The 70,676-nt window shown below is 32.0% G+C and overlaps 9 protein-coding genes across 12 annotated transcripts in view; 4 read left to right on the top strand and 5 right to left on the bottom strand.

Moving 5' to 3' along the window:
* Positions 1-2,796: 2,796 nt before the first annotated feature.
* On the top strand, positions 2,797-5,492 carry LOC133308834 (probable U6 snRNA-associated Sm-like protein LSm4). Of its 2 annotated transcripts, none has more exons than XM_061509556.1 (7): positions 2,797-2,924; positions 3,224-3,265; positions 3,402-3,500; positions 3,631-3,708; positions 3,924-3,963; positions 4,437-4,604; positions 4,895-5,492. In XM_061509556.1, the coding sequence occupies exons 1-7, from the start codon at positions 2,922-2,924 to the stop codon at positions 4,909-4,911; spliced, it is 447 nt and encodes a 148-aa protein (XP_061365540.1). In that variant the 5' UTR covers positions 2,797-2,921; the 3' UTR covers positions 4,912-5,492. The 2 variants fall into 2 exon arrangements, with proteins under 2 accessions (XP_061365540.1, XP_061365539.1); XM_061509555.1 differs by having other exon boundaries at positions 4,889-5,492.
* A 1,251-nt stretch (positions 5,493-6,743) lies between these two features.
* LOC133308840 (WD repeat-containing protein GTS1) lies at positions 6,744-10,074 on the bottom strand. The gene is made up of 8 exons (XM_061509561.1): positions 9,861-10,074; positions 9,516-9,723; positions 9,326-9,421; positions 9,153-9,227; positions 8,712-8,822; positions 8,069-8,160; positions 7,660-7,744; positions 6,744-7,286 (listed from the first exon to the last, which is right to left on the bottom strand). Exons 1-8 carry the CDS (start codon positions 9,989-9,991, stop codon positions 6,915-6,917), a joined length of 1,170 nt encoding a protein of 389 aa, XP_061365545.1. The 5' UTR covers positions 9,992-10,074; the 3' UTR covers positions 6,744-6,914.
* Positions 10,075-14,945: 4,871 nt separating this feature from the next.
* On the bottom strand, positions 14,946-18,228 carry LOC133308814 (uncharacterized protein OsI_027940). Of its 2 annotated transcripts, XM_061509525.1 has the most exons (7): positions 18,098-18,228; positions 17,327-17,513; positions 16,852-17,011; positions 16,710-16,741; positions 16,530-16,613; positions 16,392-16,455; positions 14,946-15,254 (listed from the first exon to the last, which is right to left on the bottom strand). In XM_061509525.1, the coding sequence occupies exons 1-7, from the start codon at positions 18,100-18,102 to the stop codon at positions 15,166-15,168; spliced, it is 621 nt and encodes a 206-aa protein (XP_061365509.1). In that variant the 5' UTR covers positions 18,103-18,228; the 3' UTR covers positions 14,946-15,165. The 2 variants fall into 2 exon arrangements, with proteins under 2 accessions (XP_061365509.1, XP_061365510.1); XM_061509526.1 differs by lacking the exon at positions 16,530-16,613.
* Positions 18,229-35,573: 17,345 nt separating this feature from the next.
* On the top strand, positions 35,574-42,036 carry LOC133308816 (ABC transporter C family member 4-like). Its single transcript, XM_061509529.1, has 11 exons — positions 35,574-37,688; positions 37,769-38,089; positions 38,200-38,286; positions 38,382-39,002; positions 39,142-39,306; positions 39,985-40,279; positions 40,582-40,796; positions 41,029-41,334; positions 41,434-41,497; positions 41,590-41,829; positions 41,936-42,036. The coding sequence occupies exons 1-11, from the start codon at positions 35,574-35,576 to the stop codon at positions 42,034-42,036; spliced, it is 4,530 nt and encodes a 1,509-aa protein (XP_061365513.1).
* Positions 42,037-43,425: 1,389 nt separating this feature from the next.
* Positions 43,426-45,535, top strand: LOC133308846 (nucleolar protein 16). Its single transcript, XM_061509569.1, has 3 exons — positions 43,426-43,800; positions 44,990-45,111; positions 45,195-45,535. Exons 1-3 carry the CDS (start codon positions 43,521-43,523, stop codon positions 45,309-45,311), a joined length of 519 nt encoding a protein of 172 aa, XP_061365553.1. The 5' UTR covers positions 43,426-43,520; the 3' UTR covers positions 45,312-45,535.
* Positions 45,536-46,567: 1,032 nt separating this feature from the next.
* LOC133308844 (probable E3 ubiquitin-protein ligase BAH1-like 1) lies at positions 46,568-49,189 on the bottom strand. Its single transcript, XM_061509567.1, has 6 exons — positions 48,953-49,189; positions 48,466-48,710; positions 48,074-48,328; positions 47,630-47,767; positions 47,016-47,074; positions 46,568-46,849 (listed from the first exon to the last, which is right to left on the bottom strand). Exons 1-6 carry the CDS (start codon positions 49,122-49,124, stop codon positions 46,744-46,746), a joined length of 975 nt encoding a protein of 324 aa, XP_061365551.1. The 5' UTR covers positions 49,125-49,189; the 3' UTR covers positions 46,568-46,743.
* A 10,998-nt stretch (positions 49,190-60,187) lies between these two features.
* LOC133308832 (universal stress protein PHOS34-like) lies at positions 60,188-61,727 on the top strand. Its single transcript, XM_061509553.1, has 4 exons — positions 60,188-60,491; positions 60,586-60,680; positions 60,841-60,962; positions 61,316-61,727. The coding sequence occupies exons 1-4, from the start codon at positions 60,320-60,322 to the stop codon at positions 61,401-61,403; spliced, it is 477 nt and encodes a 158-aa protein (XP_061365537.1). The 5' UTR covers positions 60,188-60,319; the 3' UTR covers positions 61,404-61,727.
* A 2,577-nt stretch (positions 61,728-64,304) lies between these two features.
* LOC133308831 (phytochrome A-associated F-box protein-like) lies at positions 64,305-65,913 on the bottom strand. The gene has a single exon (XM_061509552.1). It carries the CDS (start codon positions 65,782-65,784, stop codon positions 64,855-64,857), a length of 930 nt encoding a protein of 309 aa, XP_061365536.1. The 5' UTR covers positions 65,785-65,913; the 3' UTR covers positions 64,305-64,854.
* A 4,394-nt stretch (positions 65,914-70,307) lies between these two features.
* LOC133308827 (serine/arginine-rich-splicing factor SR34-like) overlaps positions 70,308-70,676 on the bottom strand; it is a 4,754-nt gene continuing 4,385 nt past the window's right edge. For both annotated transcript variants that reach the window (XR_009751227.1, XM_061509546.1), the window contains one exon: positions 70,308-70,630. Coding sequence is in view for 1 of the 2 variants with exons in the window: in XM_061509546.1 (XP_061365530.1) it covers positions 70,627-70,630 (4 nt within the window). In the remaining variant the exon portion in view is untranslated. The remainder of the gene's footprint in view (positions 70,631-70,676) is intronic.

Raw genomic sequence — 70,676 nt, 5'->3', positions numbered from 1 at the left:
AGAACTTTGTCGGGCATGTGAGGATCAACCATTGCCTCCATTCAGCTGCCACCACCGTCGTCGCTGGCCATTGGCCACCTCTTCCACCCACTACCGCCACCGCCGCCACTAGAGCTGTCGAAATGGACTCAGTTCAGCCCATATAGCCCTAGCTCAAGTGGGTTAGGGCCTGTCCACGAACCTTCTAAAAAAATAATATGTATTTTAAAAAAAAAAAAATTAATAAAATGGTGCATAAAAATTATTACAAAGGAAAAATAAATATAATATTCAACACTTGAAAAATGTTACTTATATTATTTTATTTTAAAAAAAATTATTGTTGATATAAATCGGTTTTCAAAATTATACATTTACCAATAATTTACTACACTAAAATTTTCAACTTACTAATATTTTAATTTATCAACAAATTCATTCTTTTTGAAACTTGTTCTAATAAAAAAAAAACAAAAATAGCATATTGGTAAGTTAAAACAAAAATATTATACACTTCATACTCTCATCCCTTAAGCGACAGTGGGTGGAACGACAAAAAGAACAAAGAGAAAAAGAACAAACGTATACTCTCATGCCTTAAGCAACAGTGGGTGGTCCGAAGTTTCTATGCTGATACCCTCAATTCTCCGGAAAGATTGACTATTTGGTCATTGGCTAAAAAAATTATCAGACTGTCATGCTAATAGTAAATTTTATCAAAATATCACATGACATATTTCCCTACACTGTGTAGCGAAATATGTGTGCAAATAATTCGCTACACGGTGTAGCGAAATATGTCACGTTAGAACCAAAAATGCCACGTGTCAAAATTGTAGAAATTCACTACCCTATGTAGCGAATTTCTTCAATTTTGACACATGGCATTTTTTGTTCTGAGCAGTCTGACATGACATATTTTGCTACACTGTATAGCGAATTATTTGCACACATATTTCGCTACACAATGTAGCAAAATATGTCACGTGACATTTTGACAAAATTTATTGTTGGCGTGGCAGTCTAGTAATTTTTTTGGCCAACAGTGACACTTTGGTCACTATTCCCAATTCTCCAGCGTCTGTGTTGCATTCCAGTCACATAGTTTGAAGTGTCAAAGAGAAAAGCTGTAAATTGGGTTGATTATTGTAGTCCGCGGCCAGCTCCAACATATCCCTGTAATGAGAGGGCTTTAAGAGGATGGGGTTAAAATGATCCCATTACATAGATGGCTAAAATTTTATAGGGTTTAACATGGGGCTATATGGGTTGGCCCCAGAGCCAAAGCCCATTTTGACAGCTCTAACTGCCACCATCAGTACGAGCTATCAGCCACCACCATTGTCACCCCAACCACCAGACACAAACCTTCATCGCCACCATAACATCCACCACATCATCTCCCACAATGTTCACTTGTCGCCCCACCACCACTTTCACATGTCACCACTACCATCGTTGTCATTACCATTGGCCACCACCCCTAACCAGCAGACACCCAATCATCATCCACCAATCATAATCGCCACCACCACTAATTGTAACTAACCCCCACAATTGCTACCATCACTTCAATCGATCACCCACCATACTATCAATATTGACAATCAATTTTAAACTTTAATTTTTAAAAATTTATTTGGTGAGGATATAGATTTTAAATTTCTGTATAAGTTATTTATGTATTTTAATATATTTTATCTAAAATTGTGGATTTTAAAAAAATTTAATAATGTAAAATAAGAACTAATTTGTAAATAAATAAAAAAAGTATTTTAAAAAATCATATGAAATTTTGTTAAAATGTGTATTTTTGTTTGTTTATATTATATGATAACACCATATGATTTACCTCAAATTCTTGATAGATAATATTATCTTATCATATTACTTATCTAGTATACATTAAACATCGGCTAAGATATGAACTTGCCATATCTTTTTCAATTCTTAGTAAGTCCTATTTATTTTATTCATGTCCACCAAACGGATCCTTAAATTATAAGATAAATATTCTTATTATACGGAATAAAAGATTTCCATAAAAACATATTATTATTTAAATTATAGGAATAAATATTTATATCTCATTGCGATGAAAACATTACATAAATGCGTATGAATATATAAATGTGGTTCGACCTAAATTATAAGATAAATATTCGCATCATGTAGAATAAAAACCTTATACATAAACATATTATAAATTATGGAGATAAATATTTACATAACGTGTAAACAAGAATCTTAGATAAAATTGTGTTAAGAAATAAATTATATGAATAAAGTTTACATTGTATAAAAATAAAATAATAAATAACAACAAATAAAAAAGATTTAACATTCCTCGTATTACTTCAAAATGATGTTATTTTAGGTAGAGAAAAAATTATAAAAATAAAAAATAATATAATTTTAAAATAAGATACAAATTAAAAATTAATCATTTAAAAATAAATAATTTATCCGTGCATTTGATAGGTTAAATATGGAATGGATTGTGAAGATTAGAGATAAAATACAAATTAACACTTATTCTTTACTTACTATTTATCTTATTTCATTTCTAACCAGAGATGATTTATATCGAAATGCTTAAGATTTTATCACATGTCATTCATCCTTTTTATCTTTGAGGATATTTTTGTGAAAATAAACTCTCTTATGAGATATGAGATCACATGAAAGGATATAATCCATTTAAATACAAATTAAGGATAAAAGAAACAGTAAAAAAAAAAAAAAAAAAAACCCTTATCATCGTTAAGATAAGTTCTCAATTAAAACACAAAATATTATAAATAAGAGATCAACAGGTCATAGAGGGGTGTAGAGCTCTTCTCTGTGACTTGGAACTTGGCTTTCTTTTGAAACGCAAAACATCATCGACGACGACACACGCCAACACACAGAAACCAACATTTGAACCACCGATCCGCCAGATGGTAAACACCACCTCTCTTTCTTCAACCTCATTATTTTCAAACGCTAACAACGAATACCTAGATCTCTGGTGTTGGGAGTATCTCTACCCTCCTATTCTCTGTTCCTTTTTTTTCTTTTCTTTTTAATATATAATTTTTAAGAGTTAAATGATCATAGGATGTCGGTGTCCGTATCCTAAACTCTTTGGGGTGAAAGTTTTCTTATCAAAACGGAAGCAATAGGGTTACCGTTGCTGTTACGCTCACAGTCTCTGTTAATTCGCCGCATTCTTAGCTTATTCATTTAATTGTTGTTGCAGCTTCCTCTTTCCCTTCTCAAGACTGCCCAAGGCCACCCTATGGTAATTGACCCTTTTTCTTTCTTCTATCTTGTCACTATTGTAACTTGTGTTGTTCTTTTGATTTCTATTGAATTGTTTTATTTTATTTTTTCATATATATATAAAAAAAGAATTATACTTTTACATGCTGTAACAGCTGGTGGAACTGAAAAATGGGGAGACTTATAACGGGCATTTGGTTAATTGCGATACGTGGATGAACATTCATCTTCGAGAAGTCATTTGTACCTCGAAAGTAATGTTCTTTTTATATGCCCTTGTTCCTTTCATTCTTATTTATTATTGTCTTGTGTTTTGTTGGCTGCTTGATTATTATGATTATTGAAATGTTTGTTGACAAAGTTTGATTGAAATTCGCAATGTAGGACGGAGATAGATTTTGGCGGATGCCTGAATGCTACATACGAGGCAATACAATTAAGTACCTTCGAGTTCCTGATGAGGTGTGTTGTGGTGTTGAGAATTTAAAAAAATAAAAATAAAAATTCTTTTGGTAAAGGGTAGATCTGTTGTGCACATCTACCCTTTCTCTAACCCCGCAATGGTGGGAGCCTTATGCATTGGGGCCTTATAGTGAATGGTTTGAGAATTTGTTGAGTGATGTCTGAGTCATACATGCATTTATCAGCTAATCTTACTTTTTTGCTTATTATTTTAGGTTATTGACAAAGTTCAGGAAGAAACCAAGAGCCGTGCAGGTATGCATTGTTTTGATATCTAGTTGTTGACAATTCAAGTCTGAGTGCAATGGGGATGTGAGTGATAAAGTCCATTGTTAGATAAGAATGGACAAGTTGGGAAACCATAAATCTAATGCCTTAAGATTTTGGGTTTAAGACATTGTGTCAAAAGCTATTGTTGGTACATATCTCCTCGGTGTTTTGGACTCCCCCTAATGAACCCAACAAACTTCCCCTGATGGACCCAACAGTTGGTCGTTCATCTCTATGTTTAAATTGACTCGGTGATCTATAAGAGGGAAAAAGTAAAAGGAATATTGGCATGCTTGTCATAATAAAGATGCATATTACTTTTTTTATAAATCTGCAAACAATATCATATTATCACTTTGAGCGAGTTAATTTACCCACATATTATAAACTGTTATTCGTGCAGCATTCCAGTTACGCAAAAAAATAGAAAGATCTTTGATTAATGTCTCCCTTTTCAGATCGCAAACCACCTGGTGTGGGACGTGGAAGGGGAAGAGGTAGGGAGGATGGTGCTGGTGGACGCCAAACAAAAGGAATTGGGCGTGGTCTCGATGATGGTGGTGCTAAGGGAGCTGGAGGAGGGCGAGGAAGAGGTGGCCTAGGTGGAAAACCTGGTGGAAACAGAGGTAAATCATAAATGCACTCATTGCATGTATTACTACCTCTTCGTACGTTGCTTTCTATTCCTTAAATTCACCATGTCTCTCAGTTCAGTTTCCTTATGAGCTCCTGATGACCAAGAAATTTCTTCAGTGTAAAAGTAATTATTATTTAAAGAACACATTACTGATTCTTAAATTTGGTAGTTTTAATGTTAAAATTTATGGTTGGAAATGTCTTGCATAAAATTTATATATGCCTTTTTCTTTAAATCTTGGGATTCATCCGATGCCTTTGCTTCTTTTGGTAGGTGCAGGGCGAGGTAGAGGTTGATTCAAACAAGTGATATGAACTACAAGTTCAGATGGGCCAGTTTCCAAGTTTAAGAGGCATTTGCGCTTGTCTCTTATGCGTATCAGCTGCAGATTTGGTGTTTCCTGTGCATCCTTGGATTTTAGCTTTCCAGTGTTTTTCTTGTGTTTATGGTATAAAAAAAAAAAGTGTTGGTGCTATTATATTACTCGAGGAAAGCTTCTATGCCTGCATAATCTTTCATACCTTCCCAATGGCAAACTTGCTATTATATTTAGAGATGTTCCACCTGTACATAAATGTTTGGGGGTCTTAGCTTGAACTCATGTTTTAGTATTTTCTAAGGCAGTTAGAGATGAACTGTGTCCTTCCCCTCTCATGCTGAATAGTGATTCTTGCCAGTGTTGAAGGCTGAAGTAACAATGAAACTGATAAAAGTTGCCAGCAGAGTTTGGCTTTGTGTGCAATTTGGTTCTCTTGTATGTTTTGGGGAGGGGGCCAGCTGGTTGCTTTAGCTTTTCTCAGTAAGTCACCCAATGAATTACAAACTGAATGGCTATGTATGCCCTTAGTTTTGATTAATTTATTCGTGGTCAGACCCTGACCGGGACTGTTCTATGCTTTTCAGACTTCCAATATTTCCCTTCCTGTATTTGGCAAAGTTGACCATGTTGTTTGTTTTTTCTGATTGGGGTCCTTGCTGCCCAAAAGCTGGGGCGTAGCTCTGGCTTTGAAAAGAAACCATGTAGTTATAATTCCACTACGAAAAGCATCACGTGCCAATATCCAAGTTGTCATCAATTTTCTAAATAAAACCAGCATAGATTTTTTTGTGAATTTTTGTTTATTTGATTTTACAAAATCATCACTTAAAAGAAAATTACATAATCATCAATGTAATCCCGTAAATGGATAGAATTACAGATAACATATAGGTGTGGCTGGCCACTCATGAACTGCGTCAGGGCGGGTTACCTCACCTTTTAAAAGTAGGTTGAAAATTTTGATGTCTCGTTTTAGAGAGAAGTTATAGTTACAATTTTATTTTATTTTACAACCTCTTACAATTATATATCATAACCATTGATTTTCGTCAATTAACGGTTATGATTTTTGCAAATTAAACTCATTAATTAATTATTAATTCATAATAAAAAAAGTTGTAAGTATAATCTTCCTCTTCGTTTTATAGCAGTTTAATCTGTTTAAAAAATAAAAAACTTAATAAATATTTTTTATATATAAGTTTTATGGTACTACTTAATTTCATTTCACATTAAGTTTTATTTTTTCACTTATATAACATTCAATGTGATAGTCTCTAAGAATTCATTTGTCTTTATATATAGAATCTTTTGTCATACATCAAGTGAGGAGTAATGAAATAAATTTTTTGGATATTACAAAAGTTTGAGATAACAAATAAAATATTACTTAGACACGAAAAAATAACCTAACTTGCATGATGACCCGCTTTAAACTGCCTTAATTAGAACGGGTTAAAAGGTTGAAATTTTCATCCCAATCTGCCAAGACGGGTGAAACAGGTTGATGCAACAGGCCAAATCCGTTTTAACACCTTTAGTTTCATAAAAGATATAAGAAAAAACATTGACACATACACTATTACAGAATAATCAGCAAGAATGATCCATTCTATTTTATTCGCACTATTCGGAGAGAGAAATAATTTTTTTCCATTCGTGTTTGGGAAAAGTCTACAGAAAAATATATTTATAACATAATTTATTTCAATTTCTACGAACATAGTTGTATTTGATAACACAATATCTAACTATTTTTATTTCCTAGATTATAAATAAAAAATAAAAAATATATTTTTAAAAACATTGTCATTTGCACCCTAAAATACCCAGAGTACAAATATTACATGCAGTAGATACATACACATATATGAAAACAAAATGTTTTATCAAAACTCAACCCAAGTTGTAGGGAGAAATAAAACTAACTAAATGAAAAATAATAAAGAGAAATGCTCTGTTGACATTGGCATGCTATTGCTAGTAGGGATGATGACGATTATTCTTGCGAGTTCTTTCTGGCCTCACAATCAATGTGCTTGAAATCCAAGATTGATTGATTTGAGGGGAATCATCAGATAGCCAACAACATAACCGACCATCTTCCCCACCTGTCCATCCAAAAATGCCAGGGCTAGGACTATTACTAGTTCCATTATGAATTCTTGACATGGGTAAAATACTCCTAATAACACTTGTATGGCCACCCTCTAGAATTGCTTCTGCAGCTCCAATTGTTGCCGCTTCGTTATAATTTACGGGAAAGTAGCCCAAAGCACCAGCATTAGTGCCACCAATAACCCATAATTTTTCAGCTTCTCTACCGTAGTGACAATCAATAAAATAATCAACCTGGCAAAAGAAAGAAATATCAATTTGTGGGCATACACTGCAGCAGTATACAAATTTTGCTTTGGGCTAATTTCATGTATTTTTATCCTCAGCATAAAATCTAAAGAGAACATATAACATATAAATACAAGCATTTTCTTCTCCTGGAGGATTAACCTTTAAGAGAGCTATAATTCTTTCAACACATACCACAGTCCCTTTTTCTCTTTCTTTTGACAAGCAATGATATGTCATCTCTTCATAAGATTGCTACACATCACATTTTTTGTTTTTTGAGATAAAAACTACAGTTTTCATGCATGTTCATATAGAGCTCAATACTTTTCCAGTTCAATTATATAAGTGTATTCAATCAAAATAGGGAGGAACTCACATGATCCAAAGTCCAGCCTTCAGAAGCTAAAGTACGAGCATCTGACAAGTTCGCTTCATTTCTAGCATCTTTCCAGTCCCAGATACTAGGCAACACAGAGTACAATGAAATATTAGAATCAGACATTGCAAAAGGGGGAAGAATTAGTATGCATATGCATCTTTCCAGTCATTAAGTAATTATTGGCATAAACAGTAGAGCTGGAATACTATCTGCACAGACATTATTAATCTGTATGATAGTTGTTTCTTCTCTGTATGAATTTACCTTTCTTAAGCAAATATAACAACATTGAATGAAGGATAAAGCACACCACCATAATATGCCTCATTGCAGATGAGATAGGAAACGACTAACTATATCTATCTGTTAAAATAAATAAATAGAAAACTAACGAGATAAACCATACCCCAGGGTTTCAATATGTGTTAAGCACCAAAGCTTCTGATAACTTTCTCCAAAAGTCCCCACCTTTGCAATTGAAGTCCCTACATTAATCACCTACAATTTTGTAAACAAAAATTTTATTCATTTTGCAAGAGAAACTTACCATAGTCCAAATTTACAAAGGACTCAAAGAAACCTTTTATTTTTAAAATGTGAAACTTGAGCTCTACATATGTAAGCATCGCGGTAGCAGATAGAGTAATGAGTATCAATTTCATCATTAAATTACATAGCTATGGGATCAAAGTAAAATGGTAACAAAAGAAACCAAAAAGAAAAAAAATTTAAAGAGCACACTGCAAAACTTTTTCATGCAAACTATACATAGATAAAACATTTTTATCAGGATAAAAGGGAGGATAAGAAATCCTTCAAAAAAAACACAACAAATTACATCATGTGAAAAAAATAAAATAAATCAAGGCTGCTCAATGCCTCAATCCCTACACAAATTGGAAAAGGTATGTCCCTTGAAATACTCAATAGCAGAATACAATCCTATCCCAATGATTGCCTAGCTGTCTCTGATATCTTTGGTCATTCAAGATGGTTGCAACTTGCAAGAATTATCAACTAATGGAAATTGAATTAGAGTCTAGACTTACTGATTCTAGATGATCATCATCATTGATATCGCCAGTAGTATCAAATGTGCAGATCAACCCATCTTCTGAAGCAGATATCAGCTTGCCTTCTTTGCCAGGGACAAAATGAACCTAGCATCAATACACACTTTCAACAACAAATCAGTCATGAATCCATGCCTCACATGGAATAATAAAAATCATTTTATTTATCAAAAGAATAGAAGCTACTATAAGAACTTGCTAAAGCTTTATTTTAGCTAAGAAAAGTTAAAAGGGATTGCCACTGTCATCTTCATCTTATTTACACAATATACCAGTAACAATTATTTTCATCACCTCGTTCTATAACAGGCTACAAGTAGATGAGATAAGCCCCACCAGGAATATACGTGCATTAATTATGACGAACAATTGAGGGGAGGGGGTAAGTGGTCAAAAAACAAGTTGAAAAGCACAAACCTGAGTAACATCATCAACATGAGAGTCTTGTAGGCATGCAATTTGCTTCTTATTTCTCCAATCCCAGAAGAGTATCTGTGCAAAATTATACAGGAGGGAATAGCTTACACACTAGTTTAAACTTTAAATCACTTCATAAAGTATCACTGAAGTAGCCGCAGCCGAAAGCAAACCTGTGATTTACAGCCAGCAGCAATTAAATTTCCATTAGGCCCTCCAAGAGAAAAGCTGAAGATCTCTTGAGAAGAACCAGCATTGATGAAAGAAACCTGCAATTTTGCCATTCAGTTCAACACTCAAGCAGCAAATTGGTATCAATTATAAACAAAACACAGAATCAGAGAAGAAACAAATCAAATCTACCTGCTGAAACGTTCGTGTGTCCCAAGCTCTAATTGTGCCATCTGAAGAACAGGAGCATAGAACATGGGGATTGGAAGGACCCGAAAACAAAATCTGGTTAATGGTTGCAGAGTGACCCATGCACTCTCCATAATATTGACCCCCCACAGGTGAATACAGTTTCACCGCGTTCGTTGACAATGACACCGCCATTGAACTCCAATCATCCCTTCCATTCAGAAACAGCAAGAAAACCCCACAAAATAATTAGAGCACAATTTCGATTAAAAGAACCAAAAAGGAAACTTCGATATTTTTCATTGAGTTTTGAGTATAATTTCACGGCTTAGAAAAATAAGAGCGTACTTTGGGACGATTTGGAAAACATAGTGGTCACCGAAGTTAGTTTGAATAGAGTTTTTAAGACCGAAGCGTTTAACGTTGTTGGGGTTGGGTGAAGGTTGTTCCTCGATATCCATGACCGTACTGATTTCCATTTTTGTTTTTGTGTTCTACTGATTGCTGTCGCCGACGAAGAAGAAAAGCATCACGTCTTTGATGTCAGCCAGGGTTTTAGGGCTTCTATCAGCTGGGATGAGGTCTAAAAGTAAACGACTTCTTACGTACATAAATATTAAATTTCGACACATACATACATAATATTCTATACGATAATTTAAAAAATATTTTTAATTTATATACTATATATTATATTTAATATTTAATAATTTAAAAAAAATAAACTAAATTTATAATATATATCAATTTTATAAAAAAAAAAAGATATTTTAAATATTTACGAGGAAGGTTATACTTATAACCTATTTTCATTTACAACTTCTTATAATCATATTTTAACTGTTGATTTTTGTCAATTTAACAATTATAATTTATTGGATCACATTTATTAATTAATTATTAATTTTCAATAAATTATAATCGTCAGGTTGACAGAAATCAACGGTTAAAATGTGATTATAAGATATTGTAAACGAAAATAGATTTTGTAGGTATATCCTTTCTCCATATTAATATTAAACTCAATAAAATGATAACGTTAATCCAACAAATCGAATAGTTGAAACTAAAAATACAACGTGATGTAATCTTTGAACTTTTTTTGAGCTTATGCAATGCATGTTGGAGTGTCAAATACGACACGTCAGAATTTTTAAAATATAAATGAATCATAGTTCCATATCGAATCACCTCACATGTTTATGTTTTAACAATCATGCTTGCAAAGCCATTAGAATTCGTCGTGAAGAGGAATTTAGGTAATTTGTATTGATTACGTGTTCAATTTCCGTATAAAAAAATATCATGCTTGCACATTATTTTTTTAATCTATTGTATTGACTTTCTTCGTAAATATGAAATAAAAAAATAAAAATTCTATACATTTATTATCTTTATTCTTTTTAATAAAAATTAAAGTAGAAATATTAACGTGTAGATCACAACATCTTTTATTTTATTTACATATATATTTTGGGGAAAATATATGTCATTTTAAAAGATAAAGTTATGTCATTTTAAATGAGAGAAAGAGATAGATCATGAGGAAGAGAGAGTGGAAACAAAATAAAGATGAAGTCTTACCTCTTTCTGAGGGTGAAATGACACAAGTTGTGTCATTTAAAAGGACAAATATTTTTTTCATATATTTTTAGGGATTAGTATTTTTCGTGTTTATAGTAGATAATTTTATCTCCTGTGTAATATAAAATTATATGAGATTCATATTTTCTTCTTGTTATTCTCCTTATATGGCCCTGTATGAGTCTCATTATTTTTATATACGTGTAGAAAATGTTTTTTTTTTCATATCACATAAGAAATACTAAATCCATTTTTTTACATTTATTTATAATTTAGAATAACCAAACCGTAACCTGGTCTAATATTGTGACTGGGTTACTTTTCTTTGAGTTTTGGTTAATTTTAGACTCGTAATCAAGTAAGACTAAGGCATGTTTGTTGGGTATGATATGATAGAAATTGATAAGTTAAGAATATTAAATTAAAATACGAAATAATATAGGTTTGATAAGCAATTTTCTTATCCCGTATTTGATATGTATTAGATAAATAGTTTGATAGAATAATATTATTCCATTATAATATAGTGATATTGTACGATATAAATAGACAAAAATATCCTTTTAATATAATTTTATATTATTTTTAAAAATTAACTTTTAAATCTTATTTTTTATTTATGCATTTATTCTTATTTTAAATTATTCAAAAAAATTAAAAGTCACAATTTTAAATTAAATATATCAAAAAATAAAGTTACTTACAAAAAATTGTAAAATAAAAAATTACACCCATAGAAAATAATTAAATTTTTAAAAATTGATGTTGATCGCCAGTTACAAACTTCAATTTTAAAAATTTATGCGAGATCAAGTGGGGAGAGATAATTCAAAATGTAAAACTCAACATAAAACCACTTTTAAAATCCAGACCTAACGTAATTAACTTCAACTTTACACTACGGCGTTTGGTAAAGGAGAAATTTTTTAATGCCTAGTGATCAAATCAAATACAATATGGGATGATCAATATGTATCAAGCCTAATCACACACGGTTGGAATGTGGGTGGTGTTCTTGGTCTTGGGCATGGAGTTGTAGTTGGATATCACTATGTCTCTGTCCTTTATTTACGCGACGAATCTGAATGGGGAGTACCTGCAAAGACACTCTGATGCTTAAGTCAGTATCAGAGACATGAGTTTGTATGTTCTTAATGTAAAGGATGAATGTATCTAGGTGTTGTACCCTTGGCTTATATAGCGGTTGTGATGCCACCCTAGTAAGACGGTATGGCCTCCGATTGGTCAGATTTGGGTTGCAGGTCAGGCTAGAACCTGAGTAGCCTTATCTTCTTAATGTCAAGTTATAGAGTCGCGAAAAGCTGGAGCTGTCCTCTGTTTATTAGTTCAAAGGCGCGGTGGGCTTTGCCATAGTTCTCAAGTTAATTTCCTCTTTCCTGGAGTTTATGCCTAAGGGCGGTTCCATGCGCGATGAGGGCATCGCGTCTTGCTGTGTGCGCGATGATGACTATCGCGCTTAGTTCTGGACCCTTCACGAGATTGGGCTGTGTGTATTATTGGGCCTCCACTGGGCCTTCTATATTTTGTCCGGATCACCTAGGAATCATGATCACCAGAAATATAATAAGAAAGTGAATTATCTGGGAATGTTATAAAAAAGTTGTTTGGTATGCTAAAATATTACTGAGATTTTGTGATTAAGTTTACTGAGTCCTTATTTGGTTTAGTGTAAAATATTAGTAGGAATACGAGGTTATTTTACAAAAATAACCCCATCTTTATTTTATTCTTGAAAAAATTATAATGAACATTTTCTTGTCTTCACATAGAAACGATCTCCCAAAGAGAGAGAACCATACATGGCAAAGTCATTAACAACAGTTTAATATTCCCAGAAGAGAAAGAGGGTTACAAACAATTTAACAGAACTGAACAAAGTTTAGTGGTGACAGTTAGAGAGAAATGAAGGCGCTGTGCATTGTTGGTGGTGGTGCCCCAATGCTTTCGGTTTTGCGCTTCCTTCTCTTCTTCTTCGGCATCGAGATCCAGATCGGTGCGTATCATCTACTTTTGTTTTACATATTCTTTCTATGTATCTCTTATGCAGTCCCATGATTCCTATATTGTGAATTAAATCACGTAAAACAAGCGGAGAGATGAAGAAATGAAGACATGGAGAAGAAGAGCACATTTGTACAAAAAATTTTGTATCCAAATCCCAACATCAGGTAAATGAAAAATACCACCCCTTTGGACTTTGGTGGTATTTTGAGGAGGGAAAGTGACTCACAATTTACACATAACATCGAATCAAGGGCAAATTGGATGACCAGATAAATATTGTGAAAACTCCTTGTCAAATATAATATTTGAATCCCTCTTTTATTTTCCTATCATTCTAAACAAATTACTCCTACCAAACAGTCCCAGTTTGGCAAGAGAATTTTTTTTTTTATTCGAAAATTACGATTAATATAATAGGAAATTGATTTTTTCGAAAATATTACAAAAAAATTATTTGATAAACTAAAATATTTCTAGAAATATTATATCAAATTTTCTGATATTATGTTTTGTTGATTGAAAATATTTCTAGAAATATATTAAATTTTTTATTTTTTTGGAAATTCAATAATATCACTTTTGGGGGATATTTTTGAATAGTGTTCTTGATTAAATTTTGTTTACAAAACAAAATATAGGGAAAATCACATTCCCGAATATTTTTCCATAAATCTTCTGTCAGGTAACTTAGATTAACACTTTTAGTTTCCCAAAAATTTAAACAAAAATCATCTATCAAACACCCCTAGTTGTCAAGTAGAGACAGATTTATTTATTTTTATTTTTATTTTTATTTTGAAATACAAGAAAAGATCAGCAAAACAGAAATAGAAAAAAAATCAAAAACAGAAACAGAACAAGAAAGAAGAAGGCTAACTAGTAACCATCCGAGGCCAACAAAAATGCCTCTCAAATCCCTAGAGGTATGGAGACGATCTTCTATGAAGATGTTACATCTGGGACACAGGTTATAGCTCCCAATTCACTCTGTCTTCTCCATTGCTTGGATTAGGAGGAGTTATGCCAGCTATTTCTCTAATTACGTTTAGAGGGAGCAGGTTGTTAATCTTCTCCCAATCCCAAGCTCCTTATTCAGTACACACGTCCTTGACTTATAAGTCTATAACTCAAGCTTAACGGTTATAGACTTATAGCATTATTACGAGTGAATTTAGTATTCCCTTGAAAAAAGGATTATTAATTATTATTAACAATGATAATTAAAATCCCCACGTACTTGCATTTTTACATTTTTACAATTTTGTTTTATCAAAACAGTTTTATCAATATTTCTAGTGATTTTATAAATTTTTCACAGAACAATCTTATATTTTATTAATATTTTTTACCTACTAAAATCTCATTTTTAACTATTTTAGATTCAGCTTTTATCCTGTTATAAGAGGCTTATAGTGGGCGGCGGTGAGCAAAGGGGGCGTTTAGAATAAATATTTTTTGATTCTCAGCCGAAGCAAATTTTACGATATACTCTTTAGTAAATAAAAAAGTTCATCGTGGTCTTTAAAAATTTTAAAATAAACTCATTTTAGTTCTTTTAAGGACTAATATGAATCTTTTTTAAATTTGTAAAAAACTACGATTTCAACTAAATAAATTCATTTTGAATTTTTTAAAGACTATAATAAACCTTTTTATTTGCTAGAAATTAAAATAGATATCAAAATTTACTGAAAGACCAAACAAAAATATACTTAAACGCACTACTCGTACTCACGGCAATTTCGATGTTGCATGTCGCAATACTAAGACTACCTAAACATTAATCAGAATTCAGAACATGATCTAAAACATGGAACATATTAATATAGAAATCCAGATACCGCAATTCATGCATAAATTAAACATCTCAATTATACAATATCCTAATTCAACTAGAACGAGCTTTGTGCTAAATGTTTAGCCAACACACGAGAGACACTAACGTCTCCATTTAAAAAACTACCAATCAATGGTAGAGCGTGAAAAATTCACTCGACAATTTTTATAAGCATCTTCAAGGGCAGCATCTTGAACTGCGAGTGCATTATGTGCTAGAAGCAGCTTCTTTCTCGGTCGATGCCTCACCAACGCTCTTGCCAGCATCTTGTTCTCCAGGATTTGACACTTCTTGCTCTATACAGTCGGCAAACAAAAATAGTACGATTAGCCCAGTAAATGATTGCTCGGGTATGACAATAACGGTCCATAATCTATACCAAATATCTTGAGGATATTATATTATAACCACAAGATATATTTGTCAAAATTTTATATTTACGTTGTAGATTAAATCAAAATATAAACACATAAATGATCCAAAATTCCAAATACAACCATATAGCAATATCAAGTGATGGAAAAGCAAAACAAGGGAAAATAAAGGGGGCAAGTTGCAGCATGTTGATGTTAGGACCTCGGAGAAGTAAACCTAGGGAGAAGGTAAATCCTCTTTTCTTAATTCCCCTTTTCCAAGTTGCAATACCCTTGAAGCAACATGCATCAAGATTATGCCCCACCGTTTACTTCCTTCTTTGATTTAAAAAATGAAAAAAAATTAAAACATTTTTCAGGCGTACGTGACAGTAGTAAAGATATAAGATTTATTCTGAATAAAGCCAATGGTTAGAGTTACTACTTATTTGCGACACAGGATGAGAAAGAGAACCTAAACATCGATTCCTATTTACATTTTATTCATTTGAAATTTGAATATAGTTGCATTAACAAATTCGAAATCTCCAATTCTGATGAGCTAATCAGCTTTAACTGTTAAGTTTCACAATTTAGAAGCAACCCCTCTGATCAAACTAGACATTTCAATTTGGGAACACTGACTCCTTACAATCAACTTCGATTCTCCATCTTAGTTCTAGCCTGCTGTCCGAATAACTAAACATGTAACACTCTCCTCTAGACTCCACAACCATACACATGTCCACCAAAACCCTTATAACTGATGGAAACAAAAATCCCTAATCTCACCAAGAAATATTTAATATACCATATAGCTACCCTTACAACCAAAAGTTGCAATAGACCAGTACGTTATCCAAATATTCCAATTTCCTTAAAAAAAAAAAAAAACAAATAAAAAACCGGCAAACAACCCCGCATGCACGTACAGGCACATTAACAAAATTAAACATGTAAAAGCCACACGCCACAACTTGCTTAACTACCATCCCAAATTAAAAATCATGCAAGCTTTATTATAGTCAAGATGGTGTTTTGGGAGGGGGGGATATCAACAACAAAATTTCGCATAGATACCTTCATCATCACTCTCATTCTCATCAATATCATCCATTGCATCGTCGCCCATCCCACCAAATTTCTGCAGGATGCAAAGGTAATTAGGACAAATAACATCAATAAGAGAACAGTGAATCAATTGAGCACATTACATACAGAGAAATCCATCCCTCCCATCCCTCCCATTCCTCCCATCCCTCCCATTCCTCCCATTGCATCGTCACCCATCCCACCAAATTTCTGCATCAAATATAAAAATAACAACAATTATAAGGGTGAAGTGATATCATTAGGAGAAAAGGTTGAGACAGAGAATCAAATGGACGCATCGCATACCGAGAAATCCATCCCTCCCATATCCGGTTCACCTAACCAACCAACAATGAGAAAAATCAATCAGACTATGCATAAAATGATATTGCGTTTCATAGCACAATAAAAATTTTCATTAGAAAAACATGTTTACAAACGTGCATACCAATAACATCATCTTCATCCTCATCCACCCATTTATCCCAATCTACTTTCACATAATGTGGAGGCTTGCCTTCTCCGCGCAGCAACCTTTTCCACCATCCACTCTCTGCCTTCTGCACGACACAGAATATGCTTCGCACTCCTACATTAATTTTGCTCTCCTGAAACGAGATAATGGTGAAGGAAATGCATTAAAAATAAATCAAAGAAACCCATATGTTAGCAATTGAAGCAAATCAGAAAATATTGCTCAGGAAAAGAAGAAGAAAAAGACTGAACAAATAACATGAAACTTAAACACAACGATTATGAAAATGCATATAAAGCTAGAGGACAAACACCACCAGTATGAGCAGGCATTTATCAGGCCACGTCTTAAAATTCAATTCATAAGAAAAAGGAATGGAGAAAAAGAAAACATTTTTAAAGATGTTAATGCTATGATTGCTATCCACAAATTTGGAAAGTGCTCTCACCTCTACATTAACCTTGTCAAAGAGCTCCAGTTTGAGCTCATATTGATGGTCTTCAGCACCAGCACTGCCAGAGAAGGTAAAAACACCATCTGGAGTAAGATCCACTTTAGCATTTTTGGAATCAGCCAATTGCACCGTGATATAGACCTTGTCTACTCTCTGAGCCCACTTGACCTCGGGATGACGACTGCAATCGAAAATTGCAACAAATTAAGAGATGACGGGAAAAAGAGAGAGGGTTCAAAAATACATGCAATGCAAAAAGGAAAATCAAACGGTGAAACCGACGACCTGCTGAGAGTTCTTACAGCTGACATTATAAAATACTGAACAGTCACAAATCACAAACCACTTTCATGAACTCAGCAATCATTTGCAGATCATCCATATTTCCACAAGAAATGAAGCAACTCAAATTATAAAAAAATAAAATAAAAAAAATTAAATGATAAAGGAATTTAGGTCAAGGAACAAATTGTATTAAAATAAATAAAAGGAGACTAAATAAAAAAACATCGGTACTTATTTTTCCAAATGCATTTTCAGCAACACAATCTGCCATCGGGAATCATTTGACGAGAGAGTATAAGGAGAAACAAATAATTTGATCGATAGAAATGCAATTACAATCCCAAATCTTAAAAGTAGAAATGAATGAGAAAAGCAGCTTCATAATAATATTGTCAACAACAAAAAAAACGTGAGGATAATAATCAAAGAGATTACGACAGGATATCCAGCGCAAGAAGATGCAGGTGTGGTAATTTGTACCTCATGTTTGATTTGATTGATAAAAACCTAAGAGAAAAAGCAGGTATGGCAAAACCCTAGTTCCTTCTTCGATAGCAACTGAGAGAAACCCCAAATCTGACCCTTCTTCAACTTTAGCTTTTAAACAATAGTATTTATATGGCATAAATAAACGTCTGTTGGACGACACTACTAGACTTCTAGTACCTTCCCTGCGCTAAATCCATTTTGAGTTTCTAGAATATGCTGAACTCACACTCACAGATTGAGACCCGGGCCGAACTTAGTAATTAATTGGCCCGACGTCCGAGTGCAACTTCACTTTTAGGCCCGTTCTCTACAATAGGCCCAAGTATAGGCCCTTGTATAATACCCATCACGGTTGTGGCCTAACTAACCCAGTAACCCTTTTTATCCATGAAACTCATTGCTCGATATTTGTATGCCTCCAAGTTAATATTAGAAAAAGCATTAATGAGCTGTAAGTGACACCGAACATCCCTGGTTTCGCAGGCATTTAAGAGCAATTTTTTTTTTTTACACAATGAGTGTATATTAGAAAGGAAAAAAAGAACCTCCAAAAAAAAAAAAAAAAAAAAAGTATTTAATGTTACTTTAGATAATTTTGTCTAATGTTCATCGAAATGACGTCGTTTTAGGGTTGAAAAATTAAAAAATTAGAATGATAAAGACTATTATAACTTTGAAATAAATTAAAATTACAAAAATACCATGATTTTCATTCCAAAACGATGTCGTTTCAATGAACATTTGATAAAGTTATCTAAAGTAACTTTAAAAAAAACAAACCCTATTAGAAAAAAGAAAAATACTTATGTTTTTGGTAGAATTTTTTTGTTGTCACACTCACTAAAAGTGAGTGAGTCTTAATATAAGAAGAAAAAAAAATTAATGAAATCCACTCACTTCTGTATGGATGTAGAACAAAAAATATATATATACAACAAAGATAAAAATGTTAAACCCATTAAGAAAGGCTGCAAATTAAATTGCATATTTGTTACAATTAGGTAATCCTGAAATTAAACTCAAGTGTCCCGTATGTAATTGCGTTAAAAATTTAATAGGGGAAATTTTATTATTTTTGTACCGCTCGAAGCGAACTAATAAAACAATCAAACAAACAGATAAAAATAAAATCGAAGAAATTATTAGGAATGCGCCGAATAGATATGACAAAGAGGACAAGATTGTTTATTTGGTAGGTTCCAACTTGAGAGGGACTCCCATCAATGAGAGTAGCCACCTTATGCAGTGTGACCATTATAAAATTGGTTCATCGTAGGAGGGAGAGAACGGTCAAGTTCCAGATTCGAATAATAAGTTCCAAGTTAAAATACCAATAATTGGTTCTCTTCTTCTTCTTTTTTGATATTTGACTTAATGATTAGAGTATCTTTACAGCGAGTCATTACCTGCGACAGAAGTAGGAGCTCCATGACATTTGAGGAACAAACAGGAGTTTTTTTTTTTTTTTTTTTTTTGTTCAAGTCTGTATTAATTTTTTTTTCTAAATAAAATTTTACTTTAATAATTACAATAATTTTCATTTAAGACGTAAAAAATATTTAAGAATCAACTCGGATATTCCATAAAAAGAAAATGGTACAACGCAAGGAAAGTCACACACTTAGACATTGGGTGGGAAAGTGGCATAGGGAAGTATCTAAGGCTTTGTTTAAAAGTGAGTTTTAGAAGGGAAAATAAGGGTTTTAGTAAGTTCTTTTCTTATTTGTGAGTCTAAAAAAAAATGAGAGAAAAAAATTGGGGATTTTTATTAAACACTCCCTCTTCTTAAAATTAAAGTTCTTCCAATTTGGAGAGTTTGATGAGAGAAATATTAAAAATTACTTATTTACGCTTAACATTAAAATGTAAAAACTACGTAAATGTGAATCATTTTTAAAAATGACATTATTAGAATAGTCTCAAATACCGACAGAATTTATCGACGAAAAATATTTCGTAAAAAATAGTAATGAATTTTTTATGCAAATCATATACGTCCAAAAATTTCCATCAAAACTAAAGACGAAATTAGATACGGAACCATATTTTGCCATAATCACTGATATAAATTTTTTACCGAAAAAAATTTAGTCAAAATTATTGATAGAATCTAAATTCCGTCAAAACTTTCTACGAAAATATTTCCGTCCAAAATTTTGACGAAACACATTTCCATCAAAATTATCCACGAAAAATGTTTCCATCAAAATTTGTGACTAAAAACATTTCAGTAAAAAAATTTGTTAGAAATTTTAAATTTAATTTAATTTGTAAAATATAATAACTATATTTATTTTAAAAATTAGGTAAAATGGTGAAAATATCTCATTAACTCCCAAATAAAGGAAGTGAATACCCTTCAATTTCCTTCCCCTCCCTCCTCCCTGGATCCACTTCCTTCCCTTCCCTTCAAACTCTCAAACAAATCCTAAATAAACTAACAGATAGAATGTAAAAGTAGAAGTTGTTCGTGGAAGACAAGAGTCATTTATCGAGTGTGGTATAGGAGAAATTTTTTTTATGGAAAAAAATATATTTTGGGAATATGATGATAAATTATTTTATTCTGATTAAGTTACTATAAGGTGTTTGATAGGCCAAAATTTTTATGGAAATATTGAGATAATTTTACTGATATTATGTGTTAATTTTCCAACTACATGAGAAAAAAATAATTCCACCCTTTCAATGGTAATCTTTCCCAAGATGGGGAAAAAAAAATTCAGCTATATTTTTACTTTGCCTCCTACCAAACATAAACAAATAATTTTCTCCACCCCATTTTTTCTAGGAACTTTTTTATTACATCCTACATGTTCCGGATGGCCCAATCTCATACAGCCCAATGACCTGAGCCAAAGTATTTTTCCTTATCCACGTCAGTCCTACCAACCCTCCATCCATCCTGTTCCCAAGGCGGTTGCACCCCCTAGGTGAGACATCAAAATGTCTTACCTCGGGATTCTAATTCCCTGGAAGACCGCCCCAGACATCATAAATAGTAATCTCCATCGTCATATGCTGACATCACCGAAGCAGGGGCTATATCACTGCTATCATAGCAGTGTCAGCCACCCCTAGCTGATCTCAAGGAGGGTTGACCCCCTCTCACCAATCCATGCAGAGCAGACATCTCATCCCTCTATAAATACCTCCCCTCACAGATAATGAGACATCTTATGTGTCGTTACTCTGCTCATAATCCTTGAGTCACACACATACACATACCCCCCATGGTTGTCTGTTAGCATTCATATTTGGGATAGAGATTCCTAGCTTGGTTTCTACGTGTGTTAGAAGTACAACCCATACAATGACTTTTATCCCGGAAGAGAACATAGTGAACTTATAGATCCCAACGGTACACTACCTAACATCCTCTTAAGTGCATCTTTGATTACAAATAAATAAATAACATTGAAAATGACAGTAAAGAAATGGAGATAAAAAAAAGATTGGAAATTTATGTTGCAGATCTTTGCGCTAAGTGTTTCAGTATTTGGAAATAAATATTTTAAGATTTGCAAATAAATTATAAGCTTGTCTGTTTGTACTTTTTTAAGAGAAAGGAATTTTCAACTGTTTATAGTAAAAGGGAATAAAAAATAAAGTAATCAAATGTCTAATTATTCGTGTTTTAAGAAAATAAAAAGTCAAATGAAAAAATTATAATTCCTTAAGTGAATGAAAAAGGAAATCTATGTAATAATAATTTGAACAAATATCATTTTTTTAATACACGAACAAATATCATCTTATTTTATTTTTGGTAATCAACAAATATAATTTTGTTATTTTACAATGTTGCTTAAAAGTTTCAATTTTGAAATGTAATATTTTTTTATAAATTGTAGATATTCTCTACACGGGTCAATAGGGGTCAATTCTGTTTGAGACAAAAATATTTATATCGTGATGATAGGGTTAGCTCTCTCAAAAATATCTATGAATATATAATAAGGGATTTGTATTTGTCATTTAACATGACAAAACAAACTTTCCTACACACACAACATTTTGTGGAGCCCACACTTTTTGAAGAAAAAAAAAATTCGACACGCAAAACGAATCTCTATAACATTACATAATCACTTTTCCTACAACATAATTCTTATAAAACCTATATAATAATAAGTTATGAAAGAAAAATAAAAGTGTTGTATGTCATAACTATAAATTAAGTATTAAAAAACAAAATAAGAAAATTCAATAACCTATAACTGAAGCAAATAAAACACAATTAATATAGGATAATGCTGATATTGGATGGGGCATTCGTCTAACTCACACTTATTATTTAGCTAAAAAGAAAATTAAGTGAAATATTTGGGTTCAATTTTTTTAAACTCAAAAACAAATTTGTTACAAAATGAACATATTACTTTATCTGTGATAAAAAAAATTAAAATATGTGTATTATTTTAGATAAAATACCTCTATTTTTAGTATGATATTTTGAATTAGTTATATTTCACATTTTTACATCTTTATAATTATATATTACATTTATATCATTAATATCTTACCGTGGCTAAAATTTAATTACAACTCAAAAAATAATCAAATAACTATTTTCATTTTAAGATTTTTTCTTTTGGTAGAATTAAAACCTCTCTAAACAAAAAGTAAAATTATTTGAAAAAAATGTCTTTCTTCTTCTTCTTTTTTTCTCTTTCGTTTTTGTCTCTTGTTTACTAATTTTCTTGTTTTTCACTTTACATTATTTTTAATGATAAATGAAACATTGATATATTAATTAACAGAATTTGGATGGAATCTTAAAGTTTATCAATTACATTTGCAAATAAGATAAATAATTTATTAATATATTTTTTCATTTACAAAAATAGTAGTACGACCACATTTATTAAATGTACTATTTTTAATAAATATGGTTATAGTATAATAGTACACCAACATTTATTAAAAAATTGTACAAACACAAATTCGTCAGGTGCGACGTCATTGGTCAGAGAAATAAATTAATCGATCATCACTTTTTTAAGATCTGACAAATTTCATGATTTTTTAATTTCAAACGGGAGTGAATTATTTTAGGGAAATACTACTCTCATTTTACATGAGGTAGTTATCTCATGTTGTCTCACATCGAAAATCTCATCCACTTTTTTTTTTTTTTATCTTTTAATGATGGGTCCCACATGATTTCTATCGGTAACACGAGAGAGCTACTCTCATCATTCCCTATTATTTTATGTTAAAATTTATCTGGTAATGGTGAAAATTCTGTGTCTATTCTTTCGTTTATTAACATTGAATAAATATGGTTCAATTAATGTTTTTGAAAAAAATGAAAACACAAAATTCATAAGTGAGGATATCATCAATTTGAACATGATTCATTCCGGGAAAATTGATCCCACTTGTTGGTTTAGGATCAGATATTTTTTATGTCATATCTACCATAACCGAAAAAAATGAATGTTGGGATTGAGATTGATATGTTGTATCTAAATTCTAACATACCAAAAAAAGAAAAGGAAAAAGATTGATCTGTCATCACATTGGAAAGTGAGGCACAGGCCAGTGCTCAGCAACTCAGCATTCATTGGAAAGCGACATATGATATAATCACTTGAGTTATGAGTAAGAGAAAAATAGATAATAAGTCAAAATTAATAAATTATTATTATGGGAAAATAATTGAATTGTAAATGTTTTTCTTTTAATATATTGTTAACATGTTTCAACTATTTTTCTTTTATGATTTTAAAATTCTGTTAACTTCAACTTCTAAATATGTAGTACACATTTAACGTAATATTGGAATCAGCAAGATTGGAGAGATCAGAAAAATAAAGAAAATGAATTTAAAACAATGATTTCTGTTACATTTAACACTTAACCCCACAAATAATGTCAACATGAATTTTGTTCAAATCATATTCAAAGAAAAAAATGAAAATGAAAGGAAAAAATATTTTGCTTTCTCCAAAAAAAATAAAAATTGAGAAGAGAAATAAGCCTTTTCTCTCTCACGCACCGTTAAGATATATAGTCTCAGCAACTAATGTGGGAGTTTATAAGGCCTTGGGCGCTCTTACCCTTTGAGCTAGCTTTTGGGTGGTGTATCCCAATGTTCTTTAACATGGTATCAGAGCCTCGCCGTCCCCACTTTAAAGTGGAAGCACAAAAGTAAACCAAAGATTGGGCCCGTTGCATAATCCACGCTTCAAGCCAAGAGGGCTCTTGCGTGAGGGGGCGTGTTGAGATATATAGTCTCACATTGGTTGAAGAGCAACTAATGTGGGAGTTTATAAAGTCTTGAGCGCTCTCACCCTTTGAGCTAGCTTTTGAAGTGGTGTATCTCAAGGTTCTTTAACACGCACATGTTTAATTACGTTTGTCGCTACTCCATGAATAATGACAAAATCAATAAAAGAAGGTCTAGAAAGTCGAAACTAAGAAACAAGCATCGATAAGTTCGCAATTGGGACATTGATCATTTAAATCTCGTTTGTATTGACTTTTTTAAAAAAAAAAAATTTATCACTTTCTTATTTTAAAAGTATTTTCTATAAAAATTATAGTTATTTAGATTTTTAAAAAAATATTTGATTTTTGAAAAAAATATTTGACTTTTGACTTCTGCTTTTTTTAAAAGCTAAAATTTTTATCTTTCGAAAAAGTAGGTTTTTGACTTTTTTTATGACTTTTGCTTTTTTTTTTAAAAGCAAGCATCCAAACATACTTTTTTCTAGAAGTGCTTTTTTTTTCTTAAAAAAAAAGCTTTTGAAGAAAAAAAAGCTCATCCAAACGAGCTATAGGTTACAGACATAAATTTATCGAATTGTCACAGTAAAAATTTTTTTTTATCAAAATGTCACATCATATTTTTACTATGCCATCCAGTGAGAATAAACTAGATATGTGACAGTGTTTGCATGATCAATCATTCTCGCTGAACAGTCTAACAAGAATGATAGGATGCTGACACATGATAAAAATATAGACATTCTTGTTGTCTAATTCATTCTCATTGACTCACGTAGCGAGAATATGACATGATATTTTGAGAAAATTTTATTAGAATATGATATACGGATATTTTTTACTCACAAACTTGTTAATGTGGTCAATGTCTCCTTGCAATTGGCAAATTATTAAGCAAAAAAAGATGGAAAGGAAGATGTGATAAAAAGAGACCAAATAGTGGTCGTTGATTTGATAGCAAAGGCGTTAATTACGTGGAAAAAAAAAAGTTGAAGAAGAATATTCTTACTACTAAAATTTTCTACTATTAATTTACTATCTATTTAATCACTATTGGATCAACATTTTCTCTTTTTTCAAAAACTTTGTAGCATTCTCCCTCTTTGATTCAATGGTGATTAGATAGATAGTAAATTAGTAGTAGAAAATTTTAGTAGTAAGAATATCCTCCCTAAAAAAGATTAACTACGTTGATTTGATTTGATTGCAATATATTATATTTGAAAGAAATTTAAATATTTTTATTTTTGATTCATTTCACATTTCAAATTAATTTTATAATCGGTTTAAATAATCAAAATTTGTGAAAATACTAAAAAATACCAATTTGCGTAAGATAATTAAGGTTGAATTAATTAAAAATTGATAAAAAGAGTAAGAGTAGGCGTCACGTGAATTGCCATCAACATGTCTGAAAAAATAAAAATTAGACCAGCATTGGCCTATATATCCAACATAATATGGGAAGAAAGGAGCCTATTAAAAAAAAAAAAGAAGAAGCAGATATAGAAATATAGAATTATATACGAAGATAATTTCGGATTCTCAATGTCAAGTTTTTTTTTTTTTTTTCGTTTTCCGTTAATAATTTTACGAAAGTGATAGCCAATCCATGATGGCGATTTATTATAAGGAAAATATTTTTCTTATATTGTAGGAGAGTGATTACCTCATGTTATAAAAATAAAATTATAAGTGAAACTCATACGTAAGAGGAAAGAAAAAAAGTAGTGAGACTTACTTTTTTAGTGTGTAGAAAAATTGTTTATCTCATGTAAAATGAGATAAACATAACCCTTATTATAATGCAAGTATGTTGCGGATGTTCTGTATCATAGCTGAATTATTACGTTAAAATTGAAAGTGTCTTTTTCTTTTTGAAAAATTATTTTACAGATAAAAATATAGAAAATATGTTTGATTAAATTTATTTCATTAATGAATTTTGAAAGTTGAAGAATGTTTAGCAGCGGTGGTAGCAACGAAGGTAGAGGTAGTGGTTTAAAAAAAATATTATAAAAAAATTAAATAAATGAAATGTGTTCTTGAGTTTTTATATTAAAAAAAAATTATAAAAAAAATCTTAAACATGATTACATAAAAAATCCAAATTAAATTTTTATTGTAGTTTTTTTAAAATATAACTTTAAGAAACAATAATAAAAATAAATCCTTAAATCTTTAATATGAATGTAAAAATTAAAAAACTCTAAAACTTCAAATTCCTTGTCTGGTTACCACATTAACCCACGTTTATAGTAGATTTATACTGTTTTCTGTAACATTCCCTATAACTTATTCGTATGGAGGATCACATTATTTTTAAAATTTTATTTTAAATAAGATAATGATAATTATAACGAGATTCTAACACAACGGATAAAAACTAAGACATATGATAAAATATTTTTAAAATTTAATTATACAGAAATCAAGCTTGTTATTACATCTGAAATACATCATAATCTAAATTAAAAATTAACATTTTTTTTATTCTATCAGTTGCTCCACACCGATCTCCGTATATTTTTCAAAGTCTTTAACCATAGTGTTTTATCCTACTCAATGCTACACGTACTAACATGCTTATTTTCTGGAAATGTTAATATAAAAACAGACAAACATGAGATAAATTTCAAAAATATTGGGATTTTCGAACTATAACCAATTCAACTATTTTAGTGAAAAATATCATTCTCTCAAATATGTTTGCAATAAGAAAATAATATCATGAAAAAAAAATAAGCACGAACCTTTGTGGGTTTTCATTCAGACATACCCAAATGTTTGTGGGTTCTATTCAAATCTTTGTGAGTTTCTACATACAAACACATAAAGAAACATGTAGTCTTTAACTATAATGACTAATGCTCAAACTCTATAAACACTCAAATTATATGGATTCTGTATATGAAAAGTTCTGTATAGAAAAGCTCAAGTCATAATAAGGTGTCATTTACTCTATAACCATCTAATCCACTCGTGAGTATATATATTTCGTAATACTCATTTGGTATTAAAGAAATTCTTTGATTCTGTAATCTTGATTCTCATCATTTTTACAATCAACATGTGCATATTCAACAAATACATAATAATAAAGATAGAAGATAAAACAAAAGAGAAGAATAAATTCATAAGAAAATAATTTGACAAAGTAACAACACATTTTAAAACTTTTAAATAAATAATTTCAAAATATAAACTTTACAAAGAAGAAGAGGGATATTCTCACTACCAAAATTTTTTACTACCAACTTACTACCTATCTAATCACCATTAGATTAACATTTTCTCTCTCTTCGAAAACTTTTTAACATTCTCTCTCTTTGATCCAATGATGATGTGATGGGTAGTAAGTTAGTAGTGAGAATTTTTGGTAGTTAGAATATCCTCGCTCTACAAAGAATTAGATGAAAAAAACAATATTAGGATAATGAAGTTTTACTCCAAATATTATCTTTCTTCTTATTTCATCCGTTTCTTTTTCTTTTTCTCCTTCTCTTTTCGTTATCATTTTCTCCTTTATTTTCTTTCTTCTTTCACTCTCTGTCTTCCTTTCTTTTATTTTCTCTCAAATTATCCTCTCTCTTGGTCTCTGTTTTTCCCTTCATTTTGTTTTTTTGTTTATTTTTTTCCACTTGCTACTGCTTTCTTTCTTTTTTCCTATTATATATATATATGAAAAAAAATTAAAATATTACTATTTTAATAATTAATTACGAATTAGTTGTAGTTTGAAAATTATTTTCGAATTTATTGCAGTCATTGACGCCCAAATTAGGCGTGACTATTCACCCCTAAGTTAGGCGTGACTCTCAAGCCATTCACGTCTAAATTAGGCGTGACTCGTCTGGTGTTGACACGTGGCGCAAAAAATTAACAGTTTAACCGTAAAACTTTATAAGGCCATAATTTTTGACTCGGGTATCCGAATGAGGTAATTTTTTGTTGGTTCCACATAACTTTTCGAGATCTACGTAACGACATCTCATTTGATATATTTTATCTCTCATAAACACAATTCAAATTTACAATAATGATACTATAAAGATGGCACCAAAGTGGATAAACTCATCTATGAATAAGATGACACCAAATTCCTATTAAATACAAAACACAATCAGCTCATATTATATACAAAACGCAATCAACTCCTATAACATTAAATTCAAAATTCAAATAACCATTAGCAAATTTATTTGAATTGGCGACAATCTATAACCAACTCATAAACTTACAACGCAATCAGCTCCTATTAAACACATAACACAATCAACTCCTATTAAATACAAAATGCAATCAACTTATTGGAGGTTATTTGAATTTTAAATTTTGAATTTAATATTATAGTACCATTATTGGGCGCGAATGAGTGCAATATATTCGTAATTAGATTCAAAACGGCAGCTTATTCGTAATTATTTATTAAAAGAGCAATATTTTAATTTTTTTGCCTCTACCAAGTGTTTGAAAAAAAATAGTGTACAATGTTATTTATTTAATTATTAAAATATATACAAATTTATAAATATTCTACCAAGTGTTTAGAATATTTATTTAATTATTTTCTTTATTAATACAGATTTTTCAAATCAATTTTTGAGTTTAAATCACAAATTAAATATTTATTTATTTTTTATTATTAATAATAATTTTTTAATTTTTTTTTGGTAATACACTATACAATACAATTATTGCAAATTTGAATTGTGTTTGTGAGAGATAAAATATATCAAATGAGATGTCATTGCGTAGATCTCGAAAATTTATGTGGAATTAAAAAAAAAATACCTCATTCGGATCCCCGAGTCAAAAGTTGTGGCTTTCCAAAATTTTACGGTTCGTAAGTTGATTTTTTTTGCCACGTGTCAACAACAGATGATTCACGCCTAAATTAAGCGTGAATGCCTTGAAAGTCACGCCTAATTTGAACGTGAATAGTCACACCTAATTTGAGCGTGAATAACTGCAATAAATTCAAAAATAATTTTCAAACTGTAACCTATTCATAATTAATTATTAAAATAATAATATTTTAATTTTTTTGCCGTACGTACATAGATAATTATGCTGACTCTATTAACTAATCATTACATCTTTTTACGTTTTAACCAAACTCACTAAAATCTAACTAAATGGTAACCATATAATCATTACATAGTAAAAAAAATCTAAAGCATCCTTATTTTTTTATTTTTTTTTATAAATAAGCATCCTTATCTTTTAATTCTACTCGGCATTATCATGTTATTATGTATATATATATATATATATATATATATATATATATATACTATTTTAATATTTTTATTTATGTTTATTTTATTATTTATATTATATATATACATATTTATTTATTATTATTATATTATTTTATTCTTTATTATTCATTATTTTATTGTTTAATTTTTAATTATAACGTTATTTTGCATCAATTTTTCAAACAGGTTTTTCTTTCCACATTTGTTGTGTAATTTTACGCTTCTTGCGCCATTTTAATATATAGTGGCACTTTTTGTGCGGTACTGTTAATTTGAACAGTACCAACGAACATTTTTTATTTTTATTTTTGAATTACATTTTCCCGCAGAAATGTCAAAGTAAAGCTAGGACATAAATAAGGGAGAATTTGTATAGAATATTTATAAATTTCCTATACTAAGGTTTTATGGTTTGATCGGCAAAGAATTCAATTTATTTTTAATGGCCCTTGACTCCTGTACTTTAACTAGTTAGTGTGTGTATTTTCCGTCTTGGGCGTTAGCCCCTTTGTAGTACTAAAACAAAAACAAAAACAGCAGTTCCTTTGCCAGCTCGCCAGGGAAGAAGTCATGTGAATATTTGAAATTTCGAAGATTGAGCAGCACACAAATGCTATCAGAATCTTCAGGTTCACCATCCCTAGATCAAAGGGGAGTGCCTGATTTTACTATATAGTTTGATAACTTTTTTCCTATATATTTTCAAGTTTTAAAACAAGAAAACGTGGGCTTTGTAGGATTGTGTTTATTTTTTTTTTAATACAAAATTTCATAGAATTATTTCTTAAAAATTATTTCATAGAATAAAAATGTCAAAAAATTATTTGATCAATTTTATTTTAAGAATAAATTTTAAAATCTAAGAACCTTAGGACGATAGTAGAAGTGGCAATAATGGCTCTGGCAACTCCGTGTGTCAGTTTCATACCACATACACTGACACGACACAAAAATTTATATTTGATTTAACTCATATTATATTTGATTTCGGGCCATGTCAAGTGTTTGATCCATGTTGTGAGTCGCCTTCGTATTAAATGTTTGATACGAATAAAAATTCATGTGATGTTTATATTGATATATTTGTGTGATATTAACCTAAATTGACGTCCTTACTCCCAAATGAATAAGAGCAGGGAAATTGCAAAGATAAAAGCAATAATTTTTCTTTAAAAAATGTCCTTTTTTTTATACATTTCTTGTTCTTTATTTATATAAATAAAATATAAACAATAAATTTTCAAAAATACTAGTTAAAAAACAGGTGCCCAAACAAATTTCGCGTTATGTTTTTATTTTTAAAAACAGATAGTTGTTTTCAAAACCTGAAAACAAACAAGTCGTTATTATTCTTTTCTCCGTTCCTCTTTCTAAGAACTAGGATGGAGTTCTGTAATCCTTTTTTTATTAATAGTACATAATTTTAGAAATATTAATTAATGATTGATATAATGATATTTATTATTTAAAATTTACTCCTTAGATGTTTACCGAAAAAAATAAATAAAAAAATCCACTCCTTACATAACATTTAAAGTTGTAATTTATAAATTAATTCCTAAAAGAATTAATGAAAAAAACTCCCCAATAACGGGAAGTTATATACTCATATGATGAGTACCATTATCAAACATTTTACCTGTGGAAATGGCAAAAACAGGACAATAATAAAAGTGGCACATTTTTTGCAAAAAGTTATCCGAATGCCATATTTTGTAATTTTTTTTTCTAAAATGCCATATCACCTAACTCGCTAGGTGTTGATAGGTGTGCTAAACGAGCCATGAGTCTTTGGCTCGGCTCGTGAAGGTCTGAGCTTACATGTCTAAAATTGATTATTGGCACCAGGCTTGAACATGTATAAAAATTCGTTTAATAAAAAGGCCTTAGGCTCCAATTCAAAAGCTCAGCCTAAGAGCCTCTCAAGCCGGCTTAGTATATTTTTTTTTATATATACTACTTGTAATAGCCCTCTCTTTATTCTCAATCAATTTCATTCCCATTTTATTGGTTAAATAGAGTTTTTGAATGATTTTATTCTATATTATGTTGTTTGGATATACCTTGAATTTATGAATATTTATGAAATTACTAGTGTTATTGATACATATTTTGTTTGAATAAATTTTTATTGTCTTATTTTTTTAAAACATGCTAACAGGCTATATCAGGCTTTTTTTTTTTTGTAAATAAGACAAGTCACAGGCCAATAATTATATTTATAACAAGTAACAGGCTTAGTCAGACTCACTCATTTAAATACAAACTTAGCCTTTTAAGAATAAAGCTTGACTCGTTAACACCCCTAGGTGTTGGTACTTGGCATCAAATATGCTACACAACATATCATGTTTAGTTAGTTTCTGACATGTGACAATTCTAACACGTGACAAATGTGCTATGTAGCATAGCATATTATGTGTGTGTCATAAAATAATTAAATTAATATAAAATTAAGAGTAAGGTTATACTTATAATCTTTTTTTTACAATCTCTTACAACCATATCTTAACCGTTGATTTCCGCCACTCAACGATTATCATTTATTGTGAATTAATAATTAATTAACGAGTTTAATTTACGAAAATCATAACCATTGATTGACGAAAATCAACGGTGTTAAGATATGGTTGTAAAAAAAAAAGTTATAAGTATAACATTCCTCTAAAATTAAACTAAAATACTTAACAAACATAAATTACATTTAATTCATAAACACTCCTAGATTAAATTACATTCCTTTATGCTTCAATTTTTTTTTAACTTAGCGTTAACTAAATCAAATGAAATTAATTAACATTCCTAAAAATAACACTCCTAAAAATAATTAATTAATAATTATACAATTATTTAAATTAATATAGATTGAATTATACAATTATTCAGTAATATGCTATACTGAATAGCACGTTGTACATGTTAGAAAAGATGACTAAACATGCTATGTGCATAGCACAATTGCCACGTGTCAGAAGCTGACTAAACATATTATGCTACATAGTTGCACTGCGCAACGATTTACCTGGCCATGCACCTTCTCCCACGTGTCAACACCTAACTCGCTAGGTGTTGTAGCGAGTTATGTGACGTAGCATTTTGGATTTTTTTTTGCGAAGTGTGACATTCAAGTAATTTTTAACAAAAAAATATGGCACTTTGATCATTTTTCCAAAAACTGGAGGAGACCATTCCTCTACGTGGTTTCTCTCAAGCCAATTGTATTTGTAGTCCAAGTTCGTCCTTTCCAAACCCTGGCAAATCAAGGGTATGTTTGGTGCATAATATAAGATAAAGCCTGATAGTATAAGACCTCAGGGCATGTTTGATATATAGTATTAGATAATGTTTGATAGTATAAGACTTGATAGTATAAGACCTGATTGTATATGACTTGATTAAATTTTAATGCTATCCAGCGTTTGGTATAATATTGTATCAGATAATATCTTATAATAATTTAAAAATTAATATATTAAAAAATTTTATTTTAATATATTAATATTGAGACGATATATTAGTTCTTGAAAATTGTACTTGTAAGCAATATTAATACATTATCACTTATCGAGCCTAATCCATCCCTCTTAGGCCGGATTAAGTAATACATCGTTTTGATGTATTAAGGGGTCCTGCTGTATAAGCTTATACTATACGATGGTCACACCAAACAACTGAAAATGTCATAACGTATAGTATAAGCTTATACTATCAGGTCTTATACATCACACCAAACAGGCCCTGATAGTATAAGACCTGACAAAATTTTAATACTATCATGCGTTTGGTATGATATTGTATAAGATAATATTCTCCAATATTTTAAAAATTAATATATATAAAAAATATATTTTAATTGTACTTTTAAGCAACATTAATACATCAACCCCTTATCAGGCTTAATCCTACGCCTTTAGGCTTGATTAAGGTATACATCATTTTGATGTGTAAATGGATGCTGCTGTATAAGCTTATACTATACAATGGTCACACCAAACAATTGAAAATGTCATAACCTATCACACCAAACAGGCATTTAAAGTAGCACTATGTTAAAAAAGGGTGCCTCACTAATCCTTGTTTTAAAAGTTGTAATTAATAAATCAATCCCTAAAAAATATTAACAAAAAACCTTCCTAATAATTAACCCTTTCTGCTGCTGCTAAAGAAAGGAGGTCTACATCTGATGCGGCAGCTATGCTTATTTAAAAGAAAAAATCAATAAAATATATTAACACAATACTAACTTTAAAATTAGTATTATAAAAAATACGGGAATCATGCTCTCCTGTTGTTACAGTAGAGAAAAATTGCACAAATTCATTTTTCGTGTCAATTAATTTTTTTTTAATATAAAATATGAAATTCACATTTAATTTGTCTCTATTTTTTTTCTCTGATACTATCTTACAACATAAGAAAACATGAACTCGAAAAAATATTGATACAAAATTTAAATTTTAGATTCCTTTTTTATTTTTGTGTGAAATAGATTCCACGAGTTCCACGACAAGTTTTTAAGATAGTATGTGATCTTACGTAGCTCGCAGAGCACCGCAAAGAAGCTGGGGTACCACTCTATTGAATTTTGCATTTTAGCTTTTATGATTGGGAATATAGGTGTTTTTTTTAATGCATAAAAAATTAAACACAAAACTTAATATAATCTATTAAAACCTCTCTACCAAACCTAGTGGCTTTGGGAATATAGTTTCTAGCATTTGGTGTCAACCAGCGGCGGACCCAGGACCGGGTACATGTCCGCATTGCGGACATAAAAACTTTGATTTTAGTTTTTTTTTTTGTTTTTTTTGTTTTTTTGTTTGGAGGTCTTTATTTATTTTTTTGGTTCAATATTTATATTAGTCATTGTTAATTTTGCAATGCAGATGTTAAATACTTTTTTTGTGTTGAGATTAAATATCAATAATTCTTATGGCAGATTACTATTTTTCATGTAGTAACTGAAGAGATAAGATGACTTGATTTTCTGAGTTTGCACAGTTCAATCACTCAACTCAATAATAATTGGACATAGCTTCACTAGTAACCTTTAATTTATGGGAAAAGTGTTTGTCCTTTTCAATGACATAACTTGTGCCATTTCACTCTCACAAAAAGATAAAATCCACACCTTTATTTTTTATTTTGTCCACTCTCTCCCTCATGATCTATCTCTTTCTCTCACTTAAAATGACATAATTTTACATCATTTAAAATGACTCACATTTTGTTATAAAAATAAAATAAAAATGACTCACATTTTTTCCTTAATTTATACGTAATCTTTTACTAGTTTATGTTTTTATCAGTCTAGAATTGCTATTCACCTTATATGTTTTTTCTACATTAATAAGTTAACTCTTCAATATAAAAGTTATATCAAAAAAATTTCGGGACACGTCACTAAATGTGCGGACATAAATTCTTTTTTCTGAGTCCGCCACCGGTCTCAACACAAAAAAAAAAAAAGTGAGCGAGCATAAGACAAAATAAGAAACTATAATCCCTTTTGATATTTTATGGAGGGATTTGTTTTTTTTTTTTGTTCGAAGGATACGTGCTTGCACGTGTTCCACGTGATATATAATATATTTAGAGATGTTTTTTTTTATTGGATACATTATATATTTATATACTTAGATATGTTGGTACCTGCTTCAAACTACAGCTTTTCGTTCTATCGTCATTTTTCATTTCATCATACTTTTGCGCCTTTTTCCTTGTTCAGGCTTTAGACTTTTCTTCCTTTTTCCCCGTGAGTTGTTATTTGTGTTCACTTTCAGGATTAGCCCTTTAGTTATTCACTGGAAACCCTTTGTATAACTTCTCCAACTTTATTACGTTTCTTCGTTTTTTAAGCTGTCAGTGGTATTTAATAATTTAGTAATTAACTCTGATTCTTGGAGGGTGTATGCAAAGTTAATCAGCTTGGTCGCAAAACACCAGAAGTTTCTTGAGGGTGGACAAAAATGTCATCCGAATCTGCGTCTTGGATCACCTCCCTCTCATGTACATCCCCGGTGAAGCAAATTTCAGGGGATACATTTATCTCAACTCTACCTCAATGGCTGAGGTTTATTTTTCTCTCTCCCTGTCCTCAGAGAGCTCTGTTGTCTACTGTTGATGTCCTACTATTGCTCATTTTCTTTGTGTTTGCTGTCACCAAGCTCTTTAAAAGGTTCACCACCAATGGAGGCTCCCACAATGACCTCAACAAGCCGCTTATCAGAAATAACAGGTCTTCTTACTTGACAACTATTTGGTTTAAGTTAACTTTGACTGCAACGGTTGTTTTGGCCATTTTGTACACGGTTGCTTCCATTCTGGTATTTAGCAGTTGCCCCAAGATGCCATGGATGCAAGTTGATGGAGTGTTTTGGTTAGTCCAGGCCATAACTCATGCAATACTTGCAATCTTAATCATCCACGAGAAAAGATTTGAAGCTGTTGCACACCCACTATGGCTTCGAGTTTATTGGATTGCAAATTTCATTTTCATTTCATTCTTCACAGCGTCTGGAGTTATTCGTTTGGTCTATGTGGATGTGGACGAAACCAAAGATTTCATCTTTAAGGTGGATGACGTGGTCTCTTTCATTTCATTTCCTTTGTCTCTATTTCTTCTTTTTGTTGCGGTTAAAGGATCCACTGGCATTTTGTCGGCAGCAAAAACAGAACCACTTATTGATGAGGAAACGAAGCTATATGATGATGCTCTGAGTAAATCTGAGGTTACTGGCTTTGCTTCAGCTTCTATAGTTTCCAAGGCATTTTGGATTTGGATAAATCCTTTATTGAATAAAGGGTACAAGTCGCCGTTGAAGATTGATGAGATTCCAACACTTTCCCCTGAGCATAGAGCTGAGAGGATGTTATCTCTCTTTGAATCTAAATGGCCCAAATCAAACGAGAGTTCGAAGCATCCAGTTCGAATCACTTTGCTTCGATGCTTCTGGAAGGAGTTAGCCTTCATTGCATTCCTTTCCATTGTTAGACTCTCTGTCATGTTTGTAGGACCGATTCTCATACAAAGTTTTATTGATTTCACTTCAGGGAAGAGAGGGTCTGTATATGAAGGGTACTACCTCGTGTTGATTCTCCTCGTTGCTAAATTCATAGAAGTCTTGTCCACTCACCATTACTACTTCAATGCTCAGAAGCTTGGGATGCTTATCCGAAGCAGTGTCATTCCTTCTTTGTACAAGAAGGGGTTAATGCTATCATGCTCTGCTCGGCAGGATCATGGAGTAGGGACCATTGTGAATTACATGGCTGTTGATACCCAACAACTCTCTGATATGATGATGCAGTTACATGCTCTGTGGTTAATGCCACTTCAACTTGGTATTGGCTTATTACTGCTTTACAATTGTTTAGGTGCCTCAGCAGTAACGGCGATCCTTGGACTTGTTGGTGTTCTTGTGTTTGTTGTGATTGCTACACGTAGAAACAACAGTTTCCAGTTGAATGTGATGAAGAACCGTGACTCGAGAATGAAAGCCGTGAATGAGATGCTTAATTACATGCGCGTGATCAAGTTTCAGGCTTGGGAAGAACATTTCAACGGGAAGATTATGGGTTTCCGTGAGTCAGAGTTCAGTTGGCTTTCCAAGTTGATGTTCTCAATTTGTGGCAATACTGTTGTGATGTGGAGCACACCATTATTGATATCAACTCTAACGTTTGGTACGGCTATTTTGCTGGGAGTTCCACTTGATGCAGCTACTGTCTTCACCGCAACAACTGTGTTCAAGATCTTGCAGGAACCTATTAGGGCATTCCCACAGGCTATGATATCTATTTCACAAGCAATGATATCACTGGAGAGGTTAGATAATTTCATGTTGAGCAGGGAATTGTCGAATGATTCGGTTGAGAGAGATGAAGGCTGTGGTGAACAAACAGCTGTGGAGATAAAAAATGGGACCTTTAGTTGGAATGATGATGACCTGCAACAGGACTTGAAAAATATTAATTTGAAGATAAAAAAGGGAGAGCTTACAGCAATTGTTGGTACTGTGGGGTCGGGAAAATCATCTCTCGTCGCATCAATTCTTGGTGAGATGAGCAAAATTTCTGGAAAGGTATGATTCTTGTTGAGATATCAGAACTATGTAGGCATTTCTTGTTGAGTATGATTATAATTATATATTTCTGTTAACAGGTTCAGGTTTGTGGGAGTGTTGCTTATGTTTCACAAACATCTTGGATTCAGAATGGGACCATTGAAGAAAACATTCTGTTTGGTTTGCCGATGGACAGATATAAGTATAATGAAGTTATCAGGGTGTGTTCTTTGGAGAAAGATTTGGAAATGATGGATTATGGGGATCAGACAGAGATTGGTGAGCGTGGCATCAACCTAAGTGGAGGCCAGAAGCAGCGAATACAACTTGCGAGGGCTATATATCAAGACTGTGATATATATCTTCTTGACGATGTCTTCAGTGCTGTTGATGCTCACACTGGCTCTGAAATATTTAAGGTGGTTATTCTCAAAGTTGAAGAGTCCTCGCTGAATAGTAGCAGGAATGTGCTAGTTTGTTGCTTGAAGTAACCTTTTTAATGTTTGTTGTATGTATGCTTTTTATACAGGAATGCGTGAGGGGAGCTCTAAAAGGCAAGACTATTATTCTTGTAACACACCAAGTAGATTTCCTACATAATGTAGATCTTATATTAGTAAGTCTCTTTTTCTCATCCTATAATGCTTCATCTGCTTTAATCTTCAATTTGACTTGGAGAGTAATTCGAATACTTATATTTGCTTGCTAAAGGTGATGAGGGATGGCATGATAGTTCAATCAGGGAAGTACAATGATATACTAGATTCTGGAATGGATTTTAAAGCTCTGGTGGCTGCACATGAGACCTCTATGGAACTAGTAGAGCAGGGTGTGGTCCTACCCGGTGAAAATTTGAAAAAATCAAAGAAATCTCTAGAGGCTGGCATGAAAAGTAATGGTGAAAGCAATTCTCTTGACCAGCCCGAGCCTGGCATGAAAAGTTCTAAACTCATCAAAGAAGAGGAGAGAGAAACTGGCAAAGTGAGCTTACATGAGTATAAACTCTACTGCACTGAGGCTTTTGGATGGTGGGGCATTTCAGGAGTATTGCTTTTTTCTTTGTTATGGCAAGGGTCTATGATGGCAAGTGATTATTGGCTGGCATATGAAACCTCAGAAAAGCGTGCTGAAGTGTTTAACCCTTCTCAGTTTATTTCTATTTATGCAATTATTGCCTTTGTTTCGGTCATTTTGATTGTGATAAGATCCTACTCCTTTACATTATTGGGGCTAAAGACAGCACAAATTTTCTTTACACAAATTCTTCGTAGCATCTTGCATGCACCTATGTCTTTCTTTGACACGACACCATCTGGGAGAATTCTAAGTAGGGTAAGAACTTCACTGCGCAAGTATTCTGTGCTAAACGTTGTATTGAAGAATCTAATCCATAATGATATAGACTCTTACATTTCCTATCTTAAGCACATACTTATATGATGATATTTTTTTTTATGTTTAACTTATACAGGCATCCACCGATCAGGCTAATGTTGATGTCCTTCTCCCATTGTACATGGCATTTGTTATTGCCTTGTACATTACACTTCTCAGCATCTTCATCGTCACCTGTCAAAATTCTTGGCCAACAGCGTTCTTGATAATTCCTTTTGTTTGGTTGAGTATATGGTACCGGGTATGTAACACCCTAATATTCTTAACTTTTATTTTGTTATTGTAGAGTATCATTTAATATGCAATTGTCAAATATGTCTTTGACTGCAAAGATAAGTGAATTCAAAGGAAAATAAGTGAAGAACTTGCTAATAAAATGAATTTCTCCGTGATTAAAAAAACATTATGTGCTTATCTTTAAAAAAATGTATTGAATTCAAATATGTCTTAGGTAATGTTCAATTGTTGATAGGTTATGTGCTTATCTTTAAAAAAAAAAAAATTATTTTATTTAATTTTTATTTTATTGAGGGTGTTACAGGGTATGATTAACCTGTTTGTCAAATGTATTGGTTAGATAATTCTGATAGATCTATGTCTCAGATGAATAGCATCATAAATGACATGGACCGAGTGCTTTGCCTTTCTTAGATTTACAATGTCTAAAATCCAAAAATATGTTTCAGCTTGGAACATGAATAAAAATGGCTTATCTATAACTTCCAATATGTTAAGTTATATAGAGAGTTTTCAGTTAAAATATTGAAGTAATTTGCAAGGCTGGAGTAGAGCTCATTTCACAGAAGGGTTAACCATATAATCCACAGCAGTAGAATGTAATTTGTTCTCAATTAAATGTATATTGTGTACTTTATGTACAACAGTTTGTGTGTTTGCTTTCTCTTTTTTGATCTTGCAGGGTTACTATCTTACTTCATCTCGTGAATTAACTCGACTGGATTCAATTACCAAAGCTCCTGTTATTCATCACTTCTCTGAAAGCATTGCAGGGGTCATGACAATCCGCGCGTTCAGAAAACAAAACAAATTTTGTGAAGAAAATCGCGAACGGGTGAATGCTAATTTGCGAATGGATTTCCACAACTACAGTTCCAATGAGTGGTTGGGATTTCGCTTAGAATTCCTTGGAAGCTTAATCTTGTGCATTTCTGCAATGTTCATGATCATCTTACCTAGCAGTATCATAAAGCCAGGTAAACTGACACTAAAGGAATTCTAGTGTTGTGCCTCTAGTGTCTGTTTGTAAATTAGTTACACATTTTCAAGACAATGCTTCTTTAAATAACTCGGTTATTATCTTTGTGCCTCTAATGTCTAAACAGTTTATATATTAGTTACACGTTAAAAATTGAAATAGCTTGCAGTCTTGCACTGTGAAGTAGACACTTTGTCTTGGATAATGTTGAGAAGCCTATTTTGTAAACCAGTGATATTTATGCTGCTGTGAAAATTTTATTAACATAATAAACTGATTAGGTTGTTCTGCTTGATGTAGAAAATGTTGGTTTATCTCTCTCTTATGGGTTGTCCTTAAATGGCGTCTTGTTCTTGGTTGTATTCATGAGCTGTTACGTGGAAAACAAAATGATATCTGTTGAGAGGATAAAGCAGTTTACAAATATTCCATCGGAGCCAGCATGGAAAATTAAGGATCGTCTGCCTCCTTTAAATTGGCCAGGTCAAGGCAATGTAGATATCAAAGACTTGCAGGTAACTTGAATATGATCAATTTGGTTATGTTTTACATTCTAGTACCCAGGGGGTTCTTGCCTTTCTGTATAGGTCAATTACATTATTTGCAGAACATGTTGCTGATCTTGATCTTGATTTGTTTAAGCAACTATCCTTGGCAGGCACTATTGCCAATGATGAGTTTTTCACTATTTGCATTGAGCAACACTATTGTTTCCCCATTGTAATGACTTGAGCTTTTGGTGAACAGGTCAGATATCGTCCAAACACTCCTCTGGTTCTTAAAGGCATTACTTTAAGCATTAATGGAGGAGAAAAGATTGGTGTTGTTGGTCGAACTGGGAGTGGAAAATCAACTTTAATTCAAGTGTTCTTTAGGCTGGTGGAACCTTCAGGAGGGAAAATAATAGTTGATAGTATTGACATATCCGTCTTAGGTCTTCATGATCTTAGATCTCGGTTTGGTATCATTCCTCAGGAGCCTGTCCTTTTTGAAGGAACTGTCAGAAGCAACATTGATCCTACTGGACAGTATACAGATGAAGAGATATGGAAGGTAAATAATACACCAATTCCATCTTTATGAGGCTTAAAATTCATGCCTGATGAAGATTTTCAATCATTGGCCTATTCTAATAACTTTTTATTGTTGTAGAGCTTGGAACGTTGTCAACTAAAAGATGCTGTGGTTTCTAAGCCTGAAAAGCTTGACTCTTTAGGTATAAAAAGCTCTTCTTGTTTTTTACCATTTTCTTTGAGCTTCTTGAATTTCGTCATTTTTACTAATGAGAATGTTGTTTAAACCTTTAAGTGGTGGATAATGGAGAGAACTGGAGTGTGGGGCAGAGACAGTTGCTTTGTCTGGGGCGGGTTATGCTTAAGCGAAGCAAGCTCTTGTTTATGGATGAGGCAACTGCTTCTGTTGATTCTCAAACTGATGGTGTAATTCAAAAGATCATTAGAGAGGACTTTGCAGCCTGTACCATAATCAGCATTGCTCACAGAATACCAACAGTCATGGATTGTGATAGAGTTTTAGTCGTAGATGCAGGTATGATATTCTCTTTGCATGCTCTTTCACTAAATTAATGATCATCGAGGACCTTTATGTTTTGACCATAGAAGCCTAAACTATGTTCTTGTCCTCTTTGTAATAGGGCAAGCGAAAGAATTTGATAAGCCCTCCAACTTGCTTCAAGGGACATCTCTCTTTGGGGAATTAGTTCAAGAGTATGCCAACCGCTCCACCGGAATATAAGATATACTTTCATGCTCCTCTTGAGATAGCTGCATCCATATGCCAATGACACGATAAAACATCTTCCTATAGAGACATAATAATTCACTTACTGTTTCATTGCACCATGGTTATTAATTCATTAAGTCTGAGACTCTTAAGTACATTTGGCCACACTAGCGCTAGTATACACAATTCAAACTGTAGTAGGTCCTGATCTTTGGCACTACAGCAACCAGTGTAATGAGTGGTACCATTGGTTTTGCAGTAGCATTTCATTCAATTAGTAATATAATTCTAGAGATTTGCAAAAGGGAATGGAAGAAACAATTAAAATGGCTTTTATGTTGTTTCACCAAGCATGCATCATACGTTCATGGATATTTTCAAAAAATTGGGGAATGTTCATTTTGTGTAACGAAGAAGAGTAATTTCATTGAGTTATCAAAAAAGAACCGAAGAATCCTGATCATCCCGAGATGTCTCAAATTAGGATTTTTCTCCTTTTAAGGGTTTTTTGTTTGTTTGTTGATAAACTCTCCTTTTAAGTTTTATGTGCTAATCTCTTGGGTTTCTAATGAGAAATGACAAATTATTCCACTGAATTTGGAAGTCATGATTTGGCGTGAGTGTTTCCATGCACACTAACCTCGAGAAAAAAAATAAAAATAAAATCTTCACTTCTTATTTTTTTCTCCATAATCCTATATTTACAAATTACAATGAATTAAGTAGCAAATAAAATACAAAGAGAGAGAGAGAGAGAGAGAAATTGTGGTGAATTAAGATATATATGTATTTTTTTTAACAAAATCTTATCATATATTGCTGTTTCATCTAACTTAATTGTCACTCAATAATTATGATAGACAAAATAAGGCAAAAAAGGAGAAATATTTGAACCCCATTCAATCTTAAGATTTGTATACACCAACCACATAAAAATAATGCTATTAGCGTGTGTATGATACGCAGGAGATAAAAAGGGAATATTATAATTAAGGTAAGTATACAAAAAAATGAGACTCGGATTTGCCATTATTAAATCATATCTAGTATTTAAAATAAAATAAAAAATAAATATTTATATTATAAAATTTAAGGGAAAATATTTATCTTTTTAAAAGATAATTACTTTAATTAAAATTAATATTTTTTATTTAATATTAAATTAAAAAAATCATTTCACTTTTTTTACTATGATTTCTATTTCTTTCACACACAGTTATTTTAAGTAAATGTTATAATTTAATGTTGTTTAACGGGATAAATATTAATATCGAAATTTAATTAAAAAAAATATGTTGATATGAATCCGAGTTTAAAGAGGAAGCAAATCAGGAGGAAACGACGCCGTTGTAGTATCGGGAATTCAGTAAACCCTAAAAAACCTAAACCTAATATAATTCCTTCGGCAATTCTGATCCCTTAAGCCCTAAACCTGAAATAAACCTCTCCTGAAAACGCAGTAAACTCTTCTTCTCCTGCTCCTACGCCGAAAGAGAATGGGAAGGTCGCGAAGAAAATACAAGCAATCGAGAACGAAGGTTCGAGTAGGATTGCCGAAGAAGAACCCTAGGATTTTCAAGCCTGCGTTTTCTGTTCCTCCTAAGCTATTACAGTCTGTGGTTGACAGTGACCTAAACCCCGAGTGGGACGACAAAGGCAGCGTTAATCACAATTATAATTCCTTCGGCGTCGTTTCCAACCCGAACTCGCTCACCATCAGAAACACTCCACAAAGCGATTCCCACTCAGATTCTGGCAGCGATCTCGAAGAAGACGGTCAGTCATGTTTCTCTTTTAATTTCTACGCTTTTACATGTTTCTTCTTTTTTTGGGGAACTAGTTAATACATTTCACATCTGATTGATGTTAGCGTAGCCAAAATTTCTCTCTCTCTCTTTTTGTTTTTCTTTGCCCTTAAAGTCATTCGTTGTGATATGTTCAATTGGCTTCCTTGTCGAATGAATGATTGAATAGAGGAGTTGTTGGAAACTAAATGAGTTGAAAATATGAGACGCAAATTATTTTAAACTTGCCTGGTATAGCAAACTCGAGTAGCTGTTGATAATGAGATGAACGTCTTTTATTCATAAATAGGGACTTGTATTTTCTTCTTCCAGTCTCTATTTTAAGAGCCTCGAGTGAAAATTAAACATTTCCATGTTCACTCCATTCTCCTTTTACCATGTTTTTCCTTTTACCATGTTTTCTATCAAGCACACTCTCAATGAGTGTGAACCATGAACCGAACCGCCTCTAAAATAACCGGTTTTTAAAAATCAGTTCATGAACTGAACCAGTATTTAAAGAATCAGTCCATGAATCGAATCGGTTTTTAGAACCAGTTTAAGAACCGAACCATTTTGAACCGAATCGGTTTTTAGAACCAATTTAAGAACCGAACCAAATTGATTTTTATAACTTTATTTTTTACATTTTTATTTTTATTTTCTTTTCAAAAGAGGGTCAATCCGAACCGGTTCCGAACCGAACTGAATCACTTCCGAACCGAACCATTTAAACTAATTCGGTTTGTTTTTTTCAAAAAATCCGATTCGGTTCGACCCATGCACATCCCTAGTTAGAGTTGGGATTGTCTTTCAAGTTATCTCTCACGGGTTTCTCTACACTTATTATTGTAGCTCAATTCATATTTCTTCCCTCTAAATGGCTTCTCTGGTCTCAAGGTCCTGAAATAGTTCTTGTTGGAAGCTTAATTGACTTGAAGCAAAGCGTCCTGCTTGACTGCTCGTGCTTCAAACTTAAGTAGTTCTAAGCATTCAATTGGGTAGATGGGTATTTTTGCTTAACAAACTCATTTGCGTATCAGTTATATGGTTGTTACTTGTTAGCTCCTACCCTCCTTGCTCTCACTATTCTTTTCTTAAAATTGAATACAGTGGCAGGCCATGTATACTGGCTCTCAGGCTTTGTCTTATTTTATATATCTTTTCTTTGGTTTGTGTAGACTTGAAATCAGCCTTGGGAAAGAAGCGGAGAGATGGAAAAACTGCACCTCCTAAACCGTTGACTGCAATGCAGCGTGTTCATATCAGTCGCCTAGTAGATAAATATGGAGATGATTATCAGGTTGGATATTGCTTTTATTTTCAGTTTTCAGGACTTAACAAATTGTGAGACTGGGTGCTTACATGTTTGTCTTGTTTTTGCAGAGTATGTTCATGGATATAAAGCTAAACCCCATGCAGCATTCACTTGCGACTTTAGAGAAACTATGCAAGAGGTATCATATGCATAGTAATAAGAATCCTCTGATTCTGACCAAATGAAATATTTCCCCTCTAGACTAGTATGACGATTGCATACTAAAGGGTGTAAGTTGTAATTTTGATCCATGGACGTGGAAATGATTGGATTATTATGTCTCGAAATCGGCTGAAATTTTGCTGATACTGTGGATGTATTTTTCATCTTTTGCATTTATTCTTTAACACTTCGAGACTTAAACGAGTAAGATCATTAGGAAATGTTGTTAATGCTTTGAAATTTACACATGGGTTGAATTTTGCTGCATAAGTTGAAGCATTCCACGAAAATAAAATAAGAATTGAATTTATTTTCAATATGGGAGTAATGTCATAAATACACTCATTTTGTACTATCTTTTTTTAATATTTTCTCTATTACCGAGTTAAATTTTATGCTGGTCTCAACTATATGAATTGAGTTCATTTTCTATTATCGAGGTCTGTTTGAGATTTTACCACATTGAAAAAGATAGTGTAGCCGTTTAGTGTTTGCATTTTTCTGGATTGGAAATGTTCAATAACATTTTAAGCCCCATTCTATAATATCACATGATTTGTAATGTGGCTTTATCTGCTACTCGAACACATTACGGTTCGGATGAATTTGGAATATGGTCGATGTCAAGATCATTAGTTGTTTATGGGATGTATGAGGCTTTTAGGTTTGTCATTTAATCGACAATGGGAGACGAATTTCCTCGTTACTCAAAGAAAAGCGTTGTTTGTTCGCTAAAAACCACGAATGCCGTTTTACTTATAATTGACTTAATGAATCACGAATTTAATACATGCTCATAGCGAACATTTCTGAACGCTGTAGTGGCACGCTGACCGCTTCCTCCATATGTACGCAACATTTTGCAAATCTTATTTCAATCTTGTCCTCCTAGGCTTCTACTCCTTTTCTCAATAAAATGTTAAACGACTCAAGATACTAAACAAAAGTAAAGAGTTAAAGTATAGAATGGTACCCAATTGAATCGGTTTCTCGTCACTGGGTTCTCTCCTGGTTGCCCTGAAAATTTAAGTTACAACATAGAAAAATGTCTTTTTCTGTTATCATTAGCCATTAGGCGTGAAAATGAATTATAGGCCTTATCTAATTAAACCATAATTCTGTTTTGCAAATTAATATGTAATATTAATTTATAATTGATAAATTTTACAAGTATTATAAACTAATAATTATATCTCTAAATAATAAATAAACAGACAAGTAAAAACTTTTAATTAGCTTATTTTATTATTTAACAGCATTTTAAATAAGACAAGTTATTTTACAAGATTCTCAATCCTATTGATCATTGTTGAAGTGGAGTCCCTTATGCCATTAACAACCTTCTAGATATTTTACAAGCAGCTTCACCTTATTAAGAATGTGACATACAAAAGAACAATTACACAAATACATTCAGCCTAAAACTACCCTTATACTCTCTACCAAAGAAACTACTTAGACGCCCACAAATGCCCTGCACTGTGATTCCCAGTGTTCCTTTATTTGCTTAACCCTTTCTGCCCTCTCTGCTTGAAGCCTTTGCTCCCAGTATTCCTGACAGCTGAAAATCATTGAAATTATTAGGTTAAGAGACTTGCCAAAGGATACAGCAACAAGAAGATGATATACAACAGAGTTTTTAATTATACCCATCTCTTTCTTTACCGTACCAAGTTTTAACCTCCTCAACATCCTCCCCACCCTTAATGGAACAAATGGGATCATACCTTCGACCTAAAAGAATATTTAGTTCTTCCAAGTGAACAGCACCTTGATGAACTGCACTCTGCAATCAACAAAAGTAAAATTCAGTATAAGTTTCTAATTATTTTAATTGGTTCAAATCAAATCCAGAAAACAAAACGAAGATATTTAAATGATTTTCGTTGCCAATTCTTAACAGCCCCAATCATAGTTATACTCATACGGCATTGAGATGCCTAAATAAGTGAACAAACCTTCCTTAGAAACTACTATTTATAACTTATTACAACATTAAAATAATGAAGCTCAAGAATGGCAGAGGGAATGCACAAACTTGCAGCTCATTCTGGAGAATCTAAATAATAGATGGTAAAACTTAATAGATAGCCCTTAATGTTTGAGCTTTAGCATATTTAACATAAAATATGCTCTTAAAATTAAACGGCAAATGAAAGCTTAGAATAGGATCCTGATCTCATCAGTCACGCGTTCCAAATATAACAATTCAGTTCAATCATGAGTTATTAATATATTTATATACACATTTTAACAGAAGTTGATAAATTAAAATGATTTTCCCCCATTCTATACTCTATACATTCCCATTCCAATATAAATGTCATGTCTAGTAGCTTACCTCTCGACATAAAGGACATTTTTCTTTAGGATCTGCTGCCTTAAGTCCATTAACAATAGATACTGATGCAGCCGAGCAAGCACAAATATAGCAGAATATATGGCCGCAACTCAGAGCAACTGGATCAAACACTGTGTCCTATCATGAAGGAGGCAGATGAACAATATCAATGGATTAAAAAGTGAAGGACCATATTGGAGAATACTTTTCCAATTCCCATAGAAAACATTGTTGATGTTAGAAAAAAAGTTAAATGCTTTGGTGCTGAAATGCGAAAATCGTTGATTTATCTGAGATATTTGAAATCATATACAAAAATATAGCTTATGAGTAAGTATCCATTTTTTGGTGGGAAGATAATCTTTAACTTGACTAGATCCAAATGTGAGTAATGCACAAAAATTGAGGTCCAACTCAACCAATAACTGATACTGTGTAACTTACCAAGCATATAGAACAAGTCAAGTCAATATCAATGTTGATAGAATCAAGGATCTCACAAGTAAGTGATGGTTTCCCATCCTTAAATGTGAGGGAACATCCATCAAAAAAAGCATGTGCCTTCCTTGACTTGACCTTGGTCTCCCTTAAATTGATGTGGAAGGCCATAAGCTCACAAAGCCAGGGACTTTGAAGAATTTCCTTGTGCATACTCTGGATCTGTGACTTGAATAACTGCCCTTGCTTGGAATAATGAATCTGCAGTGACAGCAGAAATAAGAGCATATAAAAACACATAGCTTTCACCCAAATTGTCTAAACTTAAAAAATTAGCGCACCTAAGAATTAAGGATGATTTTAATATTTATCTAGAGAAGCAAAACAGATAGACACACCTTATCATATTTCTTTAGTATTTTTCTAATTGCAATGGAATTTATGAGTGCATAAGTAACCAGATCTTTCCCTTCTTGAATCAATGCAGTGTGTTTCCCTTGTAATTTGTCTTTGATCCAGAAAATGTACTTTCTGAAGCCAGAAGCGAGATGTAGCTCCAGCAATTTCTGCGCACGCTGATTAAAACATCCAACTATTGCTGACATTTCATTGAGAAGGGAAGGGAAAAAGGTCCCATCGCACACTGAATTAATTGTATTAAGTTAGCTTAGGGGTTAGTTGGAAATGCATCAAATATTAAAAGTCTTTACAATGGAACCAAAAATGCTTTGGAATTGGTTTATAGAAAATAAAACAGATCATGCATGCAAGATCAGGCAACAAAAAGAAGAGTCTTTTTTCTCAAAAACTCGGTGATTCCACTCTGGCCAGGGGAAAAATTAAAACTTTGAAATATAGAAGGAAAAAAAAAAACTTTTTGATCACCTGGGCATTGGTCAGGGCAGGTTTTGATGCCAAGGGGTGCATGAAGGCTTTTCTGGGATTGACATTCTCTTCTGCACTTCTTCAAGATTTTCTTGAGCTTCTTGAAGCCAACCACAGGAAGCTTCTTATCCTGGCTTTGCATGTACTCCTGGTATCTTTTGCAGAACTTCATGTTTTGCAAGAAACATAAAGGAATGCAATCCACTCACAGGGTTTGTCGCTGAAACGATGAATCTCCCAATACCAGAAACTGGAGGAGTGGGAACAAGAATGAGATTCGGTTTGTCATGTATTTGAGACCCTTTCTTATATATGAATGAATACTCTCTCCACCTTGTGTTGCCTATGTTAACGCCAACACTACGACGTGTGATAAAGATAAACTCGAAATGAGACACCTTTCCGACTATTTCTCTGCGAATAAGTCAAAATATCGGTTGTTTCTCTCTTCAGTGATGCAAAGGAGAGCAGAAACCCACACTTTATTAAGCTTCGTAAATGAAAGAAAAAATAAATAATTTTTTTTTTCAAAAATGGGTTTTGTAATGTCCCGGATACATTTCTTAAATAACGGGAAAAAAAAATATCTAATGTAATTTTAGATAACTTTCTTTAATATCTATCGAAACGATATGGTTTTGAAGTTGAAAAATTAAAAAATAGAATAATAAAAACTATTATAACCTTGAAATAAATTAAAATTACAAAAATATCATGATTTTTACCCCAAAACGACATCATTTCGATGAACATTAGATAAAATCATCTAAAGTAACTTTAAAATAAATCCATAATTTATCTAATAATTAATAAATAAATAAAATATTAAATAAAAATAAAGATATATTAAGAATATATATTTTTGTGGGTACACAGCCGAAGCAAGATAAGAATGATTTTCAATTGTTCGAATTAATTCTTTTAATAATCCTCGTAATTATTAAATACAAAATTAAATGCCTATTTGTTTAAGATATTTGCTCTGACCAATCCAAGATAGTATGAGTTAAATCACACACAGTTGAAGGTTAAAGACTTTGATCTTAGAATCGTAACAAGTGCGCTAGAATCTATAGTGATATGTGCTTCTCCGTGTTAGAGCTGTAATATGGTTCTGGTGCGATGGGAACGACTGAGAGTACCTACAAAGACACGTCGACGCTCAAGTTAGTATTAATGCTAGATATATGTTATAGATAATTGGAATCAAATGATCATACCTGGGTTTGTTCCCTTCATACTTATAGTAAGTTTTGTGCCGCCTTTTGTAGGTGGCATACCTTCTCATTGGTTGTTGTCGGTTGTTGCCTTTTTGTCTCAGTTGGTGCCTTTCTGGCTATTTCCTTGGTGAACAAGTCTATAGAATAGCTTGTCTTCTTAGATTAGTGGCAAACTGGAGTTGTTTTACTTGTATTGGCCCTTATGTGCGGTGGAACTCACTTCGTTACTAAGACTTTCCTTAGGGGGTGTTTGGTTCAGGAGAAATCTTTTTTTACTAGAGAAATGTAATTACAAGGAAAGACGTAGAAAAGTAAGTTTAGTAAGAAAGTTTAAAAAAAGTTGTTTGGTACTGCAAAATATTACTAGAAAAATTGAGTTAAATATGCTAAGTGTATGTTTGGTTGAAAATAAAAATTTGATGGGAAAATAAATAGAAATTAAGAAAGTAACCTTTTTATAAAATTTTGAATGTTACATGTGGTTAAGAAGAGGGGATATTTTTGTCTTGATTTTTATCCACTTTTTCAATTTCTCCGTTTTTCTAATAAGCACCATGTTGCAAACATCATTCATTGACAATGTAGAAGTACCTTTTTTACATGCATTTATAATTAGATAGGCAACTCTTTTTTATAGGTAAAAGTCATGATTCCATTCTACCAAACGTGGAGAACAAGAATGCAACATACACTTCCTTAGGAAAATTTTGAGATATCCTGAAACAAACACCCCGTTAGTCTTTAAGTTATTTAAGCTGATTTTACATGATAGTCCACACGATGCTTGGTGTATGCATTCTGCACAATAGGATCATTGCGCTTTCATGGGTCCTTTCTGAGCTTTAAATCTTATGGGCCTATGTGTTATCCAGATCAATATTAAATTTATTAGCAATTTCATTAAATGATATTTTATTAGGTATTATCTAAAGCAAATTATTTATTTAATATTTTCAGAAGAAAGAAAATATAGTACTTTCTTTATTTAATAATGACGAGAAGATTGTTAAAAAATTAATTAGCAAATTAGCAATTACTTTAATTATTAATGGATTTTAAAAAATATGCTCAATCCATGTTCAATAGTTGTTGGACTGTTCGCATATTATTATAAAATAATTTTTTTAGTACAAAAGATGTACTAAAACTAAACTGTTGTAATACTGATATTTTAAGTATTTTTAATTGAATAATAATTTAATTTTATAGCTGTGTCAATTTATATTGCTTATTAATAATAAAATTATACCTAAGATTTTGAACTTGAAAAATCTTTTCCGATATAAGAGAACACGTTAAAAATATAAAATTATTCATAAATTTCTATTTATTAAATTATTTTTTAAGAAAATTAATTAGTGCTAAATTATTCAAAATAAGAAAATCAATTATTTCTCAGAATGACTTATTTATTAATAATTATATATATATTTTATTTTACTATGTGTTATCACGTCTTTACAAATTCCAGTTTAATAAGTTGAAATTTATAAACACTGGCATTCACTAAAAGTTATATTCACATTTTATTAACTAATATTACCAAGGCCTATTTGTTTGTCTTTTTTAAAAAAACTTTTAAATAAAAAAATCAATAACAAAACTTTCAATAATCATATTAATTTTTAAAAAGGAAAAATTAAAAGACCCAGCTTTAATATTTTTCACAAGTTAAAAAAATGAATTTTAAAATAATTAAAATTTCTTTCATAACTTATCTTAGAGGAACCTGATATAATTAGATTAATAGTCATTTATGCATTTATGTGATATTGTATAGTATTACGCAGTGATAGTAGTACGTTTGGATGAGATATTGGAATTTGGAAACGATAAATTGGGAGACATTTGAACATTGTCAGGCATTTTGCTACGTGTAAAAAAAGTAGCTACTAAGTCACATGAATATGATTATTTATTACTATGATGATCTTGGTTGGTGGGTGACGCTATTGATGGACCCATACTACACTTTACAAAAGCAATATTGAAGTGATAGATTCGAATCGGCGTGTACTGGGGACATCAAATATTTTTGAGAAAAAGTGTACCCTTTTCACAAACTGTTCGAGTCAGGACATTGATACAAAATATGATATGATATGATATTCTGAACATATTAATTTTAAAAATATTAGATTTTGATATATTAAGATGAATTTTAATATTAAGTAATATTTTTAATTTATGTTACGTATATTATATTTAATATTTAATATTTTAACTAAAAAAAATAAAACTAAACTTATAATAACTATTAATTTTACAACGCATCTAATAGTTATATTAATTTAATCATAAAATATTATAAATATTTATATTAAATTCAATAAGATGATAATTCTAATCCAACGAATCTAATAGTTGGAACTAAAAATGTAAGGCAACGCATCCTTTAAATTTTTTTTTAAGTCTATGTTAAAATATTGGGATGTCGAAAAATATCGAAAAGTGTCAAGACGTGGGATTTTTTTCATAGGCCACAACTACACCACCAAAAATACCATTGCCACGTCCAAAAAGGCTTATGCTCGGTGCCCTTTTGGTGTGGCAGTGAACGCGGTTTGCTCCGTTACGTTGCGTCCACGAAACGAAGGGCCCCTATGCACTCCTCTCCCTTTATCCTTTTTCAATGGTTACCAATTTTACCATGAATGTCATTAACATTTATTGTTCTCGTTTCAATTCACATGTATAATATATATATATATATATCCGTTTTTGCAGTTGTATGTTCACATGCAAAAGCATGTTATATATATATAACATGATGTGTTAGACAAAATTATGAACTAAGTTCTGTTTACTTTTTAATGACTCTACCATCATGTCGAGTATACATGAGTAATAATCCCATGTGATTCTCGTGATCAATGAAATATATATAACCTTTACTTTGAAATATCTAGCCAATTTAAATGTGATTTGAATGGTTTTCTTACCATAATCATCATCTTGTTTATTTTATTTCAATTTCTTGAAAAAATGTTGAATAGATTACCTTTTAACTTTGTGGTATACTTAAGAAATGCTAATGCAATGTTAACTACCAATGACAATGAGGGAAAGTGGATCAATAATAAAATCCTATTGATAGTATATCTTGCTAATTATTAACTTAGTTCTTTTTTAACCATTCCACCAAGTGAGGGTGCTAAACTATTCCAATTGCAAAGAAGCATGTGTACCTTCTTTAATCATATATGTAAGCACTCAAATTCATTTCTATTCATCCATACACACAGCACACGGGAAAATCTTGATGGTGGTTTTCGATTTAACTCATATAAATATTGATGAAGACGACGCCATAATATGTTTGTTTTATGTCCCAAAAGAGGTGCCTTTATGAACAGTGATCTATATTTTATATATACTCCATACACTTGCATTACAGCTGATAGAATCATTCTTATGATCCATTATATGGATGGCTGTGGTTGTGGCCCTTTGTAAATTTTCTTCATTCAAAAGCCAAAACGAACATTGAATCTTTGCCTTATGACGGTTTAGGGACAGTAAGTGGAAGAACCACTACGAATTGTTGAGAGTTATAATCCATCACATAAAGGCAATTAAAGAAAAGGGTAGTTTATGTATTATGTTATTCTTTTACGATAACGCCACATATAAGTTTTTCCATTCGTAGATTACCGGTTCATGGCATCCATCCAATACATATCTGCGACAACAACCCACTTTGGGAAAGTGGCAATTTATTTTTCAGTCAAAAAACAAGTCATTGCTATTATGTATTCAAGTTGGCCCCTTAGCATTGCTTTTCTCATTTGTTCGTGCCTCTACATGTCCAATAATATACTTTACATATGCGAGAAATTGTATGTTATTTAATGCATAAATTAGATCCACATACGAAGAATACAATGTCCATTTTCATTGAGGAGATCAAATTGACGATGTCGTGTAGATAGGGTTGGAAAAAAGGTAAAGATTACAGGATATAGATAGACTTAAAAAAATGGAAAGTAAGTGCTTCGTACGCAAGTATTTTTATCTAGAACTCTCTCTTTTTTTTTTTTTGTGGAAGAATTTTTATCTAGAACTCTAATACTATTAGTCGTGTTCAGATGTTTAGAAAGAAGTTTAACGAGATTAATACATACATTTCATATTTCATATTTATGATTCAATATTTTCATGTTTATAGACACAGTTGCCTTTCGAAACATACAACCGGGTGATTGTACACATGCTCCACTAAATAAACGTTTCAGTCATTACTCTTTTGAACATTGTGATTACTTGTACACTGTTCTATATATAAACAAAATAAACTAATGCGAAATTGTATAACTACTCTGAACTTTGATATTTTTTTGTAAATATGTACCGTTGAGATATATAGTCTCACATTGATTGGATGAGCAACTAATATGACCTTTATAAGGTCTTGGACACTCCCACCCCTTGAGCTAGCTTTTGGGGTGGTATATCCCAATGTTCTTAACATAGTATCAGAGTCTCACCGTCCCCCGCTTTAAAAAAATGGAATTAAAATGAAAAAAAAAGCACAAAAAGGTAAACCAAAAATGGGCCTGTGCAATTTCCACGCTTCTAGCTTAAAGGGCTCTTGCGTGAGGGGGCGTATTGAGTTATATAGTCTCACATTGATTGGATAATATGACCTTTATAAGGTCTTGGACACTCTCACCCCTTGTGCTAGCTTTTGGGGTAGTGTATCCCAAGGTTCTTAACATATGTACTGTAAATCCTAAATTATGAATATTCTACTAATCCGTCTTTCTGTTTAGTTGTTGTTATTGAAAAACTTATAACGTAGCATAATTCTAATCTTTCATTTGTGCATTATATATACTATTTATTAAATTATTTATTCAATTCTTATTTCTTACTTATTTTAATCATTACATGATAAATGATGCGAATATTGTACAAATGGAATATTAAAATCATGTCACGCTATGAGACCGTTGGTGAATTAATGGTAATTAGACGGAATGACCAATTACTGAAATAGTCCTAATTTATCTTCCAAACAAAAAATATTCATAATTTAGAAAGTAAATAAAAAGATTTCAAAATTCATGTTAACAATTTACAAAAATTTCAAATTCACAATGATTATTTATTCCTCTATCTATAAAAAAAATCCTAAAACTATTAATACAATTAAACAAAAAGAATCATATTTATCTAAACATTTATGCAATTAATGTCCTTTACAAAAAGAATCATATCAAATTCACAAAGACTTCCTAACCTATCATTTTGGGGTACAACCACATGGAATATACAATCCAATCACAAAGAAAACATTCCTTTACAATTGTAATCAATATATATTATTTGATTGGAAAAATGTTTGTCCTTTTAAAAATATAATTTAATGTCGTTTTAAATAAAATATAGTGTTTAACTATAATATTTAGTCAATTAAAAGTTAAATAAAAAATAAATTGAAAAAATAAAAAATTAAATATATTTATTTCACTTTAAAAACACAAAATTATAACCTTAAAATCACCATTGCAAATCTCTCCTTACTTGTACTTATTGCTTTTCTTCAGAGGGCTTTTGCTTTTCTTTATAAATCTGTATCTCTTTAGTGATGATCAATATTAATGAAATCAGACACTTAAGATGCTGTAAGTGCTCTTGTACTGTATTCCTCAAAGTGGTGACCTCATCTTTATAATCTATTTTAAAATAGATTTTAAAATAGGTTATATAGATTAACTAATTTTCCTATTTTCGAGTCAAACAACTGTTGGTATACTACCTTTTGTTATTTTTTAGGTTTTGACTTGAATTCATTGCAAGATATTATCGTTTAAATTTGATTACTAGCTTAAAATCGAGAATAACCTTTACATATTCCTTCTTCCAATTGGAGTTGGTTAATCAATGTGAATTAGGTTAAATTTGAACCGGCAAATGTCGACTCAAGCGGACGTTAATCAGGTTGTGAGTTATTTGAATTGGTTAATCGACTTACAAATTATTTTTTAGGAAAAGTTCATGTCCCATGTGGTTTACTTCAGAATCACTTATGCCCCTGTGGTTTTTTTTTTATCACATATGCCCCTGTGGTTTGCAAAAAAGAAAACCACCATGTCCTCTTGCTTAACACTATTAAATATTACTTTACTCATCCAATTTTGCCCCTGAAAACATTATTTAATAAAATAAATCTTAGAATCAAAATTAATTCTACACAGCACCTCAATCATTATTTCTACACAGCCAATATTAATTCTACACAGTCACATGCAAATTTTGAAAGCTTGAACGTTTGGTTCCATTTAAGATATGAGCCAATTAGCAACAAATGCACAAACTATTACTTAAAGCACAAATTAACATTGGTTCTGACATGCATTTTCTCCAAATTTACTTAAAAGCAGCCAGTGCTCTTCCTTCCAGATTCCAGGGATTTAGACCACGATTGTTTTTAATGTGACTAGAGCCATAATTCTCACCAGGCTTTAAGCCTATTTGATGTGGTGAAGTCAAACTATTTGAATCTGTCTCATCATTACAAGTCTCCCCTCCAGATAGCAGCATCTTATATCCACTCTTTCGAAACAAAGATAACCGAACCAGTACCTTGAGTTAGAGTTATTCAAGATAACAAGAAACATGGATCAATGGCTATGGAGATAATTACAAACCGAGGATAGTAGGAAGGAACAAATGCTAAATTACATAATGCTGCTTACTTTGTTGCTTCGGTAACAGCAAGGAAATTCCATTTTTTATCTTCACCATAGTAATGTTGTGCCACAACTTCAACTAATGCTTAATGGGTATTCAATATTTAATATTTAATGAGTAATGCTAGTATTTTTGATCGTTACTGCATAAAGGTATTCAATATTTAATGAGTAATGCTAGTATTTTTGTCTTGCATAAATTTGCATATTTAACAGTGTTAAGGGGCAAAATTGGAAGAGTAAAGTAATATTTAACAGTGTTAAGTAAAAAGATATGGTGGTTTTTCTTTTTGCAAACCACAGGGGCATATGTGATAAAAAAAAAACCACAGGGGCATAAGTGATTCTGAATTAAACGACAGGGGTATTGGTGAACTTTTCCCTTATTTTTTTCCAGCTCACTTAATATTTTTTTTTCATTCTCATAACTCAAATTTAAGATATTTAATTAAAAATAACAAATTTCTACCACTTAAATTAATAATTATTAATAACTTATATTTTCTTTATTTATATACATAATTAGAAAATATTTTGAGCATTTTTCATCAGCTTGTATTAAAAAAAATTATTAAAAAAAGTTATATTTAATATTATTTAAATTTTTTTAATATTTTTCCTGTCACATTATTTTTTTGACTTAAAAATAATATTATTTTAAAATTGATAGAAATATATTTTTGTAATTTATTTATGTTGGAGTTTTATTGATCTTTATCATGATAGATTTCTTTTTTCAAATCCAATCACATCATTTTTTATTAGATACCAACCGTTGTCGAAATTTTTATGAACCCAATTGCGATTTTGAATCTCTTCATCACCTCTAGCGATTGTGAGTTGTGACTCTAAAAAATTGAACCCAATACCCTTAGGCTCACAGGAAATAAAATACCTCATGTTAAAGAGATTTAATGATTAGAATCTACTCAAAGTATATAAATATTTATTTTAAATTAACATTTAATTAAGTAGACTTAAAAAAATAATCAGAATAATTAATTATTATGATTTTAAACCTACCTCAGCATATCAGCTCACATCAAATTAGATCAAATCAGACTATAACAAGTCAGGTTAAAATTATTATTTTTCTTTTGTTTTATTAGCCAACGCACAATTTAATCACTCACTCATTGCGTTCAATCCATTTTAATAAGTCATAATGTTTTCATATCTTTCCTTAAAGGGAAATACAAGTCTACTATTACAAGAGATTTGTTATCTCATGCTGGAGAAATAATAAGTGTGATCGAGATTTACTGTTTTAAAAATAAAATAAAATTTGACTCGACTTTTAATGTATTTGGAGGAGGGATATGTTTTCTACTCCAACAGAAGATAAACATACCCGTCCCTAAATTGCATTAGCTTTAGAATATTTTATTTATGCTTAAATCTTAACCTTAAAGTAAAAATGATGTATCATAATTAAGTTAATATATGATCTCGTATATAAAAGATAAAATGACATAAAAATATATATACAAAAAAAAATTACATAAAAATATAATGTTGTGTATCTGAAATTTCGATTTTGACAAAAATACTACAAGTGAAATTACATTGATTTATATGTTTTGTGCATAATTTTTATTAAAATGGATGGCTAATAGTGTGGTACATAAAAAAAAATATGAAAAGATTCAAAAGAAAGTGGGAGTGGTAGTTATTGGGGTCCCAAAGTCTCAAGGGATAGACCCAGTTAAATAGGGCCTGGTAACATGAAAGTTTTGGAGTATAGACCACTATATAAGCAAAAGATGGGCCTTAAGGTTATTTGTTTTACAAAATACGGACTCGGTCCAATAGATCGTCTTCCTGGGCTACTGGCCCTCCTTCATTGTATAATCACCAAATAGAAAGTGTTTAGGGTGCAAATATGTATCTGACAAGGAAGAAAAAAAAAAAGTGTAATCGGGAATACGAATACGTGATTAAAAGACTGATTTGTAAATCAAAATATTATTGAAAATATTAATTTAAGTTTACTGATTTCATATTTGGTTGATACTTAAATATTATTGAGAATCTAGGATATTTTAACAAAAATAACCCCACCTTTGTTACAGCCCCAAACCCTGTAGCATGATATTGTCTGTTTTGCCCCGCGAACAAGCACTGTCGAGCTCACGGTTTTGTTTCTTGGGACCCTCCACAAAAAGCCTCACACTAGAAGAGGTATCCACACTCTTATAAGGCATGTCCTTTTTCCTTTATGTAATGTTCCACATCGGTTGGAGAGGGGAACGAAGCATGCCTTATAAGGGTGTGGACACATCTTCTAGTGTGAGGCCTTTTGTGGGTGTCCCAAGAAACAAAAACCGTGAGCTCGTCGGTGCTTGTGCGCGGAGCAAAACGGACAATATCATGCTACATGGTTTGGGGTTGTTACAACCTTCTTTGAATTCCCACAGTTCATCTTCTGCTTACCGGACTTGGTTCGCCTCAACTTGGGCTTCAACAATTTCTCCGGTTTGTTTCCAACGAACTTCAAACCAGATTGAGAACCCTCTTCTTCGACTTGGAGATGGAACCTCAGCTTCTTTTCTGTTGCTTTCGTTTTGATCCCTTTTTTTTTTTTATTAGTACTCAAGGGCCCTAAGCCCAAAAACAACAAAAAATCAAATAACTAAAACAGACATGTAATAAGCGCTGTTTTAAGATGTAAAACTCTTTTTTGGTCCATTGCTTTTTCTTGTAATTTAAATTAATAGAGTTAGTAATATTTATAAAAACATAAATAAAGGATGATTAGAAAATTTTAATGATAAATAATCATCTTGTTGGAAATTTTTACAACAGAGAATATTTAGTTGAAAAAAGAAAAGGAGAAATAATTTTATCATTTTAGATGAATTTTTTTTTCTCATATTATATTAACAATTAAAATGTGGGTTTCATTTTGATTTTTTTGTCTTCACATTTTTGTGTGGAATCCACTGATATATTGTGTGTATAACATAAAAAAAATATTCTTGAGAAAATTAATTCCCTTAAAAAAATTCATCCCCAATTTTATACTTATCCTGGAAAATCCGGGCAAAAAACAACATAAAACTTTGATTAAAGGAAAAAGGAAAAAAAAATCCATTCTGGCTTAACAGTAAGCAAGTGGAGCTTGGCATTCAATCATGACTAAGTTGGCCCAAAAAAGAAGAAAATAATAGCCGTTCGTTTTTCAGTTTACACCAAGTAAAGTCTAGGATTCGATAGAATAGAATCCCGAAAAATACGACGCAGTTTTTAGGAATCCGATTCAAATGCTTGTTATAATTGTAGCCTACGAACTCGAATAAATTCCACTTGCGGGTGCAGTCCCACAAAAACGCCACACGGTCTATAACGATGTAATGTACTTGCACAGCTAAGAAAAAGAAAAGCAGCATAATTAATCTAACTCAACGTTGAGATCAACTCAAAGAGCGAGCTTGCAACAACAATTCAATTCAATGGCAGAGAAGCAAGTGATGGTGGTTGGCATCGACGACAGCGATTACAGCACTTACGCCCTCGAGTGGACTCTTGACCACTTGATCACACCCCCACCCAATCCTATCTTCAACCTTGTTCTTGTTCATGCCAAGCCTTCTGTTTCCTCCTCTGTCGGCTTCGTTGGCCCTGGTATATTTCTCGTGATTTTCTTATATCTTTTTTTCATTTTGAAAAGGTTGTTTTGTTGATGTTGATTTTTATATATATAACAACGTTTTTGCAGGAGCCGCTGAGGTCGTGCCTATCGTGGATGCGGATTTGAAAAGATCTGCTAACAAAATTATTGAACAAGCTAAAGATCTCTGCCTCAAGAAAAAAGTAATGAAAATTCCCCAACACTGCATCCACGTTGTGCTGTGTTGTGTCATTTTACTTCATCTCTGATGTTTCAGAACATCTATATTAACTATGTATTGTGTGTGCATATATACCTGAGGAATTGTTATCTGAAGTGATGACTAACTTTTTTATATATCAGGTAAATGACATAAAAGTGGAAGTTTTGGAAGGTGATGCTAGAAATGTTCTTTGCGATGCTGTGGAGAAGCACCATGCTTCAATACTGGTTGTGGGTAGTCATGGCTATGGATCCATAAAAAGGTAAGGATTCATTCTGATCCTACTTATCATTCTATTATTGCTTTGCAACGATGATCGAAGTATGATACATACTTTTCTTAAACTTGTGAATAGCTAGGGGTAGGATATATATACCATGCATGAACATACTAAATTGAGTTCTAGCATTCTCAAACGAATCAATTTCATCGCAAACTCAAGTTGCCAAGAACATGAGTAAGATGTTATGTTAGTTGCCACACCTTAAATCCATGGCAAGTTTTTTATTTTCTTTTCTTTTAATTATTGTATGGTCAATATGATTGTGCTTGGTAGTTAGTACTTACTGTTTTCCGGCTAATCTTTCCCAGTTATCTACCATCATTTTTTTGCAGGGCGGTTTTAGGTAGTGTAAGTGACTATTGTTCTCATCATGCTCACTGCACTGTGATGATCGTGAAGAAGCCAAAAACCAAACACTGATCTCATTGGCTTCGTCTATAGTGCTACAGAAATAAACGTAAATCTTTTCAGCAAAAGGGAAAATAAAAAAAAATTCATAATGCTGTTTGTTCCATGCTATGCTGACTTTACGCTTTAAGGTTCATTTTACTTTTTTATTTTCAAAGATATTACATATAATATATGCAAGCACAAGGAGTTTTTCCTTATCCAAGCGACCCAGGAATTTATTTTGTTCATGAGCGATTTGTATAAATGTTAATGTTATATGCGTGAATGACTCATGGAAGTGGCGATTGGGTCGCATACAATAAACTCTTGTTTTTCGGCTATCAAATTTATGAACATGCCAAGGTAGTTTGATTCAAGAAATGGATTTTATTTATAAATTAAATAAGTTGGTATTTAATTTCTTTAATTTTGATTACAGCTTATCCTTAAAGTTCTACATTTCTGAATAAATTCTATTAAACTGTGTTGCATTTATTCACCTTCAATAGAAGGTCTACAACTGCCGAGTAAAAGAAATTATGGATTTGATTCCTAAAATTTACCTTTTCGCAATTTAAGTTCTAAACTCTAAAATTGGTTAATTTGATCTTAAGAATGCCTTTTTGGGGCTAATTTCTCGGGTCAATTTCTTGTCTAACTTTAAGATGTGACGGGGGAGAGAATTTTTTTTTTTTTTTTCAGTTTTACACAAAGTATAATTTCGTATTTTGTGTAAAATATCTATAATAACACAAGCTTGTGTCATTCAAAATGATACTTCTTTTTTCCATGTTCAAATTTCAGTACCATTATTTATATAAAAATAAATAAAAAAATCAATTTCTTGAAGTGTTCCCTAAAAATAATTTGCCTATACCCTAAAAATGTAGGGATATAAATATTGTATGCGGTAAATAATATGACTACATTTTTTGTGGGAAAAAATGTGTATCATTTTAAAGGATGTAAAGTTGTGTCATTTTAAGTGAGAGAAAGAGATAGATAAAGGAGGAGAGAGAGTGAACAAAAAAATGTAAAAGTGTGGGTCCCATATATTTGTGAGAGTAAAATGATATAAGTTGTGTCATTTAAAAGGAGAAACATTTTCCCCTTTTTTTTGTGTGGTACCCGTGGTTTTTTTTGCCCAATATTCAATGACTCTAAGATACCCCCACCCCGCCGAAGGAAAAAAAAAAAAAGGATATAGAAGATTTGCCTCCTTTCAAAACATATCCCAATGATCCTTATCTCACATATCATTGAGTATCCAATATCCATACTCTTATTTTTACCCGTCCAATATAATTGCACACTTAATTAGGGCACGGCATCAGAATACATGAAGAAAGGCTCGACATAAAAACATTAAACCATGAATGAAAAAGATGAGATAAAACAACGCTATTTATTATGAGAACTTAATTCTTGACCGGAAAGGGAATACCAAAGGGCGGCACCAGAAAATAAAGCGTGGGGGTGCAGACAATAAACACTACTATGCTGGACAGGACTCTCTTACGCAAATTAAATAACTAATTTAAAGAATCTACGTGGATAAACAGGCAACAGAAACAACTTTGGATTTCTCTCTAAGTCTATATAGGTCATCCCGGTCAACATATTACATATTATAGCCAAAGCTCAATTTGTATCTATCCAGTAACTCGAAGAATACGTTCATGAAAGACCAAACAAATCATCCTATTGTATTTGATCTGTTCCTGTGAAAATATAGGATGAGATAGAAAGTTGGATAACAAATCAGAAGCATATGAGCTTATGGGCACTTTTTATGAAAGAAAACCCTGTAATGGACTCATATTGTAACCTTTTTCTTCGTTTATTTTAAGGGATAACTTTTGTTGTGTTCCTCTGTGTGTGGACTAAATATGCACTTAGTGAGTTATGCTTTTATAATTTTAGCACTTAGTAGTTAGTACTAGGTAACAAGTGTACTAAAAAATTATTCAAACATATCTATATCCATAATGACAAAAACAGAAAAGCCGAGTGTTTTTTCGCATTCACATGGCTACATCAATTAACGAGACATGGTTTTGTGTGTATAAACAACACAAGTACTGAAATGGAGAGTCAGATAATAAATTATGTCTATATTCAACTAGTTGAAAATTTCAGAATGATAATGAAGAAGATCCGGTGAATGCAATAAGTACAGTAAGCTTATATCAAAACTTCAACCAAAGAACTTGAGCTGTTCAGCCGTGTCTAAGTCATAATCTCTAGTTCTCTCCAGAATGTCATAGTTATCTGCGACGTTAATATTGGTCTACATGATTATTAAGCCTACAAAGACATATGACCCCATGACTTATTTGGATTCGCCATTCGTGAAGGCATGAATTCTTGCGTTGCATTTTTCTTCATGGAAATGGGATACTCTCCACACCCCAAGGGTTCCATTATCGTGGTAACAAAGCAAACATATATTACTGCCATACCCTTCACATCATATTCAGGCTCAGAGTTAAAGAGAACCATCCATTTATAAAGTAGTATACATATGGGCAAAGAATAGAATCAATCGCAACTTGCAAGGTCGACGAAAACGCGTGCATTTTATAGCAGAGAATGAAGATAGCATTACATAAAAAATGAACATGGAAACCAATTCTATTAACTGAATACTAGCATTCATTATCTTCTGCAGCAGAATATAAATAAAAGTACCCAGTTGAAAATCCCAACACAGTTGTCACTTCTAGGCAACTTTGTACGAAATAAATTGAAAAAAAAAAAAAACAATTTGGAATTACAAAAGCTTCTAAATATCGCTGACAAAATCAGTAGGGGGATTTATGCAAAGCCAACAAAAATGCTAAACGCAAATAGGTCTGAGATCCAATAATCCTTTTCCTTTTCCTCTGCAATCGTCCTACTACAGAGAAAAGAAAAAATTGAAGTGCATGACACTAGAGCAAAATATGGAAGGTTTGCCAATCACAATTTCCCAAGCAAGATTTTCCATATGATATGAACCGATTTCCTTCTTTACAATCTTTACACTCACCATTTTTTTATAAGGTTTATAGCATAAGCTGAACCCTTTGAAATTGTTAAATGTTTAAAACACACTCTTCCCCCGGAAAAACATGCAGTTACCCCATCTAAACCTAAAAATAATTTAAAGAAAAAAAAAATATAGCAAGATAGTCTATTGAGCACAATACAAGCATGCCCTATTGCTACCATCTCATGAATTGAATTATGAGACAACTCTTAAATCACATAAACTTGGGATAAAATGTAGTACATAGGGAATCCAAATGTGAACACTAAACTTGTTTCTCATCAAAGATTTGTATAACGTTACACATAAACGAGATGATATATACCTTTCAGTTCCTTCATGAAGTCTTTACATCTCCAGAGCATAAAGAAATTAAGAATGCTAGGTTTGATAAAAGCAGAACCGGGGAAATAGTTATTAACCAAACATAAGGTAAAGAAAAAATGAGATTCATGTGTACATGGGGACATCGGTCCATGCCCCAGAGACATGACCATTCTCACAAACATAAGCTCGAACCACAGGCTCCCCATCGTCATGGTACCCAAAACCTCGCCTCAAGCAGAAAGCAGAGTGGAGATCCCAAGTGTGTTTGGAGTTGCAATAAGCACAACCCAGATCAAGCTTCTTCCGATTCCCATCGTTGATAGTCCTCCAAACACGGGTTCGTTTGAAATTCTTGAAAACCCCTCTGAAAAGACAGTACTTTCTCTTCTCCTCAAAGTGAACACAACCTGGCCAATCACAAACATACAAACAATCATCGCGAAACTGTCTAGCGAGGAGCTTGCTACCCTGTTCCCTACTCAAGCTCCAACTCCCAGAAGCTAAATGCGAATTCCACGACCTGCAAGCCTTCCGTTTCTTACAACCCCTCGAGACAACACCTTCGCGAACCACCTCCTCTGACAATTGGGGTTGTTCTGATTCAGAAACATCGTAAAGGGTATCATGATAAAGATCATCGAAGAGGGACCAACAGCAATCAGATTCAGAAGGAGGAGGAGGAACAGGAGGAAGTTTGTTAGTGGATGCTGCTGATGGTGATGGTGATGGTGATGGTGTTATAGTGAGGGGATGGTCGGGGCCAAGGTCTTGTTGGAGGCCGAAGTCGGAGGAGTCGAAGTGGAGGCCGGCGTGGAGGAGGCCGGGGCAGCAGACGGCGAGCTTGTGAAGGGAGGAAGGTGGATCGGAAGAGGAGAGAAGATCGGAAGGAATGGTGAGAGAACACTTGTTCTTCCAACAGAAATGAATGAGAGAAGAAAATTTGGTGCAGACACAAGCCATGCGAGCCCAGTGTCGAGGATCATCTTCGAGCTTGAGGAAGATTTTAAGAATGATGTCGTCGGTGAGTGCTGTGAATAGGTTTTCCAGAGACATGATTGTTTGATACTCCGATTGCTGTTGTCTCTCTCTCTCTCTGTGTCTTATGGTTTGTTCCAGTTTCAGCCTAAGCCGCAGAATTCACTCCTCAAAAACCAAGAGAATATCAGTTTCAGCAACGGTATATTACTATTAAAACGTTGCTGCTTTTACACCACTAATTTTTTTCTTTTTATACTTTTCATTTATAAAAAAATAAAAATAAAAATAAAAAACGAACCGTGAGATTTGGTTATTTGTTTAATTTATAATTTATACTTTCTATTATTAAAATATTTACTGATTTCTTGACAATTATATACTCATTTTTCCAATTTATTTAAGGGTAATCATAGTTATCTGATGATTTAGAAGAAATTAGGTAGTGTTTGGTTCGGGAGAATTTTTTTTTACTAGGAAAATGTAATTGATAGGAAAATGGTTGTAAAGTGAGTTTGGTAGGAAAATGTAAAAAAAGTTGTTTGGTTGACCCAAATATTACCGGAGAGATTTTTTTAAATATGCAAAATCTATGTTCGGGAGAAACTTTGCACCTCTCAAGTGGTATTCTCTAACAGTGAATTTCTTCCAAAAATCAACACAAAAGTTATTTTCCCATCTATCCTATTTGTCGGTATTTTTTGAAAAAACCTGAATCAAACGTAATATTTTCCAATATTGACTTTCACTTTCCCATCAATCCCAAAATAAACCTTCAACCAGACGAGGAAAGTAAAAAGTTGGGGTCCACGTGTGAAACGAGGAAGGAGGAAGGACCAGTAGGATTCTATCGCTTTCAATGGAGACCGGGAGATGAAGAAATAAAGGACAACCACAGACGAATGACACGCCGACAACCATCAATGATGCCTTCCAACTTGTAATGCAACTCGACAATCAACTTGTGAGTGGGACTACCACCTACCGTTCGATTTAGTTGATTTCCTTATCTCCACATACTGCATATAGCTCAGATCTCTTATCCAAGGAGGGGGAAAAAAAAATACACAAACGCTTTGCTGTCAAAATTCACATTCATTTTTACCCCAAAAATAATAATAAATAAATTCAAAACCATGACCGATTAGAGAAGTATCATACGCAATTATCTCAAAAGTAAGGAATACTGTTTTTAGGTTTATGGCACTAGGAATCTTTTACGTAATTAACTTTTCAAACGATTTTAATGGATTATTTTTAGATAAAAAAAATTCGTTGGTATTCGATTAAGATTTTAATGGATTGAAAAAAAGTCACGTGGTATTCGATTAGAATTTTAAAGGATTATTTTAAAATCCGTCCAAATCTGTTGGTATTCAATCAGGATTTTAAATAATGGAATCACAATCTCGTGGTATTCAAAAATCCGACGATTTTAATGAATTTTCTAATTGGTGTGGATTTTGTGAGTTTTTTAGTGAAAAATATAAATAGGATGTCTCTCTCACAATCTCACCCCAATCCCTAGGATTTCTTGAGATCCTTCTGTTGCAGTGTTTTCTTTTTCATTTGACAGGTTGATTGCTCGAAATTGGGTTCTGCCATGGGAGCTTCGTTAAAACTAAAAAAAAAAAAAACATTTTTGAGCGATTTTCATCACAAAACAATCCAAAATTTTGAGAAATTTTGGAAGTTTAAAAAGTGATTTTTCAGGGTCGCGGTTTTTTTTTTTTTTTTTTTTGGAGTTACCCAACCCTAATTATCTCTTTGAGACGAGTTGGCTCCCTCCGGTATCCCCACGAGCTTCGACTCTTTGAGTCGGCTATGGGACTAATCCGGAGTGCGGGGGAACAGTGATGGCTAAAGGTTCAGCCCCCTCCCCAAGAATGCATTCAGCGGGAATCGAACACATATCCAACCCCACTAACTCAGCGCCAAGTTACCAACTGAGCTGCACCCATTGGGTAGGGTCGCGGTTTTTCTTGGCACAAAAAAAGAAAAACCGCGACCCTACCCAATGGGTGCAGCTCAGTTGGTAACTTGGCGCTGAGTTAGTGGGGTTGGATATGTGTTCGATTCCCGCTGAATGCATTCTTGGGGAGGGGGCTGAACCTTTAGCCATCACTGTTCCCCCGCACTCCGGATTAGTCCCATAGCCGCCTTTTTGTATTAAAAACAACATAGAACAGTGAAAAAATAACAGGGAAACTAAAACCCTCAAACCAATTTTCGTTTTACATCAATGAAGCAATATCAATTTAAAGAAAAATTGAAACTTTCATAATATGAACCCTATATTTTGTAACAATACATTCATGAACGAAATTTCTTCACTATAGGATACAATTTCAAACAATTTTTGTGTCAATAGATAACTAAAAACTTGTTTCTCAAAAGCCCTAAAACAATTTAAGGTTTGAATGTATCGACTGAAATTTTTTTGAGAAATTTTCTAAACTTTCATGTAATTAAACCCAAAATTTCAGATTCAAAATTTTCTTAGAATATTCAATGAAAATATGCATATGATATATGGTTAGAAAACTCTCATCACCTAAAACAAAAACCCCAAGGTTTTCAAGATCAATTGCAAAAAATTTCAAACGAAATTTTATCATGAACTTTAGGTTCTATATGCAAATTTAGAATTATTTTTATAATTAAAAAAAATTGGATCTTATAATCATATATGCATAACTTTGATACCAAATGAAGAAGATAATTTTCAACCCATTAAATATGTGAAAAGTTGTTGTCTAGTAATTTTGAATGTTTGTTAAAAATTGTATTATGTTTTACTGATTGAGATAATTATATTAGGTTTTACTTTTTTTTATTAATTTCATTGCATTTCTTTGTTATTTTTTTATGGGGTATATTATACTTACAACCTATTTTTGTTTACAACCATATTGTAACCGTTGATTTCCGTCAATCAATGGTTATTATTTTCACAAATCAAACTCATTAATTAATATTTAACTTGAAAGTTAACCGTTGATACATGGTTATTATTTTCGCAAATCAAACTCAAACTGAAACTCATTGAGAAAATTATATTAGATTTTATTGATATGTGTAGAGTTGTTGCTTAGTAATTTTTGAGATAATTTTCAACCCGTTGTTAAGTTTACTTTTTTCTTTTCATTAATATCATTGCATTTCTTTGTTATTTGTTTTTATTGACTCTTGTAATTTTGAATATTTGCTAAAAACTCATATAGTTTTTTAAAATCTTATAAATCCATATTGTCCTTTCAAATCTTAAGAATTCTATTAAAATCCTTTAAAATACAATCCTATGAAATCTTGATTGTAAAAAAAATCTTTTAAAAAAGTCTATAAAGTATCTCCAATTCTAAAATGTCTTTTAAAATCTGTAGGAATTTTTATCTCAAAAAAGTCTTTTAGAATCCTAATCCAATACACCCCCCTTATAATAAAGACACGTTTTGGATGATTTTTTTTTTTCAATAGCTCCTTTTTTTTTTCAGGAAAAAAATATTTTTTATTTTAAGTTCGTTTGGATGTCTACTTTAAAAAAACAGAAGTCAAAAGTCAAATATTTTTTTTTAAAATTAAATAATTTTATAAAAATATAAATAATTAACTTTTATAAAAAAAATACTTCTAAAATAAGAAAGAGATAAAAATTACTTTTTTTAGAAGTCCAAACAAACAGGCTCAATCGGTTAAATAAGACTAAATAAAATATAATTAAAAAATGAAGTAAAAGGAGAATATTTTTACTTTACTATAAAATTAAAAAAAATCTTGTTATCTATTTCAACCATTAATTTTCGCTCGTCTTATGATTAAATTTTAAAAAATAAATAATTAATTAATAGATATAACTGAATAAATTATAATTATCAAATAAACAAATATCAATAATTAAAATGAACTACCTTAATAATATATTCGTAATGGCATACGTTCATCTTGCCAAATAACCGTGTAAATATCCGTAATCTAATCAAAATCCGCTCGCATTAGTAGCCTGCAACACTACTAATGTTGCGACGAGCATAATTAGTGAGGGGAGGCACTCTAAAAACGTCTCGTCCAAATGCCTTTCAAATAGTACACACTGTGTCCCAAGTCCATTTAAATCCAAAACCCATAGCACTTAGTAAAAGTTAAGTTTGTTAAAATCCTCCATGGAAATCCGTCCATAGTTAACCATAAGAACTTTCCCTTATCGAAATCCTATAAACCGACAACTTCCAGTTAAACCCAAAATATAATTTTATCTCGATAATTTAAACCAACACTAGTTTTGATCCTATAACTTTTTTCATATCAACTTTTATTTTCATTTATTTAAATTTTAGTTATAACATTTGTAGTACCTATATTTTAAGTCCTCTGAATTTTAGTTCCTATATACTCGCTTGGACATTTTCACTATTTTCTACTCAAGAATGTCCTTAAAATTTTCACTTTTAGTCAATTAAAAGAAAAACTGTAAGGCCCGTGGCTCAAAAAAAAAAAACAACTCATTTGAATAATTATTCTAAAGAGTAAGATATTTCATAATAGTGAGGTTTTCGTGCACTTAAATCAAGGGGCCAATAAGAACTCGGCAATAAGAGTAGCGACAACAAGGGTATTATGTCATAAATAGACAAGGAATTATAATAATGTAATATAGGCCGATACCAAATCAACCCAAGTAACCAAATAGGTAAGTTTGACATTCAACAGTCTATTACAGATAGCTAGGGCCCATCAAATCCCCCATATAAGATAAAGACGACAATAGGTATAAGTTTTAAGTTCAATTCAACTGAGTTCAAACAAGTTCAACCCAAATAATTTTTTTTTGTTCTCGGCCAAAGTCAACTTACAAGAGTAACTTTGTAGCACTCACCGTCATCCACAATTTCATCAATTGTAATGATTGAAAACAATCAGAGCTCACCTGCCACACCCAGGCCCAATCAGATCCAAAACAACCACATAAAATA

This window comes from Gastrolobium bilobum, unplaced genomic scaffold, assembly GCF_033153095.1.
Source record: "Gastrolobium bilobum isolate Gb01-03AN ecotype WA unplaced genomic scaffold, APGP_CSIRO_Gbil_v1 utg15473, whole genome shotgun sequence".
Lineage (NCBI taxonomy): Eukaryota > Viridiplantae > Streptophyta > Magnoliopsida > Fabales > Fabaceae > Gastrolobium > Gastrolobium bilobum.
Note: the sequence above shows the minus strand (reverse complement) of the source record. Positions and strands in the feature narration are given on the sequence as shown.

Excerpts from the sequence above, each read along its gene's own strand:
- LOC133308834 (XM_061509555.1), top strand. Across the intron at positions 3,964-4,436 it reads AGAAACCAAGAGCCGTGCAG|ATCGCAAACCACCTGGTGTG; the intron begins GTATGCATTGTT and ends CTCCCTTTTCAG. Across the intron at positions 4,605-4,888 it reads AAAACCTGGTGGAAACAGAG|GTGCAGGGCGAGGTAGAGGT; the intron begins GTAAATCATAAA and ends TTCTTTTGGTAG.
- LOC133308840 (XM_061509561.1), bottom strand. The coding sequence starts at position 9,991 with ATGGAAATCAGTACGGTCATGGATATCGAGGAACAACCTTCACCCAAC. Across the intron at positions 9,228-9,325 it reads CTGCTGGCTGTAAATCACAG|ATACTCTTCTGGGATTGGAG; the intron begins GTTTGCTTTCGG and ends AATTTTGCACAG. Across the intron at positions 7,287-7,659 it reads AAGGCTGGACTTTGGATCAT|GTTGATTATTTTATTGATTG; the intron begins GTGAGTTCCTCC and ends TTCTTTTGCCAG.
- LOC133308814 (XM_061509525.1), bottom strand. Across the intron at positions 17,012-17,326 it reads TTGACAAGGTTAATGTAGAG|GAGAGCAAAATTAATGTAGG; the intron begins GTGAGAGCACTT and ends ATCTCGTTTCAG. Across the intron at positions 16,742-16,851 it reads GGATGAAGATGATGTTATTG|GTGAACCGGATATGGGAGGG; the intron begins GTATGCACGTTT and ends TTGGTTGGTTAG.
- LOC133308816 (XM_061509529.1), top strand. The coding sequence starts at position 35,574 with ATGTCATCCGAATCTGCGTCTTGGATCACCTCCCTCTCATGTACATCC. Across the intron at positions 37,689-37,768 it reads TGAGCAAAATTTCTGGAAAG|GTTCAGGTTTGTGGGAGTGT; the intron begins GTATGATTCTTG and ends TTCTGTTAACAG. Across the intron at positions 39,003-39,141 it reads CTGGGAGAATTCTAAGTAGG|GCATCCACCGATCAGGCTAA; the intron begins GTAAGAACTTCA and ends TAACTTATACAG.
- LOC133308846 (XM_061509569.1), top strand. The coding sequence starts at position 43,521 with ATGGGAAGGTCGCGAAGAAAATACAAGCAATCGAGAACGAAGGTTCGA. Across the intron at positions 43,801-44,989 it reads CAGCGATCTCGAAGAAGACG|ACTTGAAATCAGCCTTGGGA; the intron begins GTCAGTCATGTT and ends TGGTTTGTGTAG. Across the intron at positions 45,112-45,194 it reads AATATGGAGATGATTATCAG|AGTATGTTCATGGATATAAA; the intron begins GTTGGATATTGC and ends TTGTTTTTGCAG.
- LOC133308844 (XM_061509567.1), bottom strand. The coding sequence starts at position 49,124 with ATGAAGTTCTGCAAAAGATACCAGGAGTACATGCAAAGCCAGGATAAG. Across the intron at positions 48,711-48,952 it reads CTGCCCTGACCAATGCCCAG|TGTGCGATGGGACCTTTTTC; the intron begins GTGATCAAAAAG and ends CAATTAATTCAG. Across the intron at positions 48,329-48,465 it reads TACTAAAGAAATATGATAAG|ATTCATTATTCCAAGCAAGG; the intron begins GTGTGTCTATCT and ends CTGTCACTGCAG.
- LOC133308832 (XM_061509553.1), top strand. The coding sequence starts at position 60,320 with ATGGCAGAGAAGCAAGTGATGGTGGTTGGCATCGACGACAGCGATTAC. Across the intron at positions 60,681-60,840 it reads ATCTCTGCCTCAAGAAAAAA|GTAAATGACATAAAAGTGGA; the intron begins GTAATGAAAATT and ends TTTATATATCAG. Across the intron at positions 60,963-61,315 it reads GGCTATGGATCCATAAAAAG|GGCGGTTTTAGGTAGTGTAA; the intron begins GTAAGGATTCAT and ends ATTTTTTTGCAG.
- LOC133308831 (XM_061509552.1), bottom strand. The coding sequence starts at position 65,784 with ATGTCTCTGGAAAACCTATTCACAGCACTCACCGACGACATCATTCTT.